Source organism: Lactuca saligna, chromosome 5 (assembly GCF_052625555.1).
Source record: "Lactuca saligna cultivar CGN05327 chromosome 5, ASM5262555v1, whole genome shotgun sequence".
Classification (NCBI taxonomy): Eukaryota; Viridiplantae; Streptophyta; class Magnoliopsida; order Asterales; family Asteraceae; genus Lactuca; species Lactuca saligna.
The window spans coordinates 279,343,072-279,415,160 of NC_136421.1; the positions used below are offsets into that span (position 1 = coordinate 279,343,072).

Below are 72,089 nucleotides of genomic sequence, written 5' to 3' on the forward strand. Positions count from 1 at the left end.
CAGCTAATCCAACAGTCTCCCACTTGGATAAGTGTAAAACTATTCTTGTGTATGACTCCAAAACCCGAATAGAAATCATAGCTCTTAAAGCCGTTGTCGAACTCTGAACAAATCAATGACATGTCCATTAGATAAGGGATCATATATTCCTCCATTCTAGATATCATATGGACCGAGACATGGATTATAATCATTCTCTCCGTCCATTTGTTGTTTCCCGATTTCTGATTTATGATGACTGACTAATTGAACAAATCAAATTAGTCTAGGCCCAGCCGAGCACTTACGTTTGACATCACCAAACCATCGAGGGTCCCACAAATATCGCTTTTATCCCGAAGGTAAAAGGAATGGATAAACTTCAACTCATATGGCTTGTTCTACTACTTGTTGAATCATACACAAAGGCACGTTTTATAACATCGAGTTACCGAATACGTTTTCATGTAATCAATGTACAACCAACTCATAGTAACAACTCATATCTCTAGGTTTAAAGAATATAAGATATTACCGTCTGATGATCACTCGTGATAAAATCCATAAAATGATTCAAATAAGCGTGGGCTGAATCCAATACTCGAATCCCTATTCCAGGAGTACTCATGAATGTTGTAGTAACTCTTGCTATGTCCACTACCTTGAACATCTACATACCTGATTCATGACAGTCTTGCCTTAATACCTACTTCCAACGTATTATCGACTGTGGATGGTTTGAATAACTTAGTCATTCGGAAAAAATAACCTAGTTATGCTGGAAGTCAAAACATGCAAAGTGAAACACAAGAATAATATAATCCTATATGGTCCCAAGCACCTTTGAGAGTAAATAAAACACCTTTTATTTAAACACCATATTGATTACTCATTGTATAATGTTTCAAATAATCAACTTTATACTTGAATTAAAACAATAGTTGTCCCATGCTCCAAGCATGTAAACTATGTTTTCTAAACACTAGTCATGTCATACAACAAGTATGCACACTATGTTTATCTATGATCTTTACTTTGTGAAATCGATCAATTAAACATCATTCCAATGATACTCACTTCGCAATCCCAAATTTTTATCGTAAATGTAAGAATTCCAAATTCCTACCATTTAACAAAATCTGTTAGATTCTAAACTTATATACATTGATCCTCTCATAATGACTATGCACAAAGTCACAAAGACTTGTCCACAAACATTACAGAGCATTCCAATGGAGATCAACTCCATGGAAACGAAGTCTCAAATTCAAAGTACATTACTATGAGCATCCTTCTTGCATTAAGCTTTCTCATCTAACACAGATTGAATAACTTCCCCCTATGGGAATATTTTCATATTCTCATTTTGACTATCACTTCTGAACAAGAGTTGCCTCTTTTCAGAATATGTCAATTATGGTCCTTTCCAAAATTAACACTTATACTTCCAACTGTCCATGAGCAACCAATATTTGGTAAACCTCATATTGTCCTCGACAATTGCTTAATCATTTTAGTCGTATCTAATTCTATACTTTTCCCTTCTTAATCCCCTAAGCATTTGGAAAATTTAGAAAAGATGAATATTGCGGCACATGTAATCAATCCTATATCCGAAGCATATGAGACACGATTCATGATGTCTCACATAAAGACATGATACTAGACTAATCTTTTGCTACAATATTTTTTATTTTCCATGTTTTCAAAATTTGACTATGAAGAGGGATGTCGTAATCATAATCGAATTTTGAAAACGCAATATATATAGAATTCCCTTAAGTCGAACCATTCCAACATAAAATTCATATATATACTTGACTAAACATGATTAAAATCTCACTATCTAAGATAATTTGAAACGAAGTATAATTTCCTCTCCCTTAATTATAGCAAAAAAACTTTTCAATCCCTGCAACTTCACGAATTGAAACTTTTGTTTTCTATAATTAACACTTAACATAATAATCATGCTACCATTAACATGATAATTATTAGCATAACACTTATGCTCCCACTAGATTTGACATATATCCAGAAATTAGCTGGACTTCTAGAAATCAGTACTTTATTGACTTTCTTACCAAAGTTTAGATTTCTGATACTAGATGCTTTGATAAAACTTTATCAAAATCATACACCTTTCCTTAGATAGCTCAAATGTGTATCTAAACAATTTTATAGAACTATAAAAAGGGATGTCGTCATCATAGTCTCAATTGTTTAGACCTTTGTTATTTTTCACAAGTCTATGTTAGTGTGTCGGTTACCCACACATGCTCCACTAACGACTTTGAGAATGAAAATGTCACAATTGCTATCTACTAAAAATCTACTTAGTGAAAGTGTTTCCTCACCATCATTTTCATGAATCGGAGAGAAACCTTATGAAACTTAAATTTTATGGTGTATGAGTTTCTATCCATATGAATCTTGTCAAAACCATAATCACAAGACAAGGTTAGTGACACTTCCAAATTCATATGGATTGAACTTGTGCAGTCTTAACTTCTTGCCTCCTGGCAGCCCAAGGGCCTGCCATTGCTTCCAAGTAGTTATGCAATCAACTGAGAACTTTCAGAACTCCTATGCAAAGCCAACTTTAACTAAAATGGCACAAAAATGTCAACAAGATAGGTTATAAACCTCAAGTCGTGTGCTAGTGAAGAACTATAGGTTTTATCCTTGATTGGTTCTTAAAACTTTCAAGACCTTTAAGACTCCCACTGTCCTCTTGACATATAAGACTCTCTTGTCAAGAACTATTCCTTGAAAAAACAAATATTCAAGGGATAGTACAGATTCTTATCAAGACTAACACTTCACGCAATTGGCCTAAGTTGATCTCTGTTTTATCCAAAATATCACAACTTACCAATTCAGATTTACGAGAGTATAAAACATTTTACTCTTACACTTGACTACTGTTAATAAACCTTCTTCAAGATATGTCACTCAAGTTACAATCTTGGAGTATGACTGTAAGACTTTGTTTTTGGAACAAAGTATGACTCATCTTCTTGATTTAACCATTCCAACAATTCATAGTTCCTCTTCTTAACTATCAGAATGCACTTAGAGGATGAATTGTGATAAGGTCTCTTAATCATTAAGATGATCATATAACATGATACTAAAGTACTCTCCCATCTTTTTAGATTTGAGAAACTTTTATCCTTCTGCCTAATTCGATTCTTCTTATTCGCTCTTCCATACATTTGGAACTTTTCCAATGTCTCAGAATTATACTTAAGCTTAAAAGTATAACCATATTTACTAAACTTTAGTAAATCATGACGAATAGTCTTATCGATCTTTGTGGTGGACTTTACTAGTGCACACGAATATGTACTCGATCCCTTAGTCCTTTCACTTGAGTTAATTTTCCAAAGATGAAAATTCTCATTCATCATACAACTTGTATGATTCCAAGTTTCGGTCCAATTGAAACTTGGGTGATGAGAATCTTTCCTTATTTGGTAAATTATGACACTATCACAACTGAAAGAATCAAATCCATTTTCCAATATTGCTATCGATGGAATCATATAAACAATCATTTTTCACAAATACCACTGTAAGGATATTTGAAATAAAATAAAACCTTATCTTTTATTTAAAACTTGTGGAAAAACTTATCCTTACAATGCAAATGCATATGAAAAATTTGTTGTTATCTATTCCTAAGCAATATATCATAACTCTTAAGCAACAACTCACAATTCTAATTACCGAACCATGAGATCGAAATCCATCTTTGCGATCAGAATCAGCATATACTTCCTTTAAGCTTCCTATCTTCGATTCTAGAAAACATAAAAATGTGATCTGGTCACATCAAGTATAAGAATCTCAAGTAGGAACTTAATAGAGTTAGATAGTGCACTTTACCCGAAGAAGAGTCAAACTCTTTGACTTTACCAACCTTATGATTATTCAGGTAAATTAGGCAGCTTCGCAACCAATGCCCCATCCTTTGGCAATAGAAGGTTTGGGAAGTTGATCTTCTAATCAAATTTGCTTTACTAGTCCTCAAATCATTTCTGATTCAGCAGCACCAAGCAAATAGGTAAGATCATTAAGGGTAAAGTCATGGTCTGTCACATTGTAGTCCCAAAAGAACTCACTATGTGACTTAGAAAGTGATTGAACATCCAACTTTCTCAAGAATTTGACACCCGACTCTCCCGGCTTGTCAATATGTGACTTCATCTCCAAGATGTGATCACACATAGATCTTGCTTGCCAATAGGGCTTGAGTGACCTTGAACTTGTGGGTTAGGGCGAATAATTGGAGGGGGTGGAGGAAGTGAAATTCTAAGAGATTTGGATAGATCATAGAAGTCTAAACTAGACATCTAAAATGGGAGTATTAAGTCCTTAATATAACACCCAATATGAAATATTAAGGCTAGGACCCAACACAATATTTTATAACTTGGAATAGGGATGCCATAATCCAAGCTATAAGATATTTGAAGGTAGGTGAATGACGATTCACCAATTTCCACCATGAAAAACGAAATAATTTATTAGGTTTTAATTGGATTTGAAACTCCTAGATCTTTTGAGATTCATTGAACTTTTCAATGACATGTTTCAATCTCGATTGTTCCCTCTCAAATTTTGTGACTGGGATGACGAGGATCACAAAACAAGGTGTGAATAACCATGCAAATTCACTTGGTACCCTTAATATTATCACCTAATCGATGTGCCGGTTACCCACATGCACTCTACTAATCTATGATAAACATTAAGTCACCCTTTGTTATCCTTACTAGTCCAAGTTAGTATGCCGGTTACCCACACACGCTCCACCAACGACTTGGTAAGGTACAAAGTGTGAATTTCATGGGTTAGCACCAAATTCACATTTTCCTAAGTAACTAAGATTGGGAATTTAATAAGTGTCTAGTTACTTAGTATTTATCATTATACTTTTAATGAAGGGAGAATTATAGTCCTTGGTCTACCCGTTCGGCTAACGACCCTCCACTAGTAAAGGAAGCGGTGGGTGAGAGTGGACACCCATTAAACTGCCATTTTATAGGCAGTGACCTTATACCCCCCTTATAGACCGACTTCGTGAATGAGACCTACTAACGGTAAGATTGACTTTACTCTTATATGTATATATAATCATTAACTTTTAATATTATAATAGTATAAGGGTGTATTTTAAACATTTAAAATACTTGGTGGTTTAATCTATTAAATAAACTATACTCTTAATTTAATTAAACTTAAACCATGACTTTATGGAATTATTAACTCTTTTAATTAAACACTTTAATTAATTTAATGAAGTCCATAAAGTTTGAACTTTAACTTCTAAAATTTTAGAGTTTGGAATTAAAGTGTATATGGGGGGTGACTTTACAAATTCCAAAACTTGAGGACAAGTTTTGAACAATTCAAAAACTTATGGTTTCCATACCTTATGAGTTTTAAAGTGGTTTAATGGAAAAACTCTTCAAGTTCCATAACTTGTAGACAAGTTATGGAAGACTTTAAAAGCATTTAAATAAAATGTGACTCTTCATTTTTTCATAACTTATGGAGATTTTATGAGTTATAAAATTCATAAATGTGACTTTTCAAGTAACTTGAGGACAAGTTACAAAAACACATATTATTAGCAACTTCTAGATTAATTTGAATTAAAAAAAACTATCTCATAATCTTTTCTATTAATCTAAACAAACTCATAAACATGAACATTCATAATCAACATTTTTCAAGCATCATATAAACATATATAAAACTTGAAACTTTGATTATTATCATTTATTTGGATGAGAATAAACATTACCATAGTATCAAAAAACAAATTTTATGCACAAAAAACTTTGTGGTAACGATTCTAATCCAAAACAGGCCAAAAAAACACGAATATATTCTGTCAGGGGGTCCAACTCGTCGAGTGCATGAACAAACTCGACTAGTTTGATGCATTTGTTCATGGACTCGTCGAGTCACACACTGGACTCGTCGAGTCTGCTGTCCAGACAACAAAAAAATCCGTTTTTATTTCAGTTATTTGCATCGAGTATAATTGAAAACAACCTGTCTCTGATACCACTGTTGGGTTTTGGTATAATACAACATCCTATGGTGCACATACAACCCTAAATACCTTGGATCTATGTTTTAACTAATTATACATGCAAATGGTTTCCAATGTATTAAGCTTACAACTAGCATGCATTTAACATAAAAAAACATAATATACTAGTTAGCATGACATAGCTTTTGATGGAGCTTGAAGTCTTGGTGTATTTGGCCTTAAAGAGCTTAACCCTAATAGTGTGGAAGCCTCAAATGAAGTCACAACACATCATGGACAAAGGTAGGACTTGAGAGAGAATTCCATGCACCAAAAACCTCCAAATTTCACCAAGAAAAGAAGTGTACACGTTTTTGGTCATGAAGTAGCACATTTATATGTTGGATTCCAAGAGTCATGGGTATAACCCAAATCCATACCCATGGGTGTTATGATCCATGGTCCATATAGCCCAACTCCTTATGTATTCATACAAAAACTTGGTCAAACATGGATCATAAGCCCAACACATATAAATATAACTAATTACCATAATTAGTCCCCATAGATTTAATTAGTCTCTTTTGACTACTAAATTAATTCCAAATGAATTCTTGATGAACACTAATTAAAACATATGATTTCATATTAATATATTATAACTTATAATATATTAATAAACCATAATTAACCTTCTCTCAAAAGTCCATCCTAACAAATTGTCCTGATGATATGCAACCCAAATGGACCATGCTACTCTCGGGTCGAATACATACCAATAATAGTATGGGCTTAGACACCTAATCCAACACCAGGAACAATAATCCCATAAATAAACAATCAAGAGTCTACATACCCAAAAACCAATACAACTCGAGACCTTCAACTAATACAACTCGAGACCTTCAATAGCCTAAACTGTTGGCGAAGAAAGAAAAGACCAAACGATCAATAATGGGATAACAAACTAAACTCAATAATCTTACGCGGAAATACACATACCGAACTATGAAGCTGATCGACATATCAACAATTGTCCGTCCTTGGCCATAGACAGTAATCCATACTCCGAGATAACCAATCTATCAATAACTAATGCCCAACCCAAGCGGCCCAAACACTTCTTGACCTAATATTTGGCGTTCTCAAAGGGAACTACTAGCCACATCGATTTCCTTACCAGCCAACTTCCTACTACGAGGACAAACCCATGCTTTCTTGAAGACATAAATCTGATGGTAACTTTCTCTGCACCCCCGATTTGACCGATTCTTGAATTCCTTTAGATCATGAAGGACTCCAACGGATCCTTGAGAAACATAATGAGGAAATTGATGGGTTTTAGCCATAAGAACTTTCCTATGTGCGCATGCAAAACCCTATTGCTCGGATCTAGGCTTTCTAATAAACATGCTTTGAATCCAAGACTTCTAATAGCTAATTAGGTTAAATAACAATGATGAAACAGATCTAAAATCATACCTTTGAGTTCCTTGTTGATCTTGTTTGTCTTGGAGCTTCTAGAGTCACAAATGTCACTCCTCTAATGGCTTACAAACACCAATAGCAAGCAAGATGATTTAGGAGAGAGGAGAGGGGAGGAATTCGGCTAGAGGTTCCTTGCTTTAGGATGTGTGTCGAATTCCCTCACCCCTAGGGTCTATTTATACTTGTAGACTCCTTAAGGATTACAGCTTTAACCCTAATTGGATAACTTAGACTTTAAGTTGATCCATATCCTTTCCTTGATAACCCTATGGACGATTTTGGCTTATCCAAGCCCTAGAAATCGTCCATCCTATCTAGGATAAAGATTTATAGTCTAAAGTGTAACTATCAAACAATTGACAGTTTATACCCTCTTATTTAATTAATCTCTTTAAGTCACCAAATTAATTCCAATTAATCTATGACTTATATTAATCAAATAACCATATATTATTCCTTATAATATTTACTCTCTTTTAACAAATCATCCATCAAGTTGCTATGGTGAAGGCAACCCAAAAGGACCATGCACAACCGGATATAGTTATAGCCTTAGACACTATTCCAACAGTCTCCCACTTGGATAAGTCTAGTAACTATACAAGTACAATTCGGTTTGCAATTGTAGCTCTCAAAGACGCTGTCAACTCTGATCTAATCAATCTTGTCCTTTAGATAAGGGATTGTACAGTCCTCTGTTAGATATCATGCTGACAATCCTATGGAATGGTTAGTCATGCATTTAAATTTCTCGATCTCCGATTTATTCGACATAGAACTTAATCAAACACATCAATTCAGTTCTGACCGGGCCCGGCACATAAGTCAAATCAAATCATCGAGTGGCCAAGATATCTCCTCTACCCTCTTAGGATAAAATTTACAGATAAACTTCGACTTATATGCATTTACTTATTCATTAACCAACAATACACAACAATGCGTTTTATAACATCAAGTTACTGATGCGTTTTCGCATTATCAATGCACAATCAATTAACAAATAATAAACCATATATCTAGGTTTTAAGACTATATGATATTATCGTCTCGCGATCACCTTTTATATCATATTCCATAAGGTGATTCCAGCAAGCGCGGGTTTATTCCAATGCTCAAAACTAGTTCATAAGCACTCATGAACGTTGCAGCAACCCTTGCTATGTCTAACACCATTTAGACATTCCACACACCAATTCATGACAATCTTCATTCATACCTACTCCCAACATATGAACGATTGTGGACCATTTGAATAATTACTATTATTCTTAATAACCTTAATTATTCTGGAAGTCAAAACATGCAAAGTGAAACAATAGTTAAACAATCAACATATGACAGTAACTTTACTTATAAATAATACTCCTTTATTTAATCATCAAATGTTAATTACATTTATCTATTATATGTTTCTAATACTATCTAATCTATACTAATATCATCCTTCATTCCAATACTCCTAGCATGTTGCAAGTGCTTAACCCTACTCAGTCCCATCGTAAGCGGATCTACTGGGTTATCTTCTGATGATATCCTCTTCACTATGAGTTGTCCTTCTTCTACACGATGTCTAATGAAGTGATATTTTCTGTCGATATGTCGAGATCTACCATGATCCCTCGGTTCCTTGGTCAAGGAAACCGCACCTTCGTTATCACAAAAAATCTCCATGGGCTCCTTTATGGCCGGTACAACTCCAAGATCACCAATGAAGTTCTTTAGCCATATTGCCTCCTTCGACGCTTCGCTCGCTGCGATGTACTCTGATTCGCACGTTGAATCAGCTACAGTTTCTTGCTTGGAACTCTTCCAAGTCACTGCTCCTCCATTTAGGGTAAAGACCCAGCCCGACTGTGAACGGTAGTTGTCCCTGTCGGTCTGAAAGCTGGTGTCACTATACCCTTGCACCTTCAAGTCATCACTCCCTCCAAGGACTAAGAACCATTCTTTCGTCCTCCGAAGGTACTTAAGGATGTTCTTCACCGCAATCCAATGTGCTTTGTCAGGGTTCCCTTGATATCTGCTAACCATGCTCAAAGCGAAGGCTACATCAGGGCGAGTACAAGTCATAGCGTACATGATTGAGCCAACTGCGGAAGCGTATGGTACTCGGCTCATTTCTGCTATCTCAGCTTCGGTACTCGGACTTTGAGTCTTACTCAACTTGGCATTTCCTTGTATCGGTAGTTCTCCCTTCTTTGAGTTTTCCATACTAAAACGTTTTAGTACCTTCTCTAAGTAAGTATTCTGACTAAGTCCAATTAGTCTCTTACTTCTTTCTCTTACTATCCTTATTCCCAAAATGTAAGAAGCCTCTCCGAGGTCCTTCATAGCGAAGCACTTCCCGAGCCAGGACTTAACCTCCTGCAGAGTCGGGATGTCATTTCCTATGAGTAATATGTCATCGACATATAGAACGAGGAAGCTTACTATACTCCCACTAGCTTTGACATATACACAAGATTCGTCTTCGCTTCGTACAAATCCAAACTCTTTGACTTTCTCATCGAAGCAAAGATTCCATCTGCGAGATGCTTGCTTAAGTCCATAAATGGACTTCTCAAGCTTACACACTCTATTCGGATGCTTCGGATCCACAAACCCCTCTGGCTGAGCCATGTAAACATCCTCAGCCAACTTTCCGTTAAGGAAAGCGGTCTTGACATCCATTTGCCAAATTTCATAATCATGAAATGCGGCAATTGCTAGCATCACTCTAATAGATTTAATCTTCGCAACTGGTGAGAAGGTCTCATCATAGTCAACTCCGGGAGTTTGAGTAAAGCCCTTCGCGACCAATCGCGCCTTATATGTGTGTACGTTCCCATCCACGTCGGTCTTCTTCTTGAAGATCCACTTGCACCCTACGGTCTTACGTTCGGGCACATAATCAACCAAATTCCAAACTTGGTTATCGTACATGGATTGGATCTCGCTCTCCATCGCCTCTTTCCATTTCGCAGACTCCAGGCCTGCCATGGCTTCCTTATAGCTATTAGGTTCATCAAGATTTACTAGTGTACCATCACTAATATACGTGTCCCATTCGGTAGTAATATGAAAACCATAAAACTGGGGATGAACTCTAACTCTATCGGAACGTCTAAGAGGTAAGGATTCGTCAATCGGTTCAACTGGAGTTTCCTCCTCGGGTTGAATGCCAGCGGTAGAGGTTCCTTCATCTATCGACTCTTGAATCTCTTCAAGTTCGATTTGCCTCCTACTGTCTCCTTGGCTTATGAGTTCTCGCTCTCGGAAAACTCCTCTCCTCGCAACAAAAACAACATTGTCTTTCGGTCTATAGAAGAGATATCCAAAGGAAGTTTGCGGGTAGCCGATGAAAATACATCGCTCACTTCGAGGTTCAAGCTTGTCGTGAGTATCTCGTCTTACGAAAGCCTCGCAACCCCAAACCTTGATATGTGCCAACGAGGGAGCTTTCCCTGTCCACATCTCGTGAGGTGTTTTGGCAACCTTCTTAGTTGGGACTCGGTTAAGGATATGGGCTGCAGTCTCTAAGGCATACCCCCAAAAGAAGATAGGTAGTGAAGCACGACTCATCATAGAGCGAACCATATCCAATAAGGTTCGATTACGCCTTTCTGCCACACCATTCAACTGCGGTGTCCTAGGAGGCGTCAATTGCGAAACTATTCCACACTCCTTGAGATAATCGTGGAATTCAAGACTTAGGTACTCTCCTCCTCGATCGGATCGAAGCATCTTGATTTTCCTGCCCAATTGATTCTCCACTTCATTCTTGAACTCTTTGAACTTTTCAAAAGTTTCTGACTTTTGCTTGATTAAGTAGATATACCCATATCTACTATAATCATCGGTAAAAGTCACATAGAAGCGGTTCCCATCCTTCGTGGTTGATCTAAAGGGTCCACATACATCGGTATGTATTAGGTCCAATAGCCCCTCACCCCTTTCACAAGTACTCGTGAAGGGTGACTTAGTCATCTTTCCAAGTAAACAAGACTCGCATGTGTCATCTTCCCTAAGGTCGAATGACTCCAACACTCCATCCTTTTGGAGTTGGGCTATGCGTTTCTTGTTGACATGTCCAAGACGACAATGCCACAAGGATGCTTTATCCATACTAGTGGAAGAATCAATATTCAAAACATCATTTCCTAAGTTATCAACAATCATAACAGTTTCATATATTCCATTACATGGTATAGCTTCAAAGTAAAAGACACCATTTAGATAAGCCAAAATAGAACCATTCTCATTATTAAAAGAAAATCTAAATCCTTGTCTATATAAACCATGAAATGAAATGATGTTTCTATCCATTTCTGGCGAATAGCAACAATTGTTCAAATCTAAAACTAAACTATTCCTAAGCACTAAAGAATACACTCCAATCTTGGTCACAGGCGACGATCTTCTGTTCCCCATGATTAGATTGATCCTTCCTTGCTCCACATCCCTACTTCTTTTTAGTCCCTGCACATTAGAACAAATGTGATAACCGCAACCGGTATCAACAACCCAAGAAATAGCATGGTTAGAATCGTTAGATTTGATTGTGTATATACCTGCGAAAGATGGCTTGATCTTTCCTTCCTTGATGGCTTGCAGGTAATCCGGGTAGCTTCTCTTCCAATGTCCTATCTTGTGGCAGTGGTGGCACTCTACCTCCCTTGGGTTGGAATAGGGATTAGAGGGATCAACTTTGGTCCCACTAGAAGAGGAACCATCTCGGGCTTTCACCTTTCGATAGTTATTCGATGAAGCTTTCCTCTTCTTTCCCTTCCCTTGACCAATAGCCAAGATAGGAGCAGCGGATGGATTGGGAGTTGGTGCAACAGACTTGTCCTTGAAGTTGCTCTCAGCAACCCTCAAGAGACCTTGGAGTTTGCTTAGGGTGACCTCCTCTTTGTTCATGTGGTAGGTCATCCTAAATTGGTTGTACATCGGAGGCAAAGAGTGAAGCACCATGTCGATCGCCAAGTCTTCGCCGAAGTCAACATTTAACTTGCGAAGGCGGTCGACATACCTTTGCATCTTTTGCAGGTGCACGGTAAGAGATTCTCCATGACCCATCTTAGCGGAGATCATGTTAATGAAAATCTCGTAACGCTCTTGTCTCGCGTTTTGGTGATACCTCTCCAACAAGTCTTGATGCATCTCGTATGGATACATGTCTTCGTAGGACTTTTGGAATTCGGAGTTCATGGTGGCGATCATGATGCAATGTACTTTCGTTGCATCTCGCTCATGAGTTTCAAAGGCGGTGATTTCGGCGGGAGTAGCAACTTCGGGGTTGATTTTCTCGAGCTTCTCGTCGAGGACATACTCTTTATCCTCATAGCGAGCAATGGTGCGAATGTATCTTATCCATTCGCTAAAGTTCGTTCCATCGAAGGTGACCTTTTGGCAAAGGCTCATCAACGTGAAAGAACTAGCAGCAGCGTTGTTTGCGTTTGACATCTATAGAAAGGACAAAGATAGATTAGAACAAGAATCCCTAATTATCACCCAATAAGAAAAATTAGGGCTAGGATCCAACAATAACATTTACATACTAGAAAAGAGATGCCGTAATCTAATATGCAAATAAATTGAAGGTAAGTGAATGACGATTCACTAATTCTCCATTACAAAACTTAAACTATTAGTCCTAAGTGTTTTTGAGAATTCCTAGGTTCGGATGAGATTCATTGAACTATTCAATGGCATGTTTAAATCTCGATATGTCCCTCTTGTTTGTGACTGGGATGCCGAGGATCACAAAGCGGGTGTGAATTACCATGCAAATTCACATGGTGCCTTCATTGTAACGATCACCTATTCGATGTGCCGGTAAACCACACACTCTCCATCGAACTATGATAAACAATGAATCACCCTTTGCCTCCTTCGCTTAGAACCAATTAGTGTGCCGGTAAACCACACACGCTCCACTAACTTCTTAGCAAGGTGCAAAGTGTAATTTCATGGGATTGCATCAATTCACTTTTCCTAAAGTAACTAAGATTGGGAAATTTTTAAAACGTGTAGTTACTTTGTGTTTCTTATTATACTTTTAATGAGAAGATGAGGTTGCCCTATCCTACCCGTTCGGCTAACGACCCTCCACCAATCAAGCAAGCGGTGGGTGTGAGTGTACACCCATTAAGCGCCATTTTATAGGCCGCAACCTTATACCCACCTTATAGATCGGCTTCGTGAATGAGGCCTACTAGCGGTAAGACTAGCATTTAGTTATACATATATATATATTATTCTAGTAATATCATATAAGTATAGGGTTGTATTTTAAAACCTTTTAAAATCTAGGGTTTGAAATTTAAGTTGTCTAAATTAAAACTTTTAATCACAAATATAAATTTCAAAACTTTAGGGTAGGTTTTAAACATTTAAAACATGGAGGATCAAATAACAAATAATTCCAATTAACAATTAATATCCTAATTATCTTTATTTGATTTATCTAAGATTTCTTTCAAGATAATTATCAAAATAATTAATCATTATCATATAAGGAAATTAAATATTTTATTAGATGATAAATATCTTTAATTAGATCAAGATAATAGTCATATTTATCAAAAAATCGGATTTAGATTGATCTAATATGATTAAGGTAAGTTTCCATAAGATAATTATGAAAAAATCCCGAATCTGGCCATTCCTGACGCCTGGACTCGCCGAGTCACAAGGGGACTCGCCGAGTCAGGCCTACTCGCCGAGTCCACCTTGGAACTTGCCGAGTCAGTGACTCAAAAACCCAAAATCGAATTTTGCAGGTTTGTTACAGTTAATCAAGCAACAATTTAAAGAAAACCAAGCTAGGCTCTGATACCACTGATGGGTTTTAGCCATAAGAACTTTCCTATGTGCGCATGCAAAACCCTATTGCTCGGATCTAGGCTTTCTAATAAACATGCTTTGAATCCAAGACTTCTAATAGCTAATTAGGTTAAATAACAATGATGAAACAGATCTAAAATCATACCTTTGAGTTCCTTGTTGATCTTGTTTGTCTTGGAGCTTCTAGAGTCACAAATGTCACTCCTCTAATGGCTTACAAACACCAATAGCAAGCAAGATGATTTAGGAGAGAGGAGAGGGGAGGAATTCGGCCAGAGGTTCCTTGCTTTAGGATGTGTGTCGAATTCCCTCACCCCTAGGGTCTATTTATACTTGTAGACTCCTTAAGGATTACAGCTTTAACCCTAATTGGATAACTTAGACTTTAAGTTGATCCATATCCTTTCCTTGATAACCCTATGGACGATTTTGGCTTATCCAAGCCCTAGAAATCGTCCATCCTATCTAGGATAAAGATTTATAGTCTAAAGTGTAACTATCAAACAATTGACAGTTTATACCCTCTTATTTAATTAATCTCTTTAAGTCACCAAATTAATTCCAATTAATCTATGACTTATATTAATCAAATAACCATATATTATTCCTTATAATATTTACTCTCTTTTAACAAATCATCCATCAAGTTGCTATGGTGAAGGCAACCCAAAAGGACCATGCACAACCGGATATAGTTATAGCCTTAGACACTATTCCAACAGAAACTTCCTAACCATGAGAACTTTAATGGTAGCCTGCATTCCTTCATTTTTTCAGTAGCAAAACTAAACCAAAACCTCACATACTTGAACCACAAATTCCCTTAACTCATTTTACTAAAATTACAAAAATAAAACAGACCGATGATCTTCCAAGCAGAATACCTAATTCTCCCTTACTTAGGGTTCGAACCACTACACTGATTGACGTCTAAAATCAACAAAACCTCAAAGTAGCTCAACTAGGTACACACCAACCTTGACTCTCGGAATGAATAAAATAGAATGATATGATCCACGACTAATAACCAGCCAATCATAAGAAAATCTGAATATCGCAGATGGAGACCGTGTAAACTTTCCCCATTATTACCTCCTCTAAAACATTAAGAATCCCGTACTGATATACAAGCAATAACTTTGACAGTCCCAACGCAACACTAGTTCTCTAGCTAGCACAAAATAGGCTAACCACATACCTCACATATAATTTCCCATCGAACAACTAATTGTAGGAATCAATCATAAATATAGGAGGCATCATTTTCATAGTTGTGACATACAAGAGAAAACAGAAACTGTTAGTCCTAAATCTCCTCTCTTGATTACCTGAAGCACTTAGCTAGAAAATGACCTAACTGATTTCAAAGAAGGAAGACCCTTGATCCTTCCTTTTATAGTCTCAACTGAAATGAATCTCTTGCCTACATCTGAAATATATTGATGCAACCATAACATGAGAACCCTCTTGCACACCCCTATTCTTGTAGTAGAATTCACAACCATCTAGACCATCGAAACGAATATTCAAAGTCTTAATCTCTCACTTCAGTGGTGCCTCGACCTACACTTGTACACTATCCCCACATTAGGTCTACTGCTCAAATTTGAAAATATGTCCGACCTGTCCTCCCCTCGAACATAGGATGCTAGAAGAACATAACATTGTCATAGAAAAGGACATCCCAAGCCATTGGCTAACCACCTAGCCTTATGTTGCAATCCTCAAGTCAATCATCACAATCACTTCCTACTTGAGTATCGAGACTCAAACTGGCACTACTTATAACAAGGCCCTTGACACCTTTGAATCAACTAACTCACACATGTTTGTACCATTCAAACCCAAATTGCCATGACCACTAAGACCTAAACAATTACCAGACTCATCCTATTCCTAAGCAACCATAACAAAAGACCGATAAAGACGAAAAATATTACAACTAATCAAGATACCAAACCATGCTATTTACCTCAACTAGCTTCTTAGTAACCCTTTTCAACTCTTCCTGATCCTTGTACGGATCATGAGCTTTCGGTAGTATTGGGCCTATGCTACCTTGTACACCTATCCGTAATTATCCCAAGAATTGTCTCATGGTTCCCAAGTTACTACTCATAACAAAAACCAATCGATCTAATCACATATACCTATAATCAAACAAGTACACACCGCTAGTCTTCCTAGATTCTCCTTTTAGGATTTCTCTTACGAAAGTGCTCACACTGACACATTCTAACACTATTCTGAGGTCACAAGGACTTCCCACCCCACCCTGCTATCATCCATAAAATAAACTTCTATCAATGTCAACTAACTATCTTATAAATACAATTACATGCAACAAAATTTAAATAGTCATTCAATTGAAAGATCCAACACTACAACGGTTGGACTCAAACAAAAGTTGCACAATAGGGACAAATCAAGCATTCTAAAACAATTTAATCTTTGAGGCATATAACCCAACTTATTCTCTTAATAATTAATTAATATCAATATGGGTTTCACATAGCACAAAGCAAGAAGCATTCGAGCAACAAATCCATAACGTAACAAGAAATCACATATATTAGAAAACTCTAAAATGCAATTCCTCAAGATCCTTTGCCAACACACCTATCATGCATCTCTAACAGGTCACATATTTGGCACAAAAATCCATCTCTCCTAAGCAGGTGTACTACCATGCAACCCTGAGCAGATCCTTGTTCTAACCTCTGACATGCATATCATACTATAACACATATAACATATAAACATGTATGGGTACTCTAGGAATCGCTTACTTGAGCTCCGACTGATTACATCCATTACATCCTCTCTTTTTAAAAACATTTTAGAAAATGTTTTTGTACAAAGATATCCTTCAGTACTTAGTTTGAGTTCTTACACACTATAAAGTGTACCCGAATCCCTCAAACTTAGGCTCCGATACCAATTTGTAACTTCCCAAATTTCAAACCAAAGTTTTCATTTTAAAAGCATAGGAAACCATACCATTAAACCATAAACAAGTGAAATTCAGTTATTTGATAACATAAATTAGAGTAATAAAGTCATAAGTGTGGAACATCTCAAAATAATAAATGTAGATGCGATGCAATCACATCGTGCTCTTCCCCGTACTGCCAAAAACACTTGCACCATTTAAACTTAAAACTACAAGCACAATGTTTAGTGAGTTCCCAAAGATATCATATACCAATATGGGCCTCACTCAACATACATAACGGGCCTTGCCTAACATACATAACCATCTTCATCCCATTAAATAACGGGTCTCACCCAGCAGGACTCACCCAACATGCATAACAGGTCTCATCCAACATACATAACATACATGTAAGAGCCACAAAGACAATTTAGCATCCTATATAGTATATTGAGAAGACTCACCTGAACTAAATAGTAGAAGCTCAATAGCAACTTCATCAATATAACAGCTAACCGGAGCTACCTTATGTTAAACCAAGACTATTCCTTAGTTAAATACTCAATTCTACTAAAGTTTGACCAAAAGTCAAACTTTCCAAAAAAAAGTAAAAGGTCAACCACTACGCTATGACCAACTCCTTGGTCACGCCACTATCACCAGAAGACATGGCAGTCACAATACACATTTTAGAGAGCGTTGTGACAAGCCCTCTACCACATCACGAAGAACATCATGACAACATAATTCATTAAGATCTTAACCATTAACATCCCATGCGTAAATGTTCAGATATGAAGCTTCTAAGGGACTTAATGGATAAAGTTACTGATTTATCCATTACACCATCAATCCAAGTCCAAAACTCAAACCCTAATTCTAAAGTTAACCCAAAATGACCATTAAGATATGTATGGCACTTAAATGAAGATGAAGTCCATATCTTAGCACCACAATGGGTATGGATTACTTAAAGATCCAACCTTTAACCTTGGAGTTGTCCAAACCCAACTCAAATCCATCAAAAGGAACCTAAACAGGCATATAAACCAAGATCTATAAAACTATAAGCATAAAGGTGTAAGCTTGAAGACCTACAGAGGTAAAAAATGAATCAATACGGCCGATGAAGCTTGGATCAGAGTTAAGAACACCAACAACTCTTGAATCTTCACACCAAAGGCTTCCCAAGACAGCAAAATCACCAAAGAAGGAAAAAAGGGAGTGAGGCAAGGATATGGTTTCATGGTTAACGTTTTCTAAAAGTGGAGGCTGAAGGAAATGAAAAAAAACCTAAACAAACATTCCCTAAATAGGACCCAAGGCTCAAGACCTAGGGCTTTGGGTTGTGGAGGCCACCGCATCGTGGAACAAACCTGCACCATGCCACGAACATCAATAAAACACGATCTTCATTTAATTGACATGTCCACACCGCAGACACCAAGCAACAACACTGCGACTTAAGCTTTTTCCCCAAAAACTCATTCTCGAAATCTCAAAGTCTTTAGTTGATCGAACCAGGAAACGGATGTTACAACACTATAGCCTCTTCAACATCTGAATACATTTTCGTGAAAAACCATAGCATCTTAATGCTAATCTAAGACCTGGTAGGTACCACATTCCTAATAAAGTGTATAAATAGAGGGACCACTAAACGTGGTTTGGGTGTGTGTCTAATATTCTAGAAATGTTGGTCCTTTTGTAAAACTAGGACCAGTTCATACGATGGGCAACAAGGGTTTCCGTCTAGCCTATCTCTTTTAGGAACCCAAAAATTTTAGTCCACGTTATGTACTTATATTATATAATTAATGTTTTATTTAAGAAAATAGTTTTATAGGCCCAAAGCATCAAAGATTTTTTTTTCTCTTCAAAGAAATTGATTGTCAATATGAAGATCGAGAGATAAATAATGAATACATTGTATTAGAATTCGGAGGCTAAAAAATGAAATGAAATGAGAAAACAATATGAAATTTCCTAATTGTCTTGTTATTACTCTATGGAAACAACAATCCACCCTCCTAAAGGTTCTCTATCCCCATGGTTCTAACGGAAAGAAATGAATGATTTTTGTTATTACAAGTTTAATCTATCTCAAAATTCTCACATCTAAGTATCTAAGTTTCATATGAGGAATTTAATTTTATGATTTTTGTTTGTTATACATCTCAATTTTGATTATATTATACAAGTTAATACTAATTTCTAGATTATCTTGTATATAGATTAATTTGAATGTATGATTTTATTTATAGTTATATTTTTTTTTTTCAAACTGGTTATATAATCTAAATAAATGTCTTCAATCTTAATTATATTCATTAGTCTTTTTTGATTTAGAATTTTTTTTCATTAATTCATAGTTTGTAATTGCTTATTTTGTAAGTTCTGTGAATTAGAAATTGGTCTTTTTTTTTTGCATGTATTTTAATTTGTTGCTATTTTTTGTTTATTTGTTGTTATAGTAATATTTGAAGTTTGAAGTAAAAAAGTTGAATACAACTAGTACAACTTTAGTGATAAGGTGTTTTTGTTATTTTCTACTTGCTAGTTATTTTTATACTTTTTCTAGTGATTTTGCATCAAAACTTTTAAAAAAAATATTTTCTTCATGAAGTAATTTTTTTTTTTTTTTTTTTTTTTTTTTTTTTTTTTTTTTTAATTTACATCTTAAAGGGACTTTAATTTTTATTACGTCTTAGGTTCAAAATATATTTGGATCGTCCTATCTAAGACATCTTATTAAGAATTGTATTTATTTTATAAGTTTTCCCTTCTTCCTTGTTACCCATGTTTTTTATTATATCCTTCTGCAATCATATTTCTACTAGTTAGTTACTTTAATTGTTTTTATTTTGAAACAAAACTATAAATTACCATAGTTACAATCATTTACCAATATATACTTGAATATAGTTTTACATTAAACAACTATAATAATTGATTACGCTTGGCTTATAACAGCACTATGAAGTAAGACTATAAAAATTATTCTTTAGAAAACTAACCAAATGATACACAGTTTATTCAATTACTATGTACATCGTGTCATATCCCCTCTATTTTTCTTTTAATATTGCATTTTTAGTTTGATAGCAGCATTGTTTTCCACGGATCCAATCCACAAATTGCCATCTCTCTCAATTACTTCACTAGCATATTTCCATTTTTTTCCATGCACATCCTCCAAGATTTCTAATATCTCACCATTAACCCCTAACTTTATTGCCAACCCTTCACCTTTTCCTTTAGCAATGTGTGAACTCACTCTAACAAAGTTAATGGGAATAATCTTACTCAAAACATTTACAATCCAAGGTTTTGAGTGAATCCATCTCAAAATTTTACTTTCTTTTGAAAACATTGCCACCCAAAATTCTCCTTTTTGGTTTCTCTTAATATTGTCAGGGTAACCTGGAAGATTAGCAAATACTTCAAGTGTTCCAGTTTTCGATGTTTTAAGCCAAAACCTCATAATTCTACATATTGTGGTCTCCGCAACCAGAAGAAAAGTACCATCCTGACTTAATGTCACTCCATTTGGAAAAGTGAGGTTATAGAGTATAACAGTGACCTTTCTGTTTTCAAGATCATATTTTAGTAATCTTCCACTTTTTTCATCAGTGAGTACGACAAGCATGTGATCCCTATATAAAATGGATACAAGATATGAGATTGGAAGAGAAAAAAAAAAAGTTTATTGTAGCTTATAAACTAGTTTTAAGATAAATTAGTTTGAAGGGGTTTTTTGATAAGCTAAATTACAAACTGAAACAGAAGCGGATACAAAATTTCGTAGTAGATGTTGCTGATGATATATTTTTTACATGATGACACAATAATAAAAAACCAAAAATTAATTTTTTTTTTTTACATTGCATTAGAAAAAAAAAACCAAAAATTACCGATGCTACTGTGTCTTGCTACTGTAGACACCATAGTCCTAACCGAAAACTAATTTTTCCTAGGACGAAAATGAGCCCAAGTTAGCATTATTATAAGGTATTTACCTACGGGTGTAACGTTGACTGCTGTCAGTAAAGTAGACAACTCCATTGGTTTGGTCAATGTCTAGTGAATTTGTGAACATCAATGGAAGACCTTGGTCTTTTGATACCAGTGACGTGGCTAACCCACCATTTGGGCCCACTGAAAGTAGCCCAAAATAAGCATCAGCAATCAACAATTTTCCCCTGCTATTGTCAAACTTTAAGCCCAATGGTCGTCCACATATATGCTCCATTTCTGGCCCACCACATCCTTTCCTGCAAATAAAATAACATTTCAACATATTTTATTTTAAATAACTAATGTCACTCAAGAAAAAATTGTAAATATTATTACTCTAATTTGTGTTTGCTTATATTATCAAGTAAATTCTATACACTTAATAAAACAATTTTTAATTTAATTTAAAATTAATTGTATGTACGAAAATATTGATGTGTCATTGTTGGGTAACACATCCGAGTTGGTCAAAAATAGTTATCTAATAACTTAAATGAAGCATTTATGTGTATAGAACTAGATGATATGTACAACAAAACGCTTGTAGAGCTAAAATGACGAATAAGGACGATGTTTATTTATTTTTATATTTTTTTATGGCTTTGGCCCTAAATAAAATAGATTGCGAAAACTATAACATTGAATAAAATAGCTAAAAAATTTATTAAATTGGTTATGATGACTAGTTTTAAAGACTTTATTTTTTTGTTATGAATCTATATAACAATTAAGTTAGTCTTTATGACTTAATGGCCATTAATTATATTTGTAAAATGTTGGACTATAAATGTTGTTGTAATTATTATTAGCATTTGGAAATACACAAAAGCCAACATAGGTTAGGATAAATATCAAATACTATTACCAACATACACTTATTTACTTATTTTTGTTTTCTCTTATTAACTATTTTATGCGGTGAGAATAAATCTAGGTGGCTGTTGTGGAACACGGTGAAAAACGCACCCACCGAAATGTTATTGCAGTGTTCTTCCCTCCACTGTAAGAACATAGGAGATGACAATCATCATGCACACCATCCTGATAGTCTCGTGGTAATGACCTAGAGCCACAATCATGCCTGATAGTCTCGTGGTAATGACCTAGAGCCACGATCATGGTCTCATGTGGTATATACTATGAGAAACCACAACCAATGATAATTCTTCTTCTATGTTTCTTTATCTTCCTCTTTCTTTTTTGTTCCTCTATATGTTTCACTATCATTTTTCATTGCAATTACACCAACAATGGTATGGAAGGAGATTATGGTAAGGTGGAGTGGTTTGAAGCGTTCCTTGTTTATGTTTCTACCACCTTACTCTTTTTTTGTATTTTCCACTTCGATTTGTGAGAAGTAACCATTTTTTTTTTTTTTGAGAAACGAAAAGGTGAACGGAAAATGATGCTAAGGTGACACATTAAAAAAATAAAAAAAGAATTTGTGGCACACCGCACATCCTAAAGCCTTAACCATCGTACTTTTTATAGTTTTTAATAAAATATTCAATTTAATATATAATAATACACTTTTAAAGATCGCCAATAAACAAGAATGCATGAAGTTGACATAAAACGTGTTATATTGTATTGTATTGTATTGTTGTGAACTACAGTTAAAACAATATCATATCATCATGTAAATATAATAATTAAATGTTTACTTTTAGTAAATATAATACTCAAAAGGAATATATTGATTATTTTGTGATAGTATATCAAAACTATAAATAGTATATAATACATAGTCGGTGTTGATTCACCTGTTCGGTGAAGTGATCGCAAAATCAATCCACCGCCGTTCAGTCGCGATCCATTTGATTATCCGGCCATCAGAAACGCCGGTGTAGGGACCTGTTCCGTCAACAGGATTGAAATCAAAGCTCTCCGGTCCAATTGCACCACCGTCTATCGGAATAACTTCGACATCTTTATAAATGGAGTGATTATTGGAAGGGAATATTCCGAGAGATAGCAACACAGATATGAGCAGAATAATCGTCGACACACTCAGAAATAGCTTCGAATTAAGCATGGCGAGAGAGAGAGAGAGAGAGAGAGAGAGAGAGAGAGAGAGAGAGAGAGAGAGAGAGAAGGTCCAAGGCAATTCATGTTTAACTCAATGGACCAACAACCTGCCTTAATAGTAGGGGACTTCTAAAAAAATATAAAAAGTTATTTCTAATATTATACCAATTAATTTAAACTTTTCTCACTTAAATATCTCTCTCTCTCTCTCTCTCTCTATATATATATATATATATATATATATATATATATATATATATATATATTAATTTAAACTTTTCTCACTTAAATATCTCTCTTTCTCTCTCTCTCTCTATATATATATATATATATATATATATATATATATATATATATATATATATATATATATATATATATATATATATATATATAGAGAGAGAGAGAGAGAAATCTCATGAAATCATCTTCCACAATCAAATATATATTAAAAAAGAGAGTAAATTACACGAATGGTCCCTATGGTTTAGAGTAATTTGCGCGTTTGGTCCCTAACTTATTTTTTTAACTCGGAAGATCCCTACTGTTTGTTTTTGTTACGCGCTTGGTCCTTATCTTACCTAAAAAGACTATTATGTCATTGATTTTTTAAATTTATTTAAATAAAGACACCCCTAATCCCACCCCTTCACCTTATCTCACCTACCCTATCATTTTTTCTCTTTAAATAATAGTCTTTTTAGATAAGACAGGAACCAAATGTGTAACAAAAATAAACAGTAGGGATCAAACACGTAACAAAAACAAACCATAGGGACCTTCCGAGTTAAAAAAATAAGTTAGGAACCAAACACGCAAACTACCCCAAACCATAGGGACCATTCGTGTAATTTACTCTAAAAAAAAACCTATGAAATCATCTTCAATAAAGAGATACATTCATTAATTTCAACACTTAGATCATTTTGATGTCATCCTAAACTAAAATAAAATAAAATTAGTATTGACTAAATTTGAAAACTTAACTAACTGATTTTATGTCAACCTCATTTATAAAAGGAATATATTCAACTCATTGAAAACTCATCAAAATTTTTGAAAGTAAATTTCGTTTCTTCCTAATTAAAATCACATTCTTAACTGACACACTTTGTATATTTTTTCAATTCAAATCTATTATATGAAACGTATCTACAAAAGTATATGATATTTTTTCAAACAATCAAAGAATTCAAATTTTGATATCCTTTCCATAATCATTGTTGAAAGTTATTTATAAATCATGTACAACTGTTCATACATTATATTTTCTTCAGATCCTTTGCAGAATCATGTTCGAACAACATCATCCTTTGCAGCATCACGTTTGTCATCCAGGTTTCATCTTTAAAATGATGTTCTTAATTTCTATTAATTGTATTCAATTTTTTAATTCTCATTAGTGTTGTATTTGATTATGATCTTTGAATACATGAATAATCTTAACTATATATGTTAGTATTAGTTTTTCGATCTTTTACTTTTGTCTTTTTAACCATGTATTTAATGTTGCACTCTACATGTTTGATAAACAGTCTATAAGGAAAACACAATGATTTTTGATTAACTCTATATATGTATGCGTTTCTTACGTAATTAATTTTTACTGAGATTGTTTGGATTGTACGGTAGTTGATGACTGAAAACTATCATTTACTCTTCGGTGGTTTTAATTATTAATATTATATTGCTATGAATTTGACATATTTGCCCATAATTCTGCGTTTTTAACAGATTTAGTTAATAGCAATGCACCTTGACTTTAATCTATAATGTTTGAATTGCAATTTCTAAATTGCTTCTAAGTTTTTGTAACTGTGTTCAGTGGATACAAAGTGCATTTTAATTTTAATTTTGTTTTTAACATATTTAGTTAATAGCAATGTGCGTATGTGGTTTTTTTTATTTAAAAAGCTAAAGCTCTTATTTCAACATTTTTTTTCTAATCTATCACTATCTTTGAAAGGTCATATATCGGTCACAAGAAGCAATTTTTGTCAAAATTTGTGAACAAAACTTCGTATTTAAGACATAGAATCTTGAAAACAACATAATTATGAAAAATTATAAAGTAAGAAAACAATTATAAGATATTATGAGATTTGTAAAAAGTATAATTATTAAAAACGTTACGGTTATTAGAAAAAAAAAAAAAACAAGACCGCCAACATTAGTAAAATTGCAATATATGAATCAAATTATCACAATAGTAATGAAATGTCATTATTTGATATTTCATATAATTGAAAGATATATACAAAATTACATTGATGATATACCAAAACAATTCAAAGTTGCATCATGTCTAATGTAAAGTTCTTGTGAACACAAAATAAATAAGAACAAACATAAAAGCTAGCATTTATATTCATAATCAATTTAAAATAAATCAATCACGATTTAGAAATTTTTTTCCATTGATGATATAAAAAAATTAAGTCCATATAATATTTAAAATTCCATGAATTATATTGTATGTCTTTATTTGAAAAAATGAAATAGTTGTCAATATTAAGATAGTGAAAAAGCTATATATAGGTTGTCAATATATGTTTAAATTAAGTAACGTTATTATAGAAGGAACGTCTAATTAGAATGTTTATGCTTATATAACAATATAATTAAATAACATTTTTAAATAATTAAAAAACATAGAATAATGACAAGTGGAAAATAGTTAATTCAAAATTACAAAAAATCATCATGTGGCAAAATGAATAAGAAAATGACATGTAGCAAAATGATTATTATTTATTAGGATATATATATATATATATATATATATATATATATATATATATATATATATATATATATATATATATATATATATATATTCTTTTGCTTTATCTTATTTATTTTATTGTGTAACTTTTTATAACTTTATATATTGATGAGTTACATGTTTCTTTTATCAAATTCAAAACTTCCAAAATTGGATTCCGATCATAACTTATCAATTTAATCGTCATTAATTTCATTTATAATTTCACCCAATTTAAATTTGTATTTCCTTTATATAAATTTTTTTAATGACCTTGATTTTTCCCTCAAAAAATATTTCAAGCATTTATTTTTATGTATTCCTTTATCAAATTTAAATTTGTATTTTCCTTATATCCATAAAAAAAAATTATTTTAATAACTTATGCGTTTCCTTAATCAAATTTAAACTTTCCAAAATCGGATTCAATCGTAACCTACCAATTTAATCGACATAAATTTCAACCATAATTTCAACCAATTTAAATTTGTATTTTCCATATATAAATTCCTTTAATGGTTCCGATTTTTTCCTTCTAAAAATAATTCAAAAATATATTTTTAGATAATGTTGCCACGTTATTTTTATTAGTTTCCTCATATGAAATAATAAAAGTTACCAATATATATATATATATATATATATATATATATATATATATATATATATATATATATATATATATATATAAGCTTATGTTTATTTGGTTTTACTAACTATTGTGTGCTAGAATTTACAGATATAGACCATCAGATGGAATAGAATCAAAGATCATGATCTAAGGGTCTATGATATTACAATAGGTAACATTTACCATATAATCATACAAATTTCAGTATAAGGACATTTTAGTCAATTAACATATATTAATTTTTTTTTTTTGATTTTTAGGGATAATTATTTCCTTTATTTTTAAAATTTTGATTATTGTAAATTAATTCAAATTTAAAAATACGATTTTATTTTGTCAAAATGATAGAATGCTAACTATAAACTAGTAAATATATTTTCGATTTTATTCTTGCAGAATACATTTCCAATGCAGTTATATTTTGATAATTGACCTGATTTAAGAATAATATATTATTAATATACATCCAACTTGGATCTATGATTTTATTCTTAATATACATCAATATAAATTCATACATATTTTTATAGACTAATATTCTTATATATTTTAATATAGTTATACATATTCTAACTGAATACTATCAAAAAATGAATACAATTCTTAAAAGATAGCATTTTTAAATATACAATTGTTGAACAAATACATCTGGTCTTCTTCTGTGGTCTATATAATCCATTTGATCTTTGCTTATATACTTATTGTTGAGCTCGATTCAAAATATTTCTCTTGTATGATCAATAGTGAATTCATTCTCCATGCAATTCTAAAAGAATAAGATACATTACTCGTTAAACAAATTCTGACAGAATGCATTTATATAAATTAATTCCGACAGAATACATTGAAGTATTTCCCATTAAACAAATATACTTGTTAAAAAAAACATTTTCAAAGAGATTCTAACAAAATACCGTTTATATAAATAAATTATGATAGAATACATTTTTGAAATAATACTCTATCATTGACATTAAAATAGAATAAATCATTTTGTAAGAATGATATAGAATTCTTTTAATTTGTAGTTATTAAAAAAATCACAAATAGTAAAAGAGTTAGACTATACATTCACCATGAGCATTGTTTTTTTATTTTATTTTATTTATTTATTTATTTATTTATTTATTTTTGCTTAAAGTGAAGTAAATTAAAAAAAACACAATATATTTAATTTGAGATGTAGTTTATTCCAACAGAATATACTATACAAAGCATAATGTATTCTTACAAAATACACTATATTGTGTACATACCAAGCCTAATGTATTCTTATAAACTTTTAACCATAAATTATCATCACCTATGATTTTTATTTGGCAAATTATTATACTTTTGTAAGCAAAACAACTATGAAGTTCTGATTTTAGCAATGAATGTTCAAGAATTCGCAATTCTTCATCTAATTACAACCTCTAAATTCTGATTTCAACAAAATAATACAATCAAAAATCGGATTTATACATCTAACGTCATATTTCAACAATCGAATAACATCGACTTTCATATTTTTGCATCTAATTTCAGATTTCTGCAAAGTAATACAATCAAAAATCTGATTTATATATCTAACTTCATATTTTAACAAACAAATAAAATCTAAGTTCAGATTTCTTCATCTAATATCATATTTCGGTAATGTAATATCATTAAAACAAAATTGATTTTTGCATCTACTTTCATGTTTCAGGAAACAAAGTGTTTCAGCAAATAAAGAATATATATAACTTTATATTCCAGAGAACATAGTATTTTCGAAATAAGTGTAATATTTTATAATATAAAATGCTACCTACCAAGAGAAAGAGCTCCGTGCAACATGATTCATGATATCTGGACCTTTTATAAATTGACCAAACACACACAGCAACATAACCTTTCAGAAATCACTAAAACTTTTTAGATTTTTAGTTTGATAATATTAATTTCGTTTTCTAAAAGTATACACAAGCAGTCAAGGGAAGAAGCGAGAAGTGTGCTCACTTGATTTTTTATGAAAGATCTAATTTGATTAAATCATAATTCAAAGTACACATACCTGACGGTGGTGTCTGATGGTGTTGGCTGGCGAACGAGTCTATCTCCGACCCTCCTGTCTTCTTCGATCGCATAGTTTCTCGATTCTTATTTCTAATTTCGAAGTCTTTCCCTTTGGCGCTCCTATCATCTTTGACCGTGGGTGGTTTAGGATCGATTGCATAGCACGAAGAGTCGGCGATGGAGATGATGACGGCGATGGTCGGCAGTCCACATGATGATGGTTGTGGATGATCGTTTTTAGAGAAAAGATGAGGAAAGGGTGTCGGTGTTATAGGTTTTAAATCAGATAACCTAATTTAAAGGGGGATATTATTTGATTTTATCAATTTACCATAATTAATTATAGTATAGATTACTATTATACCCTTATATGTATTATTAATGATTTATTTTTTTTCTTAAATTCTCATTGGTCTATAGATGCATACAATAATTGCTGGAAATATTTGAATCTAACTCTTTATATATATATATATATATATATATATATATATATATATATATATATATATATATATATATATATATATATATATATATATATATATAGACACACACACGCAAATAAAAGTCGTTGAGGGCTAGATTTTACATTCGTCTGCTAGATTTTACCGTTTTAGCATTTATGAATTAGAATTGATACTATACTATTTACTATTAGGATTACGTGTTGGCATTTGCGTTTAGAGTTGATACTATACTATTTTGTTACCCCCATAGTATTTAAACTTTTAAATTATATTTTCCATCAAGACGTCAAATTGGTTAAACTACAAGCTTATATATATATATATATATATATATATATATATATATATATATATATATATATATATATATATATATACTATTAGATTTAGGTTGATACATATACATTAATATAAACTAGAGGCATAAAAGGGCAACAGATCTGTAGTAGGAAATTACCATGTGTTGCATGAATAAATCTTTAGGTGGGGTTGTTTATTATGCTTATGTGTCGTTTCTTCATTTTACACTGTTCTAAATCTCTTCATTTCAATGGAATACAATAACGAAAGATAAATAGGGAGAAAGAAAGGAAAACACATAATCACATGTGTAGAGAGATACAAGGAGAATACCTTTTCTTTAAAAGCTAGGCATATTTGAAAATGTGTATGAAATTTGGAAATAATGGCAAGAACTCGTCAATGCTAAATTTTAGCTTTTACCATATACATTTACATGAAATAGTTATTGGGAGAAATTCCATCGATTGATTCATTTTATGTGTCTTGTGATTATTTTCTGTCTGTTGGATCAAAAGGACACATCAACCTAAGGACACATCAACCTAGGATTGCAATCCATGTGAAATGAGATGATCAGGGCTGCATTAATGGTTTTAGAGTACACTCTCATTGGGGAAATTGGTAACATGCAATGCATCAAAGATCTAATAAGTTCTAACTTACAAATTTAAAATAAATGCAAATATTTTGACAATTTATACATGGTGTTTGACTTCAATAATATATTGACCACTTTTGATAGTGACAGGTTCCTTTGTCAGGACTCGTTGAAGATGATGCAACATCTCTTTTGTTTGAGGAAATCTTGATCCCGGATATGCATCCTAATTATGCCATACCAATGCACTTTCTTTAGTTTCAATAGAACAACCAGTTGATTCTATATATAGTTTCATCACAGGTTTTTCCATTTACATCCATACAAAACTGTACTCTAACCATAAATTTCCCATTCAACATCTTAAGACCACCTGAAAATACACACATTTGTCATGACACGTAGAACAGGTAAGACTGATGTCTATGGAACTTGAAAGGTCAAAAAACTGAAGTTAAGAAAGACAAACATTTTGCCTGGTGTGATAGGTTCTCTACAATGTTGGTGGTAAGTTGTTCAATTGGTGTGTTTTCCAATAGGTATAGTTGATCTCATCTTCTTCTTCATATAAATCTATTTTTATTAAGTTCATTAATCAAATCCATATCCCTAAGAATAATGATATATGAAAGAAACAAATAAATCAATTCCCAATAAAGCTGTAACGGGTCTGTAGGTGAGCTTTTCAGACACCAACAGACACACACACGACACAAATACACACATCACACTAATAAAAAAAATACTAACACACACAAATTGACAATAATAATTCAAAAAAGAAAAAAGAATAGTTTTCACAATCACTAAACTTTACCCTTTTTGTTTTATTTTTGTTGCAACCAAACGAAGCCTGTGCATGTAAATGTTACAAAATGCAAAGAGCAAAAGATCTAGAATTTGAAAACTAGGATATTAAAAGACAAGAAAAATTGAAGCCAATGAACATAGATCCATACCACTATCATTGGTTCATTGTTAGATTTCTGGTTAAAATCGCCAATCTACAACTAAAATATGGAATCTGAAAAAGCAAATTCTCAAATAGATAAGAGAATTGAGTTATAAAAATGAAAACATTAAGGGAAATAAATCAAACATAAATATAAAGGGGAGAGAGAGAGAGAGAGAGAGAGAGAGAGAAAGAAAGAAAGAAAGAAAGAGTATATGGAAAGTGGTTTTCGATTGCACTGTGTGATTTCGGTGATGACCCCATGGCGGTGGGTGATTGAAGGCGACACCACCACCATCAGATTACAAAGGCCGTTGCATAAGTTTTAGTCATAGATGGGAGAAGATTGAGGAAACTGAAGGGTTTATGCAACCCTAGATGCTTTGGATCTATGTTTTCTTTAATATACATCCAACCTTTAATTTCCAAAGCATCATCCTAACTAGCATACAATAGAGTATCTTTACTACAAAGTTCTAGTTAGATGACATACCTTTTGTTATAGTTGGAAACCTTGTTGTATTTGGCCTTTAAGAACTTAGCACCAATAGTATGAATGCCTCAAATGGAATCACAAGACCCTAGGACAAAGGAATCTTTTGAGATAGAATTTCTAGTGCATAAAATCGGCTTATGGACTCCAAGATCACTAGTGCACTTTTTTGGATGCTAAGGGGTTTCTTATATAGTGTGGCAAGATTAGGGCTACACCATGTAAGCCTTAATAGCCATGAACTTCCATATTCATTAGGATCCATGGGTTTAAACCTCCATGGATCATCGATGGGTTGTCACATGGGTTTAGCCCAACCTAAGGAATCATTGATCATTGGCCCACACCATAAGAATTAATGATTTACCAATCAACCCCTTATATTTAATTAGTCTATTTTGATCACAAAATTAATTCCAAATTAATTCTTGATCAATACTAATTAAATAATATGATTTCATATTAATATATTAGAACTTATAATATATTAATAAATCATAAACAACCTCTTCTCAAAAGTCCATCCTATCAAATTGTCCAGGTGATATGCAACCCAAATGGACCATGCTACTCTCGGGTCAAGTACATACCAATAATAGTTATGGGCTTAGACACCTAATCCAACAGTCACCCACTTGGATAAGTCTAATAACTATCATTTCAATCATGACTCCAACCCGACTAGCAATCGTAGCTCTTAAAAGCTGTTGTCGAACTCTGACCTAGTCAATGACACGTCCATTAGATAAAGGATCATATATTCCTCCATTCTAGATATCATATGGACCGATACATGGATTATAATCATTCTCTCTATCCATATGTTGTTTCCTGATGTCCGATTAATGACGATCGACTAATTGAACCAATCAAATCAGTCCAGGCTTCGCCAACCACTTAGGCGTGTCATCGCTAAATTATTGAGGGGCCCACATATATCGCTTTTATCCCTCCAATGGTAAAAGGAATGGATAAACTTCGACTCATATTCTTGCTCTATCTACTCATCGAATCATACACAATTATATGTTTTATAACACTAAGTTACTGGTGCGTTTTCATATCATCAATGTGCAACCGACTTGCAAACTGCAACTCATATCTCTTAGTTTCAAGAATATAATATATTATCATCTCAACAATCACTCGTGATACAATCCATGAAGTGATTCAGATGAGCGCGAGTTGAATCCAATACACGAATCTTATTCCAGGAGTACTCATGAACACTACAACTATGTATAAAACACCTAGACAAAGTACATACCCATTCATGACAGTCTTGCCTCATTACCCACTTCCAAAGTATGATCAACTGTGGATGGTTTGAATAACCTAGTTATTCGGGAAGTCAAAACATGCAAAGTGAAACACAAGAATAATACTAATCCTATATAGCCCCAAAAATTTTGAGTCATATTGATTACTCATTATTTATTGTATAATGTTTCAAATAATCAACTTAATACTTGAATTAAAACAATAGTTATGCCATGCTCCAAGCATGCACACTATGTTTTTCTAAACAACAGTTATCCCACGCTTCAAGCATGCACACTATGTTTGTCTATGGTCCTTACTTTGTGATATAGATCAATTGAAAAACATTTCAATGATGCTCATTTCTCTATTCCAAATCCTTATTGCAAGTGTAAGAATTTTGAATTCTTGTCACTACAAGAATATGTTAGATTCTAACCTTATATGCAATGATCGTCTTGTAATGACTATCCAAAAAAGTCACAGACACTTGGCAATATACATTACAAAGTATTCCAATGGAGATGAATTCCATGGAAACGAAGTTTCAAATTCAAAGTACATTCCTTTGTACATCCTTCTTGTATTAAGTTTCCTAATCTTACACATCTATTCTTCAACTCCTAATATGGAAACATTCCATATTTTCCATACGACAACTCATTATTAATAGACTCCTGTCTATTTATAATAATGTCAATATGGTCATCCATTACTATGCTTCCAACCGTCCTTAAGTGACCAATCCTTGATAAACCTTAGATTGTCCTTAACAGTTGCTTAATCACTTTAGTCATAACCGGTTCTAGTCATTTTTCCCCTCTTGATGCTCTAGGAATTTGGAAAATTTAGAATACGAGAATATTATAGCATATGCAATCAATCCTATACCCGAAACATATGGGACACGATTCATAATGTCTAACATAAAGACATGATACCTGACTAGTATTTTGCTACAATATTTCTATATACCATGTTCTCATAATTCTGATTATGAAGAGGAATGTCGTATATAATCAAATTTTGAGAACGTAATTAACATTTCCTTATATAGAATTTCCTTATGTTGAACCATTCCAACATAACGTTCATATATATATATATATATATATATATATATATATATATATATATATATATATATATGACTAAATTTGATTAAAAACTCAATCTAAGCTTTTAGAATTGAAATGAAGTATGAATCCTCTCCCTTAATTATAGCAAAACAACTCTTCAAATCCACAACTTTACGAATTGAAATTTTCCTTTTCTACAATTAACATTGCTAACTTGCAACATTCACCATAATTGATTAGGCTCCCACTAGCATAATAATTATTATCTTTACCAGCATAACACTTATGCTCCCACTAACTTTGACATGTACCCAGAAATCCATTGGACTTCTAGAAATCAATACTTATTCATTTTCATTACCAAAGTTTAGATTTCTGATATGAGATGCTTCGATAAGACTTTATCTAGGCTTCTCAAACTCATACACCTTTCCTTAGACAGCTCACATGTGTGTCTAAACAGTTTTAAAACTTACAACAATAAGTCTCAAATGTTTAGACCCTTTGCCATTTCTCACAATTCAAATTATGAAAATGGATGCCATAATAAACATTTCTTAAGATTATGCTACTCAAGGCTCAATCTTAGAGTATGACTCTAAGACTTGATTTGGAATGAAGTATGATTCACCTTTTTGATTTAACCATTCTATAGATTCACAATTCCTCTTCTTAGTCATAGAAATGCACTAAGATGACCTTAGAGGATCAATTGTGATATGGTTTACATAATCATTAAGATGATCAAAAACCACGATCCTAAAGTACTCTCCCATCTTTTCATATTGAAGAAACTTTTATATTTTTTCTAACTTTGATTCTTCTCATTCGTTCTGCCATACATTGAAACTTTTCCAATGTTTCAGAATTATACTTAAACTTGTAAGCATAACCATATTTACTAAACTTTAGTAAACCATGAAGAATAATCTTATCATTCTTTATGGTGGAACTTGACTAGTGCACAAGAATGTGTACTCGATCCCTTAGTCCTTCACTTGACTCACATATACATGTGATCAAGGAATTAGTCTTAATTTCCCAAAGGTGAAGGTTCTCATTCATCATGCACTACAAGTTGCATGATTCCAAGTTTCTATCTAACTAAAATTTGGGTGATGAGAATCTTTCCTTATTTGGCAAATTTCGACACAACCACAAATGAAAGAATCAAATTCATATTGCTAATATAGAAACATACAAATATCAATTTTTCACAAATGCCATTGCAAGGAAATATAATATAAAAATAAAATTTTTTATTTATTTATTTATAAAATGCGGAAAAACTTTTCCTTACAATGCAATTACAAATGAAAACTACGTTACTACATATTTCTAAGCAATCTATCATAAATCTTAAGTAGCAACTCAAAAATCTGAACATCGAACCATGAGATAGAAATCCATCTTCGCGACTAGATTCAGCATACTCTTCCTTTAAGCTTCCTTCCTTTTGCATGATCCTACAAAAAATTGAAACGTAACCTTGTCACATCATGTATTAAGAATCAACAATTAGGAACGTAATAGAGTTAGACAATAGACTTACCTGAAGCAGAGTCAAACTTTTTGACTCTACCTTCTCTCAGATCTTTCAGATAGTCAAGGCAGCTTCCCAACCAATGCCCTTTCTCTTGACAATAGAAACATATGGACTCTTAGGGAACAGTACACGGACAATCTCAGAATTAGCCTTTCCCTTTACCATTTGGTCAACCGGGTTGACTATGGTCGATCCCTTTCCATTGGGAAGAGAAAGTTTTTATGGACTTCCAATATTACGATTGTCAATATCCATAAAAGTTTGAGAAGTAGATCTTCCAATTAAATTTTCTTTTCCAGTGCGCCAAATCATTGTTGATCACTACTAGAAAAACATCCTTTTACGACGCACAATTAATGACACACACTAATAGAGGACGCATATTTGTGCGTGCCTTAAAAATTAATGTCAGTTTTCCAAAATTTGAAGGATAGAGGACGCGCATTTATGCTTGACCTAAAATTAATGTCCAATAAAAAAAATTTAAAACACGGAGGGCACCCATTTTTAAATGGGTATCGTGTTAAAGTGTCGCTTTATAATTTTTCAAACGCACGTTCTTAACTTATAACAAAATTGCACGTTCTTATGCTTGTAACAAAATCGTGACCAAAGCTAGGGCTTTTTTCAAGAACTTTCTGCCACTCATAATCTTATAGCTATCAAGACTCTCAAGTCCTCATGATGACTCCTCTATAATGTGATCGGCGACCTCCGCCCACCTTAACTCTTCAGCCGACAATCTTAGTCGCACCTCTCCTCGCCAGCGACTACGATGATTTGTGTTTATGTATGTGATTTGGATATTCCCCGAGACCTAAGAACTCCCATCCTTCACAACACACTAAAAAACTTGTCAATAATCCCAAAAAAACTATTTCAATCATTGTAAGTTTTCATTGCTATCTATTTTCTCTTCTCCCGTGTATTTTAGTTCTCTAGGGTTTTTCTCAAAGAATGAATTTCCACAATTGGTCAAATCGATGGTTCAGGTTTTGTATGGAGTTTGTGGGAAGCTTATTTATTTGTGTGTCCACTGTTTTCATTACCATATTACCGAGTAACGTAATTCAACTATGTATATTCTCAACTATATGAGTTGAACACAGAGGGCATTGGATTGTCACTCTCATATGGATTATCGCTCAATGGTTTGCTATTTTGGTCTTTATACATGAGTTTCTTCGTTGAAAACAGGATGGTTTCAGTTGAAAGGATAAATCAGTTCACTAACATACCATCAGAAGCATAATGGATGAAGAAAGATGGCCCACCTCCTCCAAGTTGCCATATGGCAGTTTGGAGCTCAGAGACTTGCTTGTAGGTAACCAATGTATTTTAACATCAAGATTGAACGTTTCCAATTCATATTTGTTAACTTGAACATGAATCTTTGATTGTGCACAAGTTAGCTATCTCCCAAACACGCCTAATGTGCTCAAGGGGATTACTTAGATTCAAGGGGGGCAAAATATCGGTGTTGTTGGTAGAACATGTGGTGGTAAATCAACCTTGATCCAAGTTCTGATTAGGCTCCATTTGGAGGAAGAATCATCATTGATGTTCATTGATTAATTGATGTGCAAGGGAGATTTGAAAGAATCAATGAAGTGAATGAACATCCAATATGGTTTTAAGTAGAAAAGAAACAATCATCACCTTAATGTGTATACAATAACCATTTTTGTAGAAGTATTTATCTAACTAATAGTAAATTGTGATGCAGATGGGTGGTAGAAACACAGTTATTTTGGATGATATTAGTTGCAGAATACCATTAGGGAGTGACACACCGAAAATTATATATGGAACAGTTGTCACTCACCCAAAAAAAATTTGGAGAAGAATGGAGTCCCTTAATACCTATTGTACAATTCTTAAACCTTCTCTCTTGAGTCTTGAGCACCACATATTACACTCTGTAATGGCTCTATTAACAGCTTTGCTATCTCTTATTTTGGATCCTTGGGAGGAATTTAGAAGTAGCAGCTATTTTGACACTTCAGGGCATATCATCAGGAGTTGCTTCCTCATGAGTTTTGGGGGATGCTTGCCTTTTTTATGGTAATATATTAATATGATATATTTCCTTTCTTCTTAAAGAAAAAAAATCTGGAACATCTGATCTATAACGATCTATTAATTGTGCAGGTATTAACAGAGTACATCCTTGTTTCAGTAACAAGTGCAATAACAATGAAAGAGTAACTGTCTCTGCTTCTAACTTAAACCCTTTAGGTAAATTTAAAGAAAGTTGAATTTAATGCTTTTCAATGGAAATATATTCCGAGCAAAATGTCAGGAAGGTGCCATGTGCCATGTAAAGATCAAAAGGCCAAGTTTTTAGAGGACATGATTGAGGTAAATGTCCAAACTTCTGGTGTAGTTGATCAACCTCTTCAGAAGGGTGGGTGCATGAATGAATAGGTGATTGTTTTCACTTGGGGAGCTTGGTTTAGATAAAGTTCATGATGATTGTGATGTTTTTCAAGAACTGAGAAGGAATCTAGTAAATGAATTGGAGAAATTGCTTCCACCACCAATCACTGTACCTGATAGAAGATTGGAACATCTGGTTGAAAGGGTGGTTGGTTCCAAAATTTATTCATGCATCTACCACAATTCTATGGATCCAGTATTAATCTATAAGGATCATTTTTGTGGTAGGGATAAGATCCCTACAAAAACCATTCAGGTGTGTTAGTTCAAATTGTAAATAGTTCATGCTAATCTTTTAATGGCGTAATCTCTTTGAAAATTCTTGTAGATTCTGTCTGACCACAAGAATGAAGTTTGGTTTGTTCAGTTCTCTAGAAATGGGGATTATTTAGCATCTTCATCAAGTGATTGTACAACAATTATATGGAAGGTAACTATTATGTCCTTAACAAAATCGATACTCTAGAGGTTCTATTCTTAGAATATTTTTTGAATTATACGTTACATATAAAAGCAGTGTAATCAAATGGGATAAGATATGAATGCATAAGTAGATTCTTTCTTCATGCACCAGAATTAGGAGACTGATTTTAAAATCCATAACACTTGTCTATTCCATTGTTCAGGGAAGTTAACCTTCTTAACTATGCACAACAGGGTAGTTGGGCACTTAGTCTCATAGTGGCTTGATTATCTCCAACTTCCATTTCAGTTAAGACATATATATATATATATATATATATACACACACACACACACACAAACACATGTCTTGAGGGAAATCAAACTATCATGACTTTCTTGAATCTTGACTTATATCTAGGGAAATCTAAATTTAATGATCAGTTTGGAGGTGGGTGCTTTTATTATATGCATAACTTATTAGTTATATATCCATGTAACATGTTTTCTTTACTTCTTACAAAGTTACAATCCATAGAAAAAGCATGATTTTTTTTCCAAATCATATTCTTGAACGTTTTGGTACAGATACAAGAAGATGGGAAGTTAATTTTGAAATATAGATTGTCCAGTCATCAAAACCTGTGACATCCCTAAAATCACGGCCAGAAAAGACCGATTTCATTTATGCTTTTTAAAATAATTTCAGAGTAAATCCTTTTGATTTAAAAGTGTTGCGGAATTTGTTCCCAAAACAAAACATGATAAAATAATATTTATCAAAGCATTTCATCAAGAGATGCATTTTCATTATATAATCAAAACTCGGGGTGTCATGTTCCGATACAGACCATAAAGCATAAACGATAACATTACAAGTCATTCAGCAAATATATACATATACAGACTTGTAAACAAAACAACTCGATGATTCATCCATCTTACGCCCTTGCGCCACTTCCTGTAATACAAATAAAACTGAGTGGGTTAGGCTTGGGAGCCTGCTGAGCATATAGGGTTTTCAACCCACAATAAATAACTTATATTTAATTTCACCAACCAATCACTATCCCAATTACCCATTCCCGTTATCCTCACTTTACATCCCTAAAACAACATCTATCTCAAGGGACCTAATCTAGGACTTTCATCGGGACAGACATCACTGCTAAGGGGTTTCCTCAACAATAAATATCCTAAAGGCAACCATGAGGGGGATAGAGTACACCGGTGAACACATCGTTCACAACACCTACAGGTTATGAACCTGCTAGCGTTCCACAAGACTATCTAGAAGGAGTCTGTGGTCGTTATCCATACTCCGCTGAATAACTTGGTCAACAACAACATCGAGGCCTCTCATCTGTTTATTACACACCAACTATCTACCCATGTTCTACCCAACATATTAGTAGATAAAAATATATATTTTTATACATAGTTTAAAACCTATATAGCATTTTCATTCAATATATATTCCACATAACAGTTGAGGCACACCCACATAACACGTATTTCATAGAAAACAAACCAGATCTATGAGATTGAAGAGAATGAATATACATTCACACAAAATTATACACATAACACGTATTTCGTATAAAATACTTCATAATTATGCGTTAGAAGAAAGTAACTACACACTCACCTAATCAAAAGATGATCGGACAACACTACGGCATGTAGAAGTAGTAATCCTCAGCAGATCTGGAAGATCTCTACAAAAATCGAACTTCTTGCGGACAGAGATTCGGGGCTCGAGAATATTACCGGGGCTTCGGAGTACTTTTGGCACGCAAAACGATGCAAAACAGGAGAGAGAAGATAGAAAAATAGCAAAGGAACTCGACAGCCTCACATCCTATTTATAGGAGGCTGGAGCCTCGGAGTACGCGGGGCGTAAGCCTCCGAATTCGTCACTGCATGCGTCATCCGAAGAACTCGAGTGCGAGGCGTGTCATGCTTCGCTGTATGCGGGGCGTACTTCGGATCAGATCGGTGACTCCCCTTCGGATAAGGCCAGTTTTAATAATTAAATTTAATTATTAATTATTTAATAAACTTCGAAAATTCATATCTTCTTCATACGAACTCCGTTTTCGACGTTCTTTATATCCATGCATAGGTGAGACTACGCTCTACAACTTTCGTTTAGACTCCGTCGGCTAATTTTGAATTTATTTTTATTATTTATTTTTAATAGGCCGGGACAGAAAATTTCGTTATAAATTCATAACTTCTTCGTTTGATGTCCGTTCTCGCCTAACTTTTTATCGCTTCGATACCAACAAAGAGATCTTCGATTCTTGTTTAGATTGCTTCTGCTAAAAACCGCTCGATCTCAAATCGAGTATTTCGGGCTGCATGCCGCTAAGTCGAAACTTCAATAAATCATAACTTCATCATACGAAGTCAGATTTTGGCGTTCTTTTTATGCACGCTGTCGATTTAACGAACTCTACGACTTTTGTATAGATCACTAAGGATAAATATCGCTCTAACGTAAATTTCACTTTTTACGTCATTCAGCGTTGCCGGTTCTGTCGCAAAACTTCGACAGGTCATAATTTGTTCGTTATAACTCGGATTTTGGCATTCTTTATATCTTCGGAAACCTCGTTTCAACTACTACAACATTATCCAAAGATATCAAGTTTATTTTACACTTAAATTTTGAAGCTTATTTTTATTCTTAATTAATCAAACCACATAATTAAGTAGTTAAGAACAAAACACATAATACTCAAATAATACACTTCTATTATTTCAAAACGGGTTACAAAGGTTAACCTAGACTATTATATCAACATTAATGACAGGCCCAGAAACACAGGCGTTACAAAACCCGACTTCTTTTGTAATCTAGAGCCCGATGACACAATGGTGTTGGCATGTGGGAACTCTGAAGTCCTTAGGCTTTAGGATGTGGAAACGACTACATGTAAGCACACATTTGGTGATAACAGCTTCCTTGTTAGCTTGTGTGCTTAGTTTTTAGACTTAAAGAGACTCATGTGTGGGAGTTCAGACCCTAAAAAAGGTATCTGCATGTGGGATTGTGAAGGCAATGAGATTAAATCATGGAGAGGAACACGAATGCCAAAGGTGTTAGATATTGGTGTTACTCCAAATGGTGAATATCTGATTACTATTTTTTTCAGATAAAGCTATTCGGATACTAAATGTGACTACAAATGCTGAAAGAGTTATCTCTGAAGAACACCCTATTTCATCTCTTTCGGTTTCTGGTGACAACAAGTATTTGATTGTTAATCTTAATAGCCAAGATATTCATATGTGGGATGTTGAAGGGTTATGGGAAAAGCCTTTGAGATATAAGGTCCATAGGCAACATAAATATATCATTCGTTCTTGCTTTGGTGGGGTCAATAGCACCTTTATTGCCTGTGAATTTAACTAACTATCCCTAACTTTCATCAATTCATTATCCTTAAGTTTATTCTCTGATAATTGTGAGAGCAGGTGTATATCTGGAATCGAAGTGGTTGTGATCTAATTGAGGTGCTTTCTGGTCATTCAATGACTGTAAACTGTGTGACTTGGAATCCTAGGAGACATCAAATTCTAGCATCAACTAGTGATCATCAAACCATTCGCATATGGGGACCAAATCCCTCAAAAAAGATGCATCTGAAGGGGCTAATATGAGATATGTAATCATAACTTGTAATTATTATCAAGTCAGAACATCTTTTTCCTTTTTGGATGTGTTGTTGACTTAGTTTGGTTCTTGTGCTCTTCTCACGTACTTAATTGATTTAGATGCAGTAGTTCGTGGAAGATCAGAAGGGTTGCGCCTATATTGAATCCACACTTCTTCATTATATTAGATGGATATGACAAACTCGAATCCAAAACATTCAACCTAAATTAAAATCTTCAGAATCAAATTATTAGTTAAGAATGTTGAATTAGATTATGCTTCAATAAATTTTAATGTCATCTTTTCAGGTTCCAGCTACAAGTAGCAAAGGAGCTGGACCTTCTATCTTAGAAGGGTAAAGTGGCTATGGTTCTACCATGCAAGACTCACCAAAATTCACATCTTGAGACTAACCTGCAGCTACCCAAAAGCATGGCCAGAAAGGGGGAAATATGCTCATTTTTTGTTTTTTATAATCATTAGATGGCGATAATGGAAGGTTTTTCCTAAAGTCTTTTGTTGTTTTGTTTTTTTAGTTCTTGGAATGTACAGCTGGAATTGGTTCGACTTATTGCTTCTTTCAAACCTCTTATAGCCATTACTAAGGTTACATACATAATCGGTATGATCATTAAGAGCCGTCTTCTTTCGCCACTGCCTTCTCGGGTTAGATTATAAAAAATGACCATCTTACCCTTCTATCTAGAAAATAACCATTTTCCCTTTTTCAATTCAAATTTCAGAATTTAACCATACTAGAAAGCATGCAAGTTGCTATGGGGAATGTTTTGGGAGTTGTTTTTGATGGTCAAAATGATGAGAATGGGAGTGCTTCTAATGCTCAAGTTTCTTCTTGCAGAATTCTAGAAGGTTCTTTTTTATACTTTTTTACTGTCTGTACACTCTCAGATCTTTTAACTTACCATTCACTATGAACTTCAGGTCTACTTCAACAACTTATTTCTTTAAAATGGAGTGAACCTGAATTAGTTGAGGTTCTTGGGCACTATTTAGAGGCACTAGTACCCTTCTTGGAGTATTATCCAGATGATGTTGAAAGTGTAATCAAGAAACTCTTTTAGCTCCTAACCTCATTGCCAATAGCTGTCAAGGTGTGCTTTTCATTTTTTCTTTATAAAAAATCCAGTTTGACATACTTTATTTAAATATTTACTTATTTACCATGCCTTTTTTTATACAGGATCCTGCAACTAGTACTTCTAAACATGCATGATTACATATTTGCACAACCTTTATACGGTTGGCCAAAACTACTGACACCCATATTTTACCCCACATGAAGGTAATTCATTAATTCAACTCCCATGTCTCATAATATTTGTGATTATAATATTTGATATTTTTTTATTTTGAATTTCTGATAACAGGGCATAGCAGACATGTTATCATATCTGCAAAACGATGGTCAATTACTTCGTGATGAACACAATCTTTTTGGTGAATCATTAATTCTCCTTATCGCATATGCACCTGGGTAAGTTACTTTTAACCTTTTACTTCATGGTAAAACCAATCTTTTTGGTAATTTACTTTTAATCTTTGTGGTGAACATTAATAATTATAACCCATGGAATGGAATATGTTCTACGCACCAATATTTTGCACCTAATTATTTCCATAATCAGGTAAAGAAAAAGCTTTTAAGTTCTATAAAAGTATTTTTTTTATAATTTTGTTAACTCTATATTATTTTTTTTATAGAAATTCTACTGTTGAATCGATGTTGAGATCAACAACAAATGTTCGATCATGTGAACATACGCTCATGACTCTACGATATGTGGACCTGGTAATAACATCAACAACAATCGGTTTATCTGATCCAACCAAATAAAATTTTTTCATGAGATTGGATTCGGGTGTTGTTGTGCATGCAACACGTTCTGGAAAATAGAGGATGATGGAGGAATGGGCAACTTGGGTGGTGATGCTAACACTCATCTGTATGTCTCCTTCACCATTAATCTTATATGAGCCTAGTGTTGTCACCAGTCTTCTTAGTTTCAACTCAATAATCTCTTCTATATTTTAAGTTGTATTAATTCACTCATGAAATTTGCTTTATCCCGACCCTATTTTTTTCTGCTCATTACACTTATTAATTGTTTTAGGAAGATACGAAACGAGCACTAGATTCAACTTAAACTTCAACTCCAACTCATTCAGAATCGGAACCTATGCCTATCAATGATCATAACTACTCTTTCTCTTTCTTAAGGTATGTTACTACACATGTATTAAATTTTAATATTTTATGACATAGATTGATGATGCTTGAAACCTTTTTGAATACTAATGTGTTGATGATGAAAATAGGTATCATGTGGAAACAGAATCATAACAATAAGAAGTAGAAACAAGAAGGTGTTCCTTAATAGCAGTGTTGTATTAGGGTATATAGTTAGGGAGAACCTCTTAATAACAATGTACAATTGGATCCCATTAATACCAATGTATTACAATTTTTTGACATGATGTTATGGATGAAATTGATTGTTTTTATATATATATATTTTTTTCCATATTTTTGTATTATGCATAAATGAGTATCGTAAAGACGCGTTGTAAATGTATATCGTAAATGGTTGCTGAAGTTTATGACATGCAAATGCACATCATCTTCATTTATGACAGGGGATTTAATGATACACAATGCGTGTCCTAAACGTGCATCGTAAGGTTACAACACGCAAATGTGTGGCATCTTCCTTTATGACAGGGGCTTCCTTGATACGCATTGCGTGTCATAAACGCGCGTCATAAATGGGTGTCGTAACTGCACGTCGTCTATAGACGACACACAAAAGCGTGTCGTCTCTTGTTATGACAGGGCCTTCCTTGACGCGCATTTGCGCGTCATCTGAGCATTTTACAACACACATTGTGCGTCGTAAAAGGCTATTTTTCTAGTAGTGAATTCAACAGCAACAAGCAAATACGTAAGATCAATAAGGGTCATGTCGTGGTCTGTCACATAGTAGTCCTTAACAAACTCACTATATGACTCGGGAAGTGACTGAAGAACCCATTCAATAGCTAACTTCCTTGGGAACACGACCCCCAAAATTCTCAGTCTGTCAATGTGTGACTTCATCTCCAAGACATGAGTAGACACTGACCTTCCATCTTGATGTTTTAATGCAAGTAGGGCTTGAGTGACCTTGAAATTTTCAACTCTTTGAACTTGTGAGTTAGGGAGAATTATTGGAAGATGTGGAGGAAGTGAAGTATGACTTCCATGATCCAACCGTGGGACATCATCTTCAAGAGGAAAGCTTGTTGCAAAAGATTTAGGAAGACCATAGTTGTCCGAACTAGACATCTACAAGGGAGAAATTCAAGTTAGTTGATTTAAGTCCTTAATATAACACCCAAATGAAATATTAAGGCTAGGAACCAACACAATATTTTACAATTTGGAAAAGGGATGCCGTAATCCAATTTGCAAAATATTTGAAAATAGGTAAATGATGATTTACCAATTTCCACCATGAAAAACCAAATTTATAATTATGTTTTAAATGGATTGAAATTCCTAGATCCTTTGAGATTCATTGAACTTGTCAAAGGCATGTTTAAATCTCGATTGTTCCCTTCAAGTTTGTGACTGAGATGCTGAGGATCACAAACAAGGTGTGAATAACCATGCAAATTAGCTTGCTACACCCAATGTTACAACCACCTAATCAATGTGCCGGTTCACCATACACGCTCTATTGATCTATGAGTAACATCAAGCTACCCTTTTCCACGTACTATCAGTCCAAATTAGTGTGCCAGTTAACCACACATGCTCCACTAACGGCTTAACAAGGTGCAAAGTGTAATTTCATGGGTTAGCACCATATTCACATTTTTCCTAAGTAACTATGATTGGGAATTTTAATAAAGTTTAGTTAGTTTATAATTATAATTATACTTATAATGAGAATTAATGTTGTATCCTACCCGTTCGACTAACGACCCTCCACCAGTTAAGGATGCGGTGGCTGAGAAAGGACGCCCATTAAACTATCATTTTATAGGGAGTAACCTTATACCCCCCTTGTAGACCTGTTGCGTGAATGAGGCCTACTAACGGTAAGACTGACTTTGTTCTTATATATATATATATATATATATATATATATATATATATATATATATATATATATATATATATATATATATATATATATTAAACCTATTATTATAATAGTATAAGGGTACAATTTTAAACTTTAAAATTGTAGGGTTTGGAATTAAATGTTTCAAAAGTCAGACTTTTATATTTACAAATCCCAAAACTTAAGGACAAGTTTCAAAGTATTCAAAAACTTTTGGAATCCATAACTTATGAGTTTAATATAGGTTTTAGTGAAAAAACTCTTGAAAATCCATAACTTGAGGAAAAGTTATGGAGTTCATAAAAACATTTATGTAAAAGACTCTTCACTTTTCCAAAACTTATGAGTATTAATGACTATATAAAGAAAGGCTTTTCATTTATCCATAACTTGCGGACAAGTCATGGATTTCATTTAAAACATTTAGATGAACTAATGTAAATTACAAAATCAAAGAATTTGTCAATGATCTAAATTAAAATCATAAGAACAAGACAATTCATATCAAACAAATTTCATGTAATTAGCCTAATCATATAACTAATACAAAACATGATCATTACCACATCAAAAACAAGTTTATAAGTTAAAAAAACAATTTAAGGTAATGATCATAGTCCAATTCCAACCTTAGAACTCGAAAATCTGCACTCTGGACCACCAAATCGTCGAGTTGGTTACATTTGTGAGGTGACTCGTCGAGTCCCCCAGTGGACTCGACGAGTCCACTATCCAGACAACAAAAAATGATTTTAGAGCATGTATCATCAATTATATAGGAAAACAACCCTAGGATCTGATACCACTGAAGGGTTTTGAGCATTCTAACACTTCTATGGTGTACATGCAACCCTAGATGCTTTGAATCTATGTTTTTTCTAGTATACATGTCACACCCCCAAACTGTCAGAAAAACAACGGTGAAAACATCTAGGGGCAGGTGACCTCATGCGTAGTATCACAAAATTTGTATCATAGCAAGAAAAGTAAACACAACTATTACATTACAATATGATTATCTAGATCTATCTGGAAACATAGTTTGTACATAATGGTATATAACAAAAGTATAAGACGTGACTCTAAATGCTCTGTCTTCTGCAAAAGTTAGCAACAGTACCTATCTATTGTTGCCCTGAGAATACAAGTAGTTTAAAAGAGTATAAACAAAAGCTAGTGAGTTCATACGTATTTAGTTTTGATGAAAAATGTTTCTTTGATCCTTTGAAATGTATTCCCCAAGAAAGTCCTATATTTTCCTATAAAACGTATGTTTGAACGTCCGTTAGTTACTTGTTAAACAATCCGTTTATGAAAAGTCGAGCTATCCCGGGAAAATCCCATATTTTCCTAAAAGTTGATAGTTGGTTATCTGCTCTAGTCTGAGGTGTACAAGTATCTACCATATTATATCGTTAGACTTAGTTTTCTTGAAAAGCCATGTTTGCTCCTTGTGAGTTGTATTAGGCCTATTAAATGAATAAAACTAATAAATACGTAGTGAACTAAATCCTAAGAGTATTATTAATACTTTTTAGTAATCTAATAAGTTCTTACTTTCATGTTAGTTCACCTGTTTCATTATTACAACTGTTATCTAGGTTGCGAGTGCTATAACCATACTTAGACTTGATATGGAATGTAACGGGGCTAGTGTCTTTTTATGAATTTGCCCCCATGGGCCTGTCGGTCCAACTGTAGCTAGCAGTAAGGTGCATGATAGTCAGTCCTATGTAGATCTATTCACAACAATCATGCTCCCCCTACAAGATATTCTTGTTACAAATGCTAATCCTACACCGTGATTCTTAGGGGGTGTTACCAAGGACGTGTCTCCAACTTTAGACTAACAATTTACAAGTAATAATACTGAAAATCCTATTTATGATTTGCATGAATCCTTTATAAAATAACACATTTTACGGCATGATTCGCGAGTTCATTGCTTTAGTTTAGAAAACTGTTTCTACGAGTTGATTTCATAATCGTTTGGTAAAAATATTATCTGTGTTAAAAGCATACTGAACAAATAATTATATTAAACAAATAATATACTTTGAGCACAAGTTTCCTTGTACTTTTGCTTGTATCCCCCCTGAAAACATGAAAAACTAGGAAAAAGCGTAGGGGTATGAACTCACCTCGGACGATTTGAATGAAGGATCGATACAGAATGTGGAATGTTCAAGTGAGGCCTTGAATGCGGTTTGATCCTAATTAACATGTAATGACATACATAAAAGAGTCAAATGAAGGTATTTCCCTACTAAATGTGATGGAGAACCACTCTAAGAACTTGGGACTACTTACACTAAGTGCTAGGACCTTAAAGGATTGCATGAGGGAGGTGTATGGCCACCTTAAATGTGTGTGTGGCCATGGGTGTGCGGCCCAAGGGTTGTATGGGTGTACACTCATGATGGAAGGTGCCTTTGAGGTGTTTTCAAGGTCCATACTTTCATCCATGAAGTGTTCTAGGTCGATACATAGTTGTAGTACAAGTTTAGGGTCTTAGAAATGGGTTTGTGGTCCTATGGTGTGTATGTGGTCGGACACAGGAGTATGCTTCCGCACACAAGGAGTATGCTACCGCACTTATTCAAAGAGATGAAGAACATGACATAATTCAATGATTCTAGGCTTAGATTAAGTGGTTCATCAAGCAAAATAAGCTAAGGGATGGATTACTCACGTTTTTGAAGCCTTTGGAGGGTTTGCGGTTGAAGAAGCTTGAGAGAAATGGTGTTGTGTGCTGCCAGGATGTTAAAGGAATGAAAGGAAAGGGGGCTATCGTTTATATAGGGGCAAGTATGCTGCCTAAAAGAGAGTGTGCGGCTGGAAGGTGGGTGTGCGGCCGTACACACCTATCATGAGGGTGTATGGCCGAGTTTGTCCCTACATGACTTGTTAACTCATTCCTAATCTCAATCCCGGCTGTACTGAAGCTTAGAACACTTAAACGAACCCTTAAACAGCGTTAAAAGCTAACAGAATCGAGTTTAATATTGATTAAGTTGACAAATCGTACATAATGAAAGTTTCGGGTTGTCACAATACACACAAACTTTAATTTTCCAAAGCATCATCCTAACTAGCATACTATAAAGTATCATTACTACAAAGTTCTAGTTAGATGACATACCTTTTGTTGTAGTTGGAAACCTTGTTGTATGAGGATCTGCACCAGGCACTTGGCGTTGTCAGAGATATCAGGAAAAAGAAGATGATAAGTCCCCTTGACTTTAGAATCAGAGATATGAAGCAAGGTATATCTCTATCTGACAGATAAAGTGTTCTAGTAAGCGAGAAACGAGGAAGAGTTACTATAACAAGTAAACTATTGCCAAGAAAGAATGAGTAGCAACACTTGGAATGAATTTCTACAATGTATTCGGCTTTGGCTAAAATACTCGTACAGTATTTTATGTTGAATGTTCAGTTCTATCGATATCTTGTGGTAGGAATACTTGGTAAGTTTAGGCCTGCTGCAATACCACAGTCACTCCCAAGCACATGTTGCTCATGTCCCGAATGAATATAGTTGATCAGGCTATATTGACCCTAGAAATGATTACACAACTGCCTAGGTTTAACCGCAGTATTCAAAATGCAAACACTTTTGTTTTGCTATACTAATGATATTGTTTCTGGTAGGTAGGTATACTTGTATACTTTTTTTTTTGAAAATACTTATATTTAAAATCTTCCTTTTAGTTCAGAGCATTTCGGCCCCTTAGTGTTTATAGTTGTATACAATATAAGGTTCAGTATACTTAGTTCACTATAAACAATAGTTCTGATACCAATCTGTTACACCCCCGAACCATCAAAATAACAATGAAGGAAACGTCCGGGGGCATGTGAGGTCATGCATAGTATCACAATAGTTGTATCATAGCAAGAAAAGTAAGCACAACTATTACATTACAATATGAGTATCTACATCTGTCTGGAAACATATTTTGTACATAACGGTATATAGCAAAAGTATAAGACGTGACTCTAAATGCTCTGTCTTCTCCAAAAGTTAGGAAGAGTACCCGTCTATTGTTGCCCTGAGAATACAAGCAGTTTAAAAGAGTATCAACAAAAGGTGGTGAGTTCATAAGTATTTAGTTTTGATGAAAAATGTTTCTTTGATCCTTTGAAATGTATACCCCAAGAAAGTCCTATATTTTCTTATAAAAAGTATGTTTGAACGTCCGTTAGTTACTTGTTAAACAATCCGTTTATGAAAAGTCGAGTTATCCCGGGAAAATCCCATATTTTCCTAAAAGTTGATAGTTGGTTGTCTGTTTTAGTCTGAGGTGTACAAGTATCTACCATACTTATATCATTAGACTTAGTTTTCTTGAAAATAGCTGTTTGCTCCCTGTGAGTTGTATTAGGCTTATTACATGATTAAAACTAATAAATACATACTGAACTAAATCCTAAGTGTATTATTATTACTCTCTAGTAATCTAATCAGTTCTTACTTTGAGGTTAGTTCACCTGTTTCATTATTACAACTGTTATCTAGGTTGCGAGTGTAATAACCATACTTAGACTTGATATGGCACGTAACGGGGCCAATATCTTTTCATGACTTTGTCACCCTTGGGCTTATCGGTCTAACAATAGCTAGCAGTAAGGTGCGGGATAGTCAGTCTCGTATAGATCTATACACAACAATCATGCTCTCCCGACATGAAATTATGGTTACAAGTGCAAATCCTACACCCTAATTCTGATGGAGTGCTAATTCTACACCCTGATGTTGTTTACATGTGCTAATCCTACACCCTGATTCACGAGTTTATTGCTTTAGTTTTGAAAACTATTTCTACGAGTTGATTTCTTAATCGTTTGGTAAAACTATTTTCTGTGTTAAAAGCATATTGAACATAATTATATTAAACAAATAATATACTTTGAGAAAAAGTTTCCTTGTACTTTTGCTTGTATTCCCCCCTAAAAACATGAAAAACTCGGAAAAAGCGTAGGGGTACGAACTCACCTCGGACGATTTGAATGAAGGATCGATACGGAATGTGGAATGTTCAAGTGAGGCCTTGAATGCGATTTGATCCTAATTAACATGTAATGACATACATAAAAGATTCAAATGAAGGTATTTCCCTACTAAATGTGATGGAGAACCACTCTAAGAACTTAGACCTTAAAGGATTGCATGAGGGAGGTGTATGGCCATCTTAAAGGTGTGTGCGGCCATGGGTGTGCGGCCCAAGGGGTGTGCGCCATACACTCATGATGGAAAGTGACTTTGAGGTGTTTTCAAGGTCCATACTTGCATCCATGAAGTTTTCTAGGTCCATACTTAGTTGTAGTACAAGTTTAGGGTCTTAGAAATGGGTTTGTGGTCCTATGGTGTGTGTGTGGTCGCACACGGGATTGTGCTGCCGCACTTAAAGAGTGTGCTGCCGCACAAGTTTGTGTGTTGCCACACTCTTTCAAAGAGATGAAGAACATGATGGAATTCAATGATTCTAGTTTTAGATTAAGTGGTTCTTGAAGCAAAATAATCTAAAGGATGGATTACTCACGTTTTTTAAGCCTTAAGAGGGTTTGCGATTGAAGAAGCTTGAGAGAAATGGTGTTGTGTGCTGTTAGGATGTTAATGGAATGAAAGGAAATTGGGCTATCCTGTATATAGGGGCAAGTATGCTGCCTAAAAGAGAGTGTGCGGCTGGAAGGTGGGTGTGCGGCCGTACACACCTCTCAGGAGGGTGTATGGCCCGGTTTGTCCCTATACGACTTGTTAACTCATTCCTAATCTCAATCCTGGCTGTACTCATGCTTAGAACACTTAAACGAACCCTTATATAGCGTCAAAGGATAACGAAATCGAGTTTAATGTTGATAAAGTTGACCAATCGTACAAAATGAAAGTGTTGGGTTGCCACATCATCCCTCTGTTAGAGGGAATTTCGTCCCGAAATTCAAGAATAAAGGTATAAATCATGGGTTTGGAAAAACATATAGGTACTTCTTCTTCATTAAATCCTCGTGCTCCCAAGTGAATTTAGGTCTCCGCTTGGCATTCCAACGAACCTTCACTATTGGGATGCGACTTTGCTTTGTTCGTTTGACCTCCCGGTCCATGATTTCGATTTGTTCTTCCACGAAGTTAAGGTTGTCATTGATTTCAATTTTGTTGAGAGGGACCACAAGGGTTTCGTTGGATAGGCATTTCTTGAGATTCGAAATGTGGAGACAGGGTGAATGTTACTAAGTTCATGCGGTAAACGAAGTTTGTAGGCGATAGGACCAATCCTAGCAAGAATTTCGAATGGTCCTATGTACCTCGGATTTAGCTTTCCATGCTTTCCAAAACGTATCATGCTTTTCCAGGGTGATACCTTCAGCAAGATGCGATCACCAACCTAGAACTCCAAGGGTTTTCGTCGTTTATCAACATAACTCTTTTGTCGATCTCGTGAAGCTTTTAGTCGTTCCCGGATTTGTATGATCTTTTCAGTGGTTTCGCGGATGATTTCCGGACCAATGAGATTGTTATTAAGGACATGCCCCTTGGCTAGCTACGTGTCACCCACCTCAGCCCAACACATAGGGGATTTGCACTTGCGGCCATAGAGGGCTTCGAAAGGTGCAGCCTTGATACTGGTATGATAACTGTTGTTGTAGGAGAATTCAACCAAGGGCAAATGGGTGTCCCATGATTTACCAAAGTCGATGACACATGCTCTCAAAATGTCTTCCAACGTCTGGATGGTTCTCTCACTCTGCCCGTCTGTCTGAGGGTAGTAAGTTGTACTCATGTCCATCTTAGTTCCAAGAGCTTTCTCTAGGGACTGCCAAAATCTCGAGGTGAACCTGCTATCTCGACCTGAGATAATGGATACAGGCACTCTGTACAGTCGAACTACTTCTTGGATGTAGATTTGTGTGAGCCTCTCCATTATGAATGTTTCTTTGATTGGCAGGAAGTGAGCGGATTTCATCAATCGGTCGACTATTATCCAGATGGTGTCGTACTTACTCGGAGATTTGGGTAATTTAGTAATGAAATCCATAGTAATCCTTTACCACTTCCATGCTGGTATTTCCGGTTGCTGAAGCAAACCTGAGGGCTTCTGATATTCGACCTTCACCTTGGCGCAAGTCAGACACTTACCCACGAAGGTAGTGATCTCTGCCTTCATGTTTGGCCACCAATATAGTTTCTTGAGATCATGGTACATCTTGTCCAATCCTGGGTGAACGGAGTATCTAGTTTTGTGAGCTTTGTTCATGACAATCTCTCTGTAACCACCGAACTTTAGGGTCCAAATCTGATTCATGAAATAGTAGACTCCGTCTCCTTTGATGTCTAAGTTTTTCTCCATTCCTCTCAAGGCTTAATCCGCCACATTCTCTGGTTTTAGGGCATCCAGTTGAGCCTCTCTGATTTATGCGGATAGGTGGAAGTGGATAGACATAGCAAGTACTTTCACACTGCGACCTGAGTACTCTTTTCGGCTGAGGGCATCTACTACCACATTGGCCTTGTCAGGATGGTAGCTTATTTCACACTCATAATCACAAAGCAGCTCTACCCATCACCGTTGTCTCATGTTCAACTCTTTCTGATCAAAGATATGTTGCAAGCTTTTATGGTCAGTGAAGATTGTGCACTTGGTTCGGTAGAGGTAATGTCTCCATATTTTCAATGCGAAGACCAATGCACCCAACTCCAGGTCGTGGGTTGCATAATTGACTTCGTGTACCTTCAGCCGCATTGAGGCATAAGCAATAACCTTTCCTCGTTGCATAAGAACACAACCTAATCCCTTATTGGATACATCAAAGTAGACAACGAAGTCCTCCATCCTTTTGGTTAGAGACAGGATAGGTGCGCTGCATAGGGCCTGCTTCAATGTCTGAAGCGCAGTGTCTTGTTTCTCACTCCAAAAAAAGGGTACACCTTTCTGTGTCAGAGTGGTTAAGGGTTTGGCAATTCTGGAGAAATTCTGGAGGAATCTGCGATAATAGCCAGCAAGACCCAAGAATTGACAGATTTCTGTGGGCGTCTTCAGTGCTGGCCAGCTCTCTATTTCTTTGTTTTTGGACGGGTCCACGTGTATACCTTCCTCGCTTACCACGTGACCCGAGAAAGATACTTTTTGAATCAAGAATTCGCACTTGGAGAATTTCGCGAACAACTTCTCCATTCTTAGTGTTTCCAATACTAATCTCAAATGCTGTTTGTGATCTTCTTCACTTCTGGAATAGACAAGTATATCATCGATGAATACGATAACGAACTTGTCCAAGAAAGGATGGCACACCCGATTCATCAGGTCCATGAATACTGCCAGTGCGTTGGTTAGACTGAAGGACATTACTATGAACTCGTAGTGACCATATCGAGTCTGGAATGTTGTTTTAGGAACATCGCCCTCGTGGAGTCGCAGCTGATGGTACCCTGATCTGAGGTCTATTTTTGAGAAATAGCTGGCTCCTTGAAGCTGGTCGAAAAGGTAATTGATCCGAGGAAGAGGATAACAATTTTTTATGGTGAGTTTGTTCAGTTCGAGGTAGTCAATGCACATCTAAAAAGATACATACTTCTTTTTCACAAATAAAACCAGTGCTCCCCATGGTGAGGAGCTCGGTCTGATGAATCCTTTGTTGAGAAGCTCATGGAGCTGACTGGATAACTCCTGTATTTCTGATGGTGCTAGATGGTATGGAGATTTAGCTACGGGTAGCTCCGGGGATTAAGTCGATGTGAAACTTGACTTGGCGCTCAGGAGGGATTCCCGGAAGCTCTTCGGGAAAGAAATCATGAAAGTTGTAGACTTCGGGGATGGTCTCGAGGCCTTTAACTTCCTATTTCTCATTAACAACATGGGCTAGGAATGCATGACACTCCCTTCGCAGAAGTTTTTAGGCTTTGATGCACAAAATGATACGGAGGTTTGAGCTGAGTTTATCACCATAGATCATAAGGGTTTCTCCAGAAGGGGGATTGAGGCGGATGGCTTTTTCGTAACAAAGAATATCAACATGATTGGGGCTCAACCAATCCATGACAATGATGACATCGAAGATCTTTATGGAAACTAGCATAAGATTGATCGGAAAGGAATGATCGTTTAGGTTAAGGGTACAACCGATGAATATGTTGCTAGTGCTCTCTTTCTCGCCGTTAGCCATTTCAACAGTAAATGCTTCGATTAAAGATTGCGGTTTATGTTTGAGAAGATGTTAGAATGTATGACTGACAAAACTTATCTCTGCACCAGAATAGAAAAGAATGCATGCATAAGAGTTTTCGAGGGGGAACGTACCCGTAACAACGGTAGGGTCAACAATTGCCTCCTATTGTCCCATTGCTAGCACCCTTCTAGTATTGCCACATGTTGTTGACTTGGGGTAGTTTCTCTTGTAGTGTCTGACCTCACCACAACCGTAACAAGCTTGACTGATAGCTGTTCCAGATGCCTGACTGGTTGGTTGGACTGGTGCCTTGCAAACTCGAGCTGTGTGACCATTATTTCCACAGTTGGTGCATGACATTTCCGAGCACTGTCCCTGATGGTGGTAGTTGCATTTGTTGCATAGAGGTAGTTTCCCAGCATAACGACTGCGGTTCGTTGGAGTAACGGGGACTACAGCAGGAGTAGTAGCAGCGTGGACTGCCACAGTTTGCTGTTTCTTGGAGGGCTCCTGTGAAGCCCTTTCACTGCGTCAAGAACTTTCTTTTCTCGCCACCTCCCTTCGCTGGTTCGGGAGTGATTGTTACTTTATCTAGATCAAACCCGTGATCTATGAGGGTCTATGCGAGGCACTTGGCGTTGTCAAAGATATCAGGAAGAAGAAGATGCTAAGTCCCCTTAACTTTAAAATCAGAGATATGAAGCAAGGTATATCTCTATCGGATAGATAAAGTGTTCTACTAAGCGATAAACAAGGAGGAGTTACTATAACAAGTAAACTATGGCTAAGAAAGAATGAGTAACAACACTTGGAATGAATTTCTGCAATGTATTCGGCTTTGGCTAAAATACTCGTATAGTATTTTATGTTAAATGTTCAGTTCTATCGATATCTCGTGGTAGGAATACTTGGTAAGTTTAGGCCTGCTGCAACACTACAGTCACTCCCAAGCACATGTTGGTCATGTCTCGAATGAATATAGTTAATCAGGCTATATTGACCCTATACATGATTACACAACTGCCTAGGTTTAACCACAGTATTACACATCCAAACACTTTTCTTTTGCTATACTAATGATATTGTTTTTGGTAGGTAGGTATACTTGTATACTTTTTTTGAAAATACTTATATTTGAAAGCTACTTTTAATTTAGAGCATTTCGGCCCCTTAGTGTTTTTAGTTGTATAGAATGTAAGGTTCAGTATACTTAGTTCACTATAAACAATAGCTCTGATACCAATCTGTCACACCCGCGAACCATCAAAATAACAACGACGAAAACGTCCGGGGGCGTGTGACGTCATGCGTGGTATCACGATAGTTGTATCATAGCAAGAAAAGTAAACACAACTATTACATTACAATATGAGTATTTACATCTGTCTGGAAACATATTTTGTACATAACAATATATAGAAAAAGTATAAGACGTGACTCTAAATGCTCTGTCTTCTCCAAAAGTTAGCAAGAGTACCTGTTTATTGTTGCCCTGAGAATACAAGTAGTTTAAAAGAGTATCAACAAAAATTGGTGAGTTCATAAGTATTTAGTTTTGATGAAAAATGTTTCTTTGATCCTTTGAAATGTATTCCCCAAGAAAGTCCTATATTTTCTTATAAAAAGTATGTTTGAGCGCCCGTTAGTTACTTGTTAAACAATCCGTTTATGAAAAGTCGAGTTATCCCAGGAAAATCCCATATTTTCCTAAAAGTTGATAGTTGGTTATCTGTTCTAGTCTGAGGTGTACAAGTATCTACCATACTTATATCGTTAGACTTAGTTTTCTTGAAAAGCCCTGTTTGCTCCCTGTGAGTTGTATTAGGCATATTACATGAATAAAACTAATAAATACGTAGTGAACTAAATCCTAAGAGTATTATTAATACTTTCTAGTAATCTAATAAGTTCTTACTTTCATGTTAGTTCACCTATTTCATTATTACAATTGTTATCTAGGTTGCGAGTGCTATAACCATACTTAGACTTGATATGGCATGTAACGGGGCCAATATTTTTTTTATGACTTTGCACCCCTGGGCCTGTCGGTCGAACTGTAGCTAGCAGTAACGTGCGAGATAGTCAGTCCCATATACATCTATACATAACAATCATGCTCTCCCTATAAGATATTCTGGTTACAAGTGCTAATCCTACAACCTGATTCTGAGGGGGTGTTACCAAGGACGTGTGTCCAACTTTATACTAACAATTTACAAGTAATAATACTGAAAATCCAATTTATGATTTGCATGAATCCTTTATAAAATAACACTTTTTACGGTATGATTTGCGAGTTCATTGCTTTAGTTTTGAACACTGTTTCTACGAGTTGATTTCTTAATCGTTTGGTAAAACTGTTTTCTGTGTTAAAAGCATACTGAACATATAATTATATTAAACAAATAATATACTTTGAGCACAAGTTTCCTTGTACTTTTGCTTATATTCCCCCTGAAAACATGAAAAACTAGGTAAAAGCGTAGGGGTATGAACTCACCTCGGACGATTTGAATGAAGGATCAATACGGAATGTGGAATGTTCAAGTGAGGCCTTGAATGTGATTTGATACTAATTAACATGTAATGACATACATAAAAGAGTCAAATGAAGGTATTTCCCTACTAAATGTGATGGAGAACCACTCTAAGAACTTGGGAATACTTACACTAAGTGCTAGGACCTTAAAGGATTGCATGAGGGAGGTGTATTGCCACCTTAAAGGTGTGTGTGGCCATGGGTGTGCGGCCTAAGGGGTGTACGGGCGTACACTCATGATGGAAAGTGCCTTTGAGGTGTTTTCAAGGTCCATACTTGCATCCATGAAGTGTTCTAGGTTGATACATAGTTGTAGTACAAGTTTAGGGTCTTAGAAATGGGTTTGTGGTCCTATGGTGTGTGTGTGGTTGCACACAGGAGTATGTTGCTGCACACAAGGAGTGTGCTGCCGCACTTATTCAAAGAGATGAAGAACATGAAGGAATTCAATGATTCTAGGCTTAGATTAAGTGGTTCATCAAGCAAAATAAGCTAAGGGATGGATTACTCACGTTTTTGAAGCATTTGGAGGGTTTGCGGTTGAAGAAGCTTGAGAGAAATGGTGTTGTGTGCTGCCAGGATCTTAAATGAATGAAAGGAAAGGGGGATATCATTTATATAGGGGCAAGTATGCTGCCTAAAAGAGAGTGTGCGGCTGGAAGATGAGTGTGCGGCCGTACACACCTCTCATGAGGGTGTATGGCCGAGTTTGTCCCTACACGACTTGTTAACTCATTCCTAATCTCAATCCCAGATGTAATCAAGCTTAGAACACTTAAACCAACCCTTAAAAAGTGTCAAAAGCTAACAGAATCGTGTTTAATGTTGATAAAGTTGACAAACTGTACAGAATGAAAGTTTCGGGTTGTCACAATACAAACAAACTTTAATTTTCCAAAGCATCATCCTAACTAGCATACTATAAAGTATATTTACTACAATGTTGTAGTTAGATGACATACCTTTTGTTGTAGTTGGAAACCTTGTTGTATGAGGGTCTGCGCCAGGCACTTGGCGTTGTCAGAGATATCAGGAAAAGGAAGATGATAAGTCCCCTTGACTTTAGAATCAGAGATATGAAGCAAGGTATATCTTTATCTGATAGAAAAAGTGTTATACTAAGCGATAAACAAGGAAGAGTTACTATAACAAGTAAACTATCACTAAGAAAGAATGAGTAGCAACACTTGGAATGAATTTCTGCAATGTATTCGGCTTTGGCTAAAATACTCGTATCGTATTTTATGTTGAATGTCCAGTTCTATCGATATCTTGTGGTAGGAATACTTGGTAAGTTTAGGCCTGCTGCAACACCACAGTCACTCCCAAGCACATGTTGGTCATGTCTCGAATGAATATAATTGATCATGCTATATTGACCCTAGACATGATTACACAACTGCCTAGGTTTAACCGCAGTATTACACATCCAAATACTTTTCTTTTGCTATACTAATGATATTGTTTCTGGTAGGTAGGTATACTTGTATACTTTTTTTGAAAATACTTATATTTGAAAGCTTACTTTTAGTTCAGAGCATTTCGACCCCTTAGTGTTTTTAGTTGTATACGATGTAAGGTTCAATATACTTAGTTCACTATAAACAATAGCTTTGATACCAATCTGTCACACCCCCAAACCATCAAAATAACAACGACGGAAACTTCCGTGGGCGTGTGACGTCATGCGTAGTATCACAATAGTTGTATCATAGCATGAAAAGTAAACACAGCTATTACATTACAATATGAGTATTTACATCTGTCTGGAAACATATTTTGTACATAACAGTATATAGAAAAAGTATAAGACGTGACTCTAAATGCTCTGTCTTCTCCAAAAGTTAGCAAGAGTACTTGTTTATTGTTGCCCTGAGAATACAAGTAGTTTAAAAGAGTATCCACAAAAGCTAGTGAGTTCATAAGTATTTAGTTTTGATGAAAAATGTTTCTTTGATCCTTTGAAATGTATTCCCCAAGAAAGTCCTATATTTTATTTTAAAAAGTATGTTTGAGCGCCCGTTAGTTACTTGTTAATCAATCCGTTTATGAAAAGTCGAGTTTTCCAAGGAAAATCCCATATTTTCCTAAAAGTTGATAGTTGGTTATCTGTTCTAGTCTCAGGTGTACAAGTATCTACCATACTTATATCGTTAGACTTAGTTTTCTTGAAAAGCCCTGTTTGCTCCCTGTGAGTTGTATTAGGCATATTACATGAATAAAACTAATAAATACGTAGTGAACTAAATCCTAAGAGTATTATTAATACTTTCTAGTAATCTAATAAGTTCTTACTTTCATGTTAGTTCACCTGTTTCATTATTACAACTATTATCTAGGTTGCGAGTGTTATAACCATACTTAGAGTTGATATGGCACGTAACGGGGCCAATATTTTTTTTATGACTTTGCACCCCTGGTCCTATCGGTCCAACTGTAGCTAGCAGTAAGGTGCGGGATAGTCAGTACCATATACATCTATACACAACAATCATGCTCTCCCTACAAGATATTCTGGTTACAAGTGCTAATCCTACACCCTGATTCTGAGGGGGTGTTACCAAGGACATGTGTCCAACTTTTTACTAACAGTTTACAAGTAATAATACTGAAAATCCAATTTATAATTTGCATGAATCCTTTATAAAATAACACTTTTTACGGTATGATTTGCGAGTTCATTGCTTTAGTTTTGAAAACTGTTTCTACGAGTTGATTTCTTAATCGTTTGGTAAAACTGTTTTCTGCGTTGAAAGCATACTCAACATATAATTATATTAAACAAATAATATACTTTGAGCACAAGTTTCCTTGTACTTTGGCTTGTACCCCCTGAAAACAAGAAAAACTAGGAAAAAGCGTAGGGGTATGAACTCACCTCGGACGATTTGAATGAAGGATCGATACAGAATGTGGAATGAAGGTATTTCCTTACTATATGCGATTTGATCCTAATTAACATGTAATGACATACATAAAAGAGTCAAATGAAGGTATTTCCCTACTAAATGTGATGGAGAACCACTCTAAGAACTTGGGACTACTTACACTAAGTGCTAGGACCTTAAAGGATTGCATGAGGGAGGTGTATGGCCACCATAAAGGTGTGTGTGGCCATAGGTGTGCGGCCCAAGGGGTGTACGGGCGTACACTCATGATGGAAGTTTCCTTTGAGGTGTTTTCAAGGTCCATACTTGCATACATGAAGTGTTCTAGGTCCATACATAGTTGTAGTACAAGTTTAGGGTCTTAGAAATGGGTTTGTGGTCCTATGGTGTGTGTGTGTGGTCGTATACGGGAGTGTGCTGCCGCACACAAGGAATGTGCTGTCGCACTTATTCTAAGAGATGAAGAACATGACGAAATTCAATGATTCTAGGCTTAGATTAAGTGGTTCATGAAGCAAAATAAGCTAAGGGATGGATTACTCACGTTTTTGAAGCCTTTGGAGGGTTTGCAGTTGAAGAAGCTTGAGAGAAATGATGTTGTGTGCTGCCACGATCTTAAAGGAATGAAAGGAAAGGGGGATATCGTTTATATAGGGGCAAGTATGCTGCCTAAAAGAGAGTGTGCGGCTGGAAGGTGGGTGTGCGGCCGTACACACCTCTCAGGAGGGTGTATGGCCGAGTTTGTCCCTACACGCCTTGTTGACTCATTCCTAATCTCAATCCCAGATGTACTCAAGCTTAGAACACTTAAACGAACCCTTAAAAAGTGTCAAAAGCTAACGGAATCGAGTTTAATGTTGATAAAGTTGACAAATCGTACAGAATGAAAGTTTCAGGTTGTCACAATTCAAACAAACTTTAATTTTCCAAAGCATCATCCTAACTAGTATACTATAAAGTATCTTTACTACAAAGTTCTAGTTAGATGACATACCTTTTGTTGTAGTTGGAAACCTTGTTGTATTTGGGCTTTAAGAACTCAACACTAATAGTATGAATGCCTCAAATGTAATCACAACACACCTAGGACAAAGGAAGCTTTTGAGAGAGAAATTCTAGTGCACAAAATTGGATCATGGATTCCAAGATCACTAGTGCACTTTTTTGGATGCTAAGGGGTTTCTTATATAGTATGACAAGATTAGGGTTACACTATGTAAGCCTTAATGGCCATGACCTTCCATATTCCTTAGGACCCATGGGTTTACACCTACATGGATCATCCATGGGTTGTCACATAGGTTTAGCCCAACCTAAGGAATCATGGATCATTGGCCCGCACCATAAGAATGAATGATTTACCAATCAACCCCTTATATTTAATTAGTTTCTTTTGATCACAAAATTAATTCCAAATTAATTCTTAATCAATACTAATTAAATAATATGATTTCATATTAATATATTAGAACTTATACTATATTAATAAATTGTAAACAATCTCTTCTCAAAAGTCCAGCCTATCAAATTGTCCTGGTGATATGCAACCCAAATGGACCACGCTACTCTCGGGTCAAGTATATACCAATAATAGTTATAGACTTAGACACCTAATCCAACAGAAACCAATATCAATATTAGTTGATTGAATCCATTATCCAACCCCAAAAATATGACATATCCTTTATATTAAAACCAGACAACATTTTTTGATTGAGAAAAAGGGATAATAGAATTTCATACTTACTTTAATGTTCACGATAAAAAAGTAGAGGATAGGAGATATAGGGGAAGGGATACAATATATGGGTCAGAGATAAGGGATGTTAAACTTAAAATTTCATACCTTTTTGTGACTTATCTATACGAATGTGATTTCAAAAAAAAAATGAAAAAAAAAACGAAAATGAAGAAGTAATTGAGTTTTCTAAAGAAGAGAGCGACAAGGGTTTACAAGATCTAGAAGTAAGATGATTACGCAGGGAGTAGCTTCACTGGTTGATAGTGGAAGAAGGCATATTGACTATATCTTTGTAGCATGAGTGAGGTGGTGATGGATCTCGATTTAGGTCGTTGTAACGATAGCAGATGGTGGGAGTTGTTGGTGACGTTGGAGGTGTAGGGTAGGTGGGTAATGATCCGCAACTGAATACAAAGTAGAGGAGTGGGCAGTGGAGAAAAGTGTATGATGATTATATAAATGGCCAAGAAGATTAAAGAGGTGTAGATTACAGGGCGGAAGAAATGGCGACACGACGAGGAGGTTGTTGGACGGGATTGGGAATGGTGGAATGGATCAAAGAACCAACAAGATTGTTTAAGATGTATGTTGACCAATTCAATCGGTTAAAATTGAGGAAATGTAGTTCAGTTTTGACTAATTCACAAGATTTTTTTTGCAATACATAAAGTTTTTGTAAATGTTGTTTTATGGGGTGTACCTCTTAAAATTCAACATTTGAGGCTAACATATATATATATATATATATATATATATATATATATATATATATATATATATAGAGAGAGAGAGAGAGAGAGAGAGAGAGAGAGAGAGAGAGTTGGGTTCAACAAGAAACCATTTTATACTTTAGAACCAATGAACAAATATTTTCTCAACTTTTAAAGTATATTTTTTATTAAAAAAAAACCTAATAATATAGATATTTATAACTTTTTATCCTCCATCCATTGATATCAGATTTGATAAAAAAAATTTATTTGTTCAGATATATACAATGAATTTGTTCAGGTTCACATTGTGAATCTGTACAGATTCACCATATGAAATATGTGTAGAATCACATCGTTAAATTGTGTAGATTCATACAGTGAATCTATAAATATTTATCGATTATAAATATTTATCGTTAAACTAATAAAATAAAAAATGTTGTCTATAAAGAGGTCATTCAATGATTATAAATATTTATCGATTTGAATGTATATTTTACACATTTCAATAATACCAATAACTATAATTTTTTTTATTAATTATCAAGGTTTTGAAAATCGTTTGACCGTAGCTCGGCGGTTGACCGATGTTAAGCGATCGGACTCAGTAGAGATTAATCGACGATTAATCATGGACCCTAAATTATTAATAAAATTATTTAGAAAACTAATATATCCTAAAAAAACAAGTAATTGAATATTGAAAATCTAAATTTTTTTTAATATTAAAATTTTAATATATTATTTTAAATTTTGAAAGCTTAAAAATTTTCGTGTAATATTTGAAAATTAAAAAATTTGAATTTTTTAAATATTTCCCAACTATGATCGCCGAGGACCGTCAAGCCCGAGTTTGACAGATTTTGACAAATTTCCGCCAAACACCTTAATCGTAATTGGTTCAAGGCCGCCAAACAATTAATCACTGATTAATCGGTTGCCAAAGTCGATTTCTGCAACACTGATAATTATTATGCAATATTTGTTGACATTTGTATGTTTTTCATGCGTTCCACACGTTTAATGTGCACATTAATCTAGTATTAGTTTAAAACTGATGACTAATCGTTGATAGCTGATATTTTAAAACTGTAACTTGGTCTATAACATTTTATTAATATATGGGTGTTCTATAAAATTTATTGAAATCTTTATAAATGTATAAAATTATACAATGACAACGATTTAAAAAGGATAAATATTTAAGTAATATTTTTAAAAGTAATTTTGTAAATTTGTTATAACAGTTAAGAGTTTTTTGATATGAAATAGTTTTTGGATTAGGGATTTTTTATTTAATACACAACAAAAAACTTCCAAGTCAAATGAAAGAACTTTCTTTTTTATGAGCCGTTTTTAATAAAATAAAAAATAAAATCTAAAATACCCAACACGGCCATAATTTAGCAATTGGTTTTTATTCATTTTATTTTAAAATAAGTTTCTAAAAGTAAAATAACAAAATAATATACGTGTAAATAAATTTGTCATAATTGTCATCTTGAGTTTTGTTTTTATTCATTATTATTAAATAGTCATTCTTTTATGTTTTGTCTCGATCTATGAGATGTTTGTATCGACTGTGATATAATTGTCTATGTGTTACGTATGCATTTCACTGTTCTAATTTGCATGCAATACAACCATAGATGAGGGATAAACCATACCACCAATCAACACAAGTTTGTTGCTACCACACATTTGTAATCAGCACCATTTAGAATAAACCTGCCACCTCCCATGTAAAACTTACGCATGTTTGTTTTGTGAATTCATGAAATTCAAGAGTTAGTAGATGAAATGCTTTCATGTATACTCTGTCATAAAATTACCCTATTGCGGTTTGCAAAATGTATTACAATGAGGATAATTATCAAAAACATTACATGCCGGTCCTCGTGATTTCATGTTTTTGCATTGTTAGTGTGTCATTCTCTATTTTTCAAAACCGAAAAAAACTTATTCTTTATGTCTCAAAAAATTATAAATTTATTTGTGTAAAATCACAGTGTATTAAAACATTTTTGAATACATATGTTTGTTACAAAATAATAAGACTATAATCAATAAATAACATAATCATAGCGTAAAGACCTAACAATCAAGAACACTATTTCAAGTCTTCTATTTAATCACTCAACATCATATTTAAGTTTTCAGCAGTCTTAACACTGCTATCTTTGATGCATATAAATTGAGTGCGATAGTTTTAATCGCACAATATTATTATGATCATAATCCATAATGACTGTTAACAAAACCTATAGATATATACTCCAACGAAAATATCTATAAAACAATATACTCTTCCATACCCCGCTCAGTTGATTCTCACGAATCCTAATCAACGATCATCTGAAAGAATCACATTACCTGACGAATCGTTTAATTGTAGCAATGATTTGCCTACACAGCTAGGGGATTCATTGGCCGATGTAAGTTATAAAATGCAACCATGAGGGGGATGGATTAATAGAATCAACACACAATCCATACTCCCGGAGAATATGATTCATTAACACTTACAAATAATGAGCTGCTAGTGTTCCACCAGACAGTCTAGAATGGTCAATGATCGTCACCTTACTCCAAAAATGACTTGTACGAAACTCGCACCCAGGTTCACAATAGTGACACGGAAACATAACACTCTTATCTGTGGTAAACTCACACACACCACAAAATGTAACTACCCAATATCCAACTTACTAGTTAACTCTAGCACGTAACCCATACTTTGACACATGATAATAACATAGAACAAAGCTCTACTTTCTATTCCAATCTTGCATACATCCCTTGTATGATTACTACTCATTTATTCAATTTACTTCCAACTAAGCATCATTTATGTAAGGTCCCGAAAACCATAGTAAAATTTCTCGTTTTCAAAAGACATATTCATAGAAATCACAAATCTTCCAATTCATTGTTTCAAAACATAATCGTAAAATCATAATTAAATAACGTTTCTCAAACATAAATCCATCGGATGATGTGTAAGATTATGCCTTTGCTTTTCCCCAATCCTTAAAAGCACCTGAAACATTTAAATCCACAACTGTAAGCTAAAACTTAGCTAGCTCCCCCAAAATACCCCACACAATAATACACATGTAATGCATACATGAGCCTATAGTTTAGCTTGATTGTCTCACAAGGCCTACAATACACGTGGCCCGCTCTCCTTGGGCCTACAGTCTGTCTGGAGCGCCTCGTAAGGCCTACAGTACACCTATACCACCCGAGTATCTTGGCCTGTAGCATAAAATAGGACTACCTCAACCCAACCTCGATATGTCGACATATGCAAACAAGTAAACAATAACCAGGAAACACATGTAATCATAACAGATCTACCAATCTAATTGAACACTACAACATACGAACATCTTACACGCAAGGATACATATTGTAATACAAATTATAATGAGTAAATTCACCTTACAGTCTAGCAGATAATCATTACAACTCACATGAATCCAAGAACTAGTAATACGAGTCACATATACACAATTTGGGACCAATCCTCAATATATAGCCCAAAATCCCTCAAGTTGGGCTAAAGTCAACTTAGTCAAAAAGTGAACAGTCAGCGGTCTAAAGTCCATGAAGCCGACCACTACATCGTAGCCAAGCATTTTCCATGTCGTGGTGACCTCACGACAAAACAATCGTGAAGACTACCTATCGCTACATTGTCGTGGATCAATCACGTCGTCAAACTTGTGTTGGCCAAAAAAATGCATTAAGCTCTTAATCCTTCAAACTACTCATTTATACTTTCCACAAGACTTTCTGACACCCAAAGCATCATAAAAATTGTTGCTTTTTGGACATGCATACCCAATATATTTAGGTAAAAAATGATGAAAATGAGGTCAAAACCTCATGCATGGAATCAAAACTTAATAATACTTTAGATATGGATCATAGAACTACAAAGAGACCCCAAGGATCCATAAAGTTGCCAAATTTATAGAATCTGTTCACTTAAACTCTCCTAAACATGGAGAAACGTGCATACAAGCCTAGATCTAGAAGCATCGTACACAAAGATCATATCTAGAGGACTTATAAGAATCCAAAATGTGTGTAAGAAGATGATGAGGAGATTTTCATGCTGCATCTATGCACCAAGGACACTTTCTTATTCTTCTTGAAGACACCAAAAGCTCACAAATGTCACCAATGGAGGCTAAGGTTGCTTTAGGTCAAAAAGGGAGGTGATGGAGGTTGAATGTGTGAAAATTCTAGCCATCACATGTCTTAAATAAGGCCTATAACTCGCAAATTAAAGTTTTGCACCATGACAGCCACCACATTGTTGCTATGGTTCCACGTCGTGGTGCGTATAAATGATGTGCGTCTCCTCTAGTTATGACCATGATGTGGAGACTCCTTGGCCATGTTGTGGTCACCATAAATAGATAATTTAGGTCTTTAATTGACATAAACAGAAGGGAATTATTGACTTGGATCTGGTGTTACAATTCCCCCCCACCTAAATTAGATTCTTTCCTTGAAATCTAACTCGATTAGAATTTCTGTAAACTTCACTAACACAATTTATATGCTCCCTCCAACTACTTCATAACATCAACACATCCAACTGAAAACTAGAGAGTCCATCTAAAACCTAACTGATACTAATAGTCAACCAAAACACTTGAAGACATTCAACTGTGACAACTAGCTCTCCCTCCTAATGGTACGACTACACTAATAACGAAACTAATCAAACCGAGACAAAATTCAACGTTGCGATTGAACCGATTCATACTTCACAAAACCAGGAATCCAACTTCCTAAAATTCCAGGGAGACACAGAATAGCTGACGATCATCCACTCGTCATACCACGCCAATTTCCTAACTAGGAAAACCACTATACTATGCAAAATGAATACTCCAACCAATCTGATCATGAAATCCAACCCATACCCCATAACGGCTTAGGTGTACAATCATCTAACAATTTGTCTAAATACATACTACAAAACCCATCTCTTGCATATTAATTTTTATGAAACCATTCTCACAGGAATCCACAAGAAGAAACTCAACAAGGAGTTGTTGATTTGGCCTTTCACATAAGTCAATGTCCGAATGAAGCCCGACTCGAACTAAAATGTCCCAAAAATTTATAACCAAAAATTTCATTTTATATTAATAAGACCACCACCCAAACATGTTGATGAAAATCATAAGTAAATCATAGTATGTCCATCAATAATGAAAAAGTATATTAGGATCAAATAAAGTGGAAAGTCATGGTGTGCGTGATACGGTCATCCTAAACTCTTCTTATTAAAACCAGAAGTACCTGAAATATAAATTGAAAACCGAAAGCACAAAGGTTAGTAAGGTTCCCATAAAATAATACATACCATGCATACAATGAGCCCCACCTGATCTCTATCAGGCCTCGCCCGACGTCGGGTCACAGATCTGTCAGTAACATACAATAGGCCCCGCTCAACGCACTCATCAGGCCTCGCTTGACATTAGGCCCCGCCCAAAACACATACAAATACATTCAAACCATGCAAGAGTCATACCAATAGCTAGAATTCTAATAACAATAATCTATGGGTCGGAATTAGTGCCATTGACCCACTAAACACTGTGAGAAGAGTCATCTCGATTAGTTGATAAAAAAATAACACTCGGGATGCTGAACCATAAAACCGCCATACTAAATCACAAATAATAAAACCTTAGTTAATAATTAGGCCATTAAGTGAAAATGAGAGTCCAACCCGACCCCTTGGGTAAAAGACTGTTTTACCCTTCCTTTATTGGGCCTAACTTATCGCGGTCCAAGCCTAAAATCGCTTAAGGTCCAAGAAGGCCCAAGAGACCTAATGCCTACCATGACCCAAAAAGGGATAAGATCCAATAATAGCCCAAACAAACTAAGACCCAAAAAGGATTCTTGGTGAGTACACTAAGTGTACCACTAGTATATCCCGTATACTAGATTGCGTCACTATAATTGGGAACCCAAATACGTATGCTCAACATACGGTTGCGTAAGCTTGGCGTGCGTTCCAATTAGAAAAAAAGCCATTAAGAACTTAATGCTTTAAGTTCAGACGTCGAATTTGAAGATCTAGGTCCTGGGTAATGTATTAAATGATAAACTCACCAACTTGATGCCTTTGCATGGTTCAAAGAGACTCAGGTCCAAGATTTAACATTCTGCTTCCATCAAATGATCATTAACTAATGTATGGTTGATCTACAACCATTAAGATGCAAAATTTATGAGCTAGGAACATCAGTAACATCAAAGGAACAAATCAAATCTTCTGGAGTAACATTTACTCACAAGAACTCAATCATGGCACCAAAATGTGCTCAAAACTTAACTAGTCCTAGATCTAAGCATGGAATAGACAAGGTTAAGACTTTATACCTCTATGAAGCTGAAAATGGTGGATGGATCCTAAATCTACAAGCTCATACGATTAGATAAGGTGAGTAAGCCCATATCTATAATTTCTATGTACTTGAATTGAAAGTAGCATAGTCCTTTTGAGTTTCTCAAACCTAGTAAAAGACTGAAATGCTACTTGGAGAGAGAGACCGATTTATTAATTTATTTTTAATAAATTAATTAGAAATTAAAATAGATGATTTATAAATATATGATGAGAATAATATATTGATTAGAAATAGTATTATTTAATCAAGAATTAATCAGAAATCAAATGGAATTAATTTTAGGAATAATTAGATTAATTAAAAGTGGAAGGACTAAAGGTGACAATCTTCAACAGTTGAACATTGATAAATTATAGAACCTCCATAGGAGGGGGGACAAAATTCTAGAGGGTCATTCGGTTTATATCGGGTTTCTAGAGGTATTCTTAGGCTCTAAGGAAGCTAGGAATCCCTAGGGAGCAAGAAAAGGGATAAGTGCTTATCTAAGGAAACCTGCCTTATCCTAGTTCTCTTAGTTACCTATATAAACCCTCCCAAGGTTTATAATTTCGTTCACCCTTCTATAATGATGAGAATAAAAAATTATCATACCCTCTCCTCTCTCCTCTTTAGTCTCCAATATGCTAGAGTTTGGGTGTGAGCCATTAGAGGCATGACACTTGTGGTGCTTTCTTCCAAGAGTATTAAAGAAATGATTTTACTAGTTTATTGACAATAACAAACTAAGGTATGTGTTCTCTTATAACCCTTTAATAATTTCATAAATAGAAATGTAGTTTTAGGGTTCTTGATATTCAATAATTGTTTGCAAATCATAATGAGAACATAGATCTTTAGGGTGCATGTGAACTTAGGGTTTATGTTTTTCCGCCAAAAAAATAGTTTTCGTAGCATATAAAACCCATCAGTGGTATCAGAGACATTATTCTCTATGATCTTGCACCAAGTTGAAATACATAAAAAACCCTTTTATGATGGGATTTTCGATTTTGGAAAGGGTTTTAGAAAACCTAACCTCCCTCCTCGTTTTTCGAAAATTTGTAGGGTTCTTTAGGGTTTCATTATTTGATAATTGTTAGTTTTAAATGACTTAAAATTGGACAATTACAAATTTGGTAAATCCCAAACCCTAATTTCAAAATTAAAGCGTATTAGATTAGGATTAAATTTAAATTATTTGGTTAATAGTTAATAGTAAATATGTCACACCCCCAAACCAGAACAGCGGAAACGTTCGGGGGCGGAGGACGTCATATTCAGTATCATAACAGTTCATAGAAAGGAAAGTACACACCACCATATATATTAAAGTTTCCAAGATGTTTACATAATTGTATTCATTACATGTTCAAAAGATAAATACATAAACATCATTCAAAAGAAGTAATTAACGCCAGCGCGTTAATCCCAAAAGTTGATTCCCAACCTGCTTAGCGGTTCCCTGAGAATACAAGTTATTTCAAAGAAAAAGTGTCAACAATTAAGTTGGTGAGTTCATAAGTAGTTTAGAAAAATTTGATGCCATTCCAAAATGGGTGTATGTTTTCCAGAAAACGAAGCATTTCAAATGTAAAGAGTTGTGATTTGTTATGTTGAAAGTGAATGCATTAGATCCAGAAAATCCCATATTTTCCCTAATGGTTGAGATACGAGTTGTTGTGTTTTCCAAGAAAACCCTTATTTTCTTATAAAAGTATGAAATGCATATAAATATTCGTGTTATAAGTTGTAAATGATTGCACCGGGAAAATCCCTTATTTTCCTATTAGTTGTTTGGTTTGTATGCAGGAAAAACCCTTATTTTCCTCACACAAAATGGCAGTCTCTAAGACCGAAAATTGCAAGAAACCGATGTTTCTCGTAAGTTGTGTCATAGTTTTATATATAATAAAACTACGCGAAGATCGAACCGGTTGGATGAAGAATAGTTTTAATAGCTACTCGTTCATCAAAACTGAATATCATAATAATTGTATATCCGATGAGTTTTATAACCATACTAAACATAATATGCCTGTAACGACGTTCTTCAGGCGTCGCAGTGCTATGACAACTGTCACCCCAAAAGACGGACTGTAGCTAACAGTCAGGGCGCGGGATCATGACTTCCCGTATAGATCTATACACATTTGACACGTTCTCGTCGCGGGAGATTCTGGTTATAAACAGGACTTACTGCAGTACTTTCTAATAAAGAAAAGTAACGTTTGAAGATGTACACGGCTCATGGATTCTCAATTAAGTTGATATTAAAGTGATAGTTTTGTATGCAAAGTTTATCCCTTTTCACAATGTTTGATAAAGCAAAATCATAAGTTTTTAGAATGTATAAAAAGATTTAACAATGAAAGACCATTATATACTTCGTATAAGTCTAATGCACACAAAGTATGACAAGAGTTTTCCATAATAGGAATGAGTTCCAAGTGGTTTATTTGATAACACAAGTGAAGTGAAACTTTATAAAATACACGATAATAACCGTATGTTTACTTGTAT

The 72,089-nt window shown here is 34.7% G+C and overlaps 1 protein-coding gene and 1 pseudogene across 2 annotated transcripts; one reads left to right on the plus strand and one right to left on the minus strand.

The window, feature by feature from the left end:
* Positions 1-20,260: 20,260 nt before the first annotated feature.
* Positions 20,261-23,406, minus strand: LOC145047979 (protein STRICTOSIDINE SYNTHASE-LIKE 10-like). 2 transcript variants are annotated; one of them, XM_078996360.1, is made up of 3 exons: positions 23,063-23,406; positions 21,302-21,556; positions 20,261-20,938 (listed from the first exon to the last, which is right to left on the minus strand). In XM_078996360.1, exons 1-3 carry the CDS (start codon positions 23,332-23,334, stop codon positions 20,362-20,364), a joined length of 1,104 nt encoding a protein of 367 aa, XP_078852486.1. In that variant the 5' UTR covers positions 23,335-23,406; the 3' UTR covers positions 20,261-20,361. The 2 variants fall into 2 exon arrangements, with proteins under 2 accessions (XP_078852486.1, XP_078852487.1); XM_078996361.1 differs by lacking the exon at positions 23,063-23,406 and adding an exon at positions 22,270-23,012.
* A 13,308-nt stretch (positions 23,407-36,714) lies between these two features.
* Positions 36,715-41,973, plus strand: LOC145046746 (WD repeat-containing protein WDS homolog; annotated as a pseudogene).
* The last annotated feature ends 30,116 nt before the right edge of the window (positions 41,974-72,089 follow it).

Coding starts and splice junctions, on each gene's coding strand:
- LOC145047979 (XM_078996360.1), bottom strand. CDS start 23,334: ATGCTTAATTCGAAGCTATTTCTGAGTGTGTCGACGATTATTCTGCTC. Junction 21,557..23,062: donor GCGATCACTTCACCGAACAG/GTGAATCAACAC, acceptor TTTTATTTGCAG/GAAAGGATGTGGTGGGCCAG. Junction 20,939..21,301: donor AGTCAACGTTACACCCGTAG/GTAAATACCTTA, acceptor CATTTTATATAG/GGATCACATGCTTGTCGTAC.